This window comes from Heloderma suspectum, chromosome 4 (assembly GCF_057233095.1).
Source record: "Heloderma suspectum isolate Gila_16-S chromosome 4, 16-S_ref, whole genome shotgun sequence".
Classification (NCBI taxonomy): domain Eukaryota; kingdom Metazoa; phylum Chordata; class Lepidosauria; order Squamata; family Helodermatidae; genus Heloderma; species Heloderma suspectum.
Window position 1 is genome coordinate 228,050,448 of NC_139461.1, and position 72,089 is coordinate 228,122,536.

A 72,089-nucleotide genomic window follows, 5' to 3' on the forward strand; every position below is an offset into this window, starting at 1 on the left:
GGGTTTTCATGGATAAATCTTCCCTTTCTCACAAATGCTCTTAATAAGGAGGTTAAACACCAGATCAATCTATTCTTGAAGTGTTCCCCACTTGTGTGGAAATGGTGGTGTACAAAACTGGTGCCTTATATGTCCCTGCTACTACCACTCCTAGACCACCCCTCCCTCTATAGCCAAGATAAAAGGGCCTGTTTCAAACATTGGGAAGCAAAGGGCTTACAGTATATTGCGTAGCCAACATCTATGCAAAGAAGCTGCCACTGACCATAGATCAACTGAAAGATAAGTTCAACAGGAAGTACAACTGATTGGCTACAACTACACCAGGTTGATTACTTCTTCACAAACAAATGCATAAAAGACCTGGAGGCTTGATCCTTTTCAAGATACTAGAGCACAATATAATTCTAAACAATTAGTGCCACCAATTTATAGGATTTCAACCTGCTACACAATAAGCAATCTTGAAGACCTTAAAACAATTTGGGAAGAAATCAGACAGCAAATCTCGGAGAAAAATAAGTGACAGTGCTGAACTGGAAACCATTACAATCAGTCCCTGCACATGTAAGGAAACTGGCGCTTAAATTAATTTGTAGGTGGTATATTACACCACTAAAACTTTCACAAAAAGTGGGCACACACCCACTGGAATGTTGGAGAGGGTGTGGTTGTAAAGGTATTTACTACCACATGTGGTGGCTGCGCCTCTTAGTGGAGTCCGTTTGGGATACCATTACTAAATAAATTTCAGCAATTACTGTAGATGCTACAGATTCTCAGGTGGGGGGAAAGCTGGCAACAGAGGCTTCAGACTGAGAATGGGTGAAGCAGCTAGATCGCTGTGTTTCCTCCCTGGAAGTGCACAACTGGGGTTTTATGACTGGGCAACACAGGCTGTAGACTGTCAATGGGTGAAGTGGTAGATCCCTGCATTTACTCCCTGGAAAAGGAGAAAGTGGGTGGGAGCCCTAATTCCCTGACTGTTGGCTGGAATGGGGCGAAATGGCAAGGGCAGGGTGCTCTCATGAGGAGCCTTCAGATGCTGTCGGGGATAATGTGGCAGCTGGGGGGAGCTTGGACAGGGGCTGGAAACAAGCCTCTCTTGTTGGTTGACTAGCACCTGCTGGGCTGATGACATTCAGTTCTACTCCCCCCACCTGACCCAGAAGTATGATGCTTTCAAGTGCTGCGTGCCCTGTGAAAATCCAGTTTTTAAGGTATGGTTACACTTGGCTTTTCTTGCTCCGTGTGTCCCTGACAGACCACAGCCGATTCCGTGAAAATCCCAATAATGCGCCAACGCACTTCTCATTCTGTTGTCATGAAGATCTCCCCAGGGTCACACGTCCCAAACTCTTTCCCAATAAAGGTCATCCCACAGGGTGACCAATGCAGCTTCTGTCCCCAAGCCAGGCCTGAAGTCTGATTTGAAATGGATCCAGATAATTAGCTTCATCCCAGAGTAAATGGAGTTGGCTAGTCATCCACAAAGTTTCTGGGCCAAATGAGGCATGCTGGAGATTTGAAGATGGTGGTGGCTGCAGGTGCTTCGGCCAGGACTTTTCTCAGGGCTGGGCTGCCTGCCACCATCCAGTCCCATCGTCACCTGCTGATGCCAGTCTCCATCCAGCTCCCCTCAGAACCAGGGTGGTGCTGGGGAAAACCTAGAGTGCACTTTGCCCAGCCCCCCTCAAACCTAGTACCAGCCCTGGTTTGCATTGCAGATGTGCAGCCAGATGCAAATCTGTATTGGCCTTTGCATGTGTGGAAATGTGCTTCCTTGCACTGATCTCCCTTGCTGGATCAGAGCGCACATGCTCCAAGGAACTGATATTCATAGGACTAACTGAGGATAAGTACATTATTCCTTTATGTACATAAGTAGCAATAGATCACATGAAAATTGGCTATTTGTCAGTCCCCCTGCCCCCAATATATGCATGCGATTCTGAACATTTTAAAAATTAAGTTGATACCATAGGCAAGGGCTATGTCTTTAAGAGGAAGTAGGGGTTGTTCAGGATTCTGGTGAGACTTGCATGAGGCAAATGAAACCCAATGTGGCGGCTTTCAAACATCATGCTTTCCCCTGCTTTCTCACTAACTGCCAGGAAATTAAATATCAAATTCAAAAGTAACCGAAGTTGCAACATACATAACTAAAATCTCCCAAAATATGGAACAGTAGCAAAGTCTCAAACCAGCCTTGACTGCAACTTAACTCTCATACTGAACACAATTCTGTTCTGATATTATTGTCTTGTACCGTATGGGTTCAGCACCTAGGATAGCTCCTTTAGCATTCTGACTGGTTCTGACTGAAACCCAGAGTGGATTTACAGCCTGACTGAAATAGGAGCCACCAGCCTCCACTGTGAATAACTTCTGTTACAGCACTTTAAAACATTGATTTGGGATTGGATGTGCGTGTTTTATGAAAATGCAGTCAGGAGGGATGCTGTGAAGTTGATTGAATTAGTGACACTGGGGAAACAGGCAGAGGCCACAGCTCAGTGGCAGAACACATGCTTTGCATGCAGAAGGTCCCGGGTTCAATCTCCAGGGAGGGCTGGGAAAGAACCTGTCTGAAAACTTGGAGAGCTGCTGCCAGTCACCGTAGACCAGGGCTGGGAAGAAAGTAGATCTCCAGATGTTTGGGATTTCACATCCCAGGAGACCTAACCATCAGCCACGCTGGCAGGGGCTTATGGGAGTTGAAGTCCATACTGAGCTGGATGGATAAATCATCTTACTTGCTATAAGGCAGCTTCTTTTGTTGTTCCATTACTTTCCTTTCAGCTTTTTTTTTTCCTATCAAAATTGCTCCCTGTAAGAAGAGCCCCCCATTTTTTGATCACTCCCTTTATTTCCTCCCTTCAGCAATGCTGCTGCAGTCAACTCCCCCCCCCCCAACATGCCAGGAAACTGGATAACTACACTGCACTACAATCTCAGCACCCCCATCCCTGGCCAACAATATGGGAATAAAACATTTGATTACTTTGCCCCCTTGAAATATGAGTATAGTAATAACAATTTCTTGCATTTATGACATTTTTTGCATGAAGTAAGAACTGATTTAGAAAGAGCATGAACTCCTGCCTTTGCTGCTGCCTTTTGTTTCTGGGTGGCCATGCTACTGTAAAATCCTGAATTTCCCCATTGTTTTCTATGCAGAGCTATCATTGCTGTCATAGGAAGACCAAAGTGGAGGGAAACCAACCAAGGATTCCCTTCTCCAGGGCCCTGCTTGATCTGCACCTCCTCAGAAGTAATTTAAAAAAAGAAGTCACTTTTATGAGTTCCCCTATTTGATTACTTGCAACTTCTTCAACAGCCAGTCCCACTGTCTGTTACGTTAGTGGCCACCACCGAAGCCTTATTGGTGGTGGTCCCTAAACTTCAAATCAACTTCCTAACATAAGTGTGATCCATCTAGGAACTTGCCCCCTTTAAAGCAACTGGTTAACGTCTTCTTTTTCAGATGACAGTTAAAAAAAAATATGACTGTAATTTTTTTTATACCATCTGCTGACTTTATCTTGTCCCTTTTCTATTTTTATTGTTGCTTTATTACCTCATTTGTATTGTGAATCTTAATTGTGCCCTGCTTTGGGATATGAATGGAAAATGGTTAAAAATAGTCTTCCTAAACAGATAAAACCGGCAGCATAATAATTAATACAAGTTTGGGAGGAAAATTATGATCACCATATGCATCCAATCTTCAACTGATGGTCTGAACATCCCCCACCCACACTTGCATTTAGTGGGTACAACTAATGCAAAGTCAGCCACTGTTCTGTTAATGACCTTATTTGAATGTGCCTGTGCATAATGAATTGTTTGAGTGTGCTTCCAGACAAGGCTCTTCTTGTGGAATTGCCCTGCCTCATTCACAGAACATTGCAGGGGGTTCAGACATTATCTTCTTCAATTTGTAATCTCCCAGTTTTCTCAATGTTTCTTCTGTCTTTTTTCTTACTAGGAAAAATCCATTAAGGAGCAAAGGGTGCACAATGCCTTTTGATTGGTAGTGCTAGGAGCTGTCCATCTAGAAGCATCTTGAAAGTCTGACCAATGAGAATGTCCCTGCAGAACCTTGAGTACCTAACTTACAGCCAGTGTCCTCAGAAGTCAAGCATTTCAGCAAGTAATAGGGCAGATCTTCTTCAGCAGCTCTCCATCAATATGTGGATGACGTGCAGCTCTACCTCTCGTTTAAATCTTCACCAAGGTTGGCCGTAGAATCCCTGTTCAAATGTCTGGAGATGGTGAATGGCTGAATGGGGAGGAATAAGCTGAAGCTGAACCTTGACAAGACAGAGGTACTTTTGGTGGGAGACAACAGGAGGTTGAAGGATGTTGACCTGGTGTTGAATGGGGTACGGCTACCCTTGAAAGACCACGTCCGCAGCCTGGTGGTGATTTTGGACTCCCAGCTGTCCATGGAGGCTCAGGTGTCAGCTGTGAGCCAGACAGCGTTGTACCAACTCCATCTGATACGGAGGCTGCGCCCCTACCTTCCTGATCATCTGCTCCCATCGGTAGTACATGCCCTTGTCTCCTCTCATCTAGACTACTGTAATGCACTATACGTGGGGTTACTCTTGAAGATGGTTTGGAAGCTGCAGCTGTGCAGAACATGGAGGCTTGCCTGATTAAAGGCAGCTGCCGGCGTGAGCACATCACTCTGGTGCTGAAGGAGTTGCACTGGTTACCAGTTGTTTTCCAAGCCAAATTCATTCAAGGTGTTGGTTTTGACCTTTAAAACCCTATATGGTTCCGGCCCAGCCTATCTCAAGGAGTGCCTCCAGCAACACCAGACAGGCTGCTCAACAAGATCAGCCTTGGTTGGCCTTCTCTCTGTCCTATCAGCCAGGACAGCTAGGCTGGTGAGGACAAGAGAGAGGGCCTTCTCTGTGGTGGCCCCCCACTTTGTGGAACTCCCTCCCTAGGGAACTCCGCCATGCCTCTTCTTTAATGAGCTTCCACCACGCATTGAAAACTTGGTTGTTCAGGCAGGCATTTGGGGTGAGTTAGGTTATTTTTAAACAATGTTTTAATGTGTAATTTTACTGTTTTAAATTGTACTGTTGTACATCGCCCAGAGTGGCCAGGTGACCGGCCAGATGGGTGATTAAGAAATTTAACAAACAAACAAACAAACGAAGGAAGGAAGGAAGGAAGGAAGGAAGAATTGAGAGGCAAAAGGAATATTTCTACATTGCCTCTCAATGATAACATGAGGCACTTTTTGAGCACCATATAAGCCCTTCTATCAGGGAAATTAGATAGATTCCTTAGATATTATTCAAGTGCATGTTTATATTTAAGGTTAGCATAACATGAGGTAATTTTAGAGTTGGAAACTTAGCTTAGGTCACTCTGAATAGCGAGGTCATGTACACTATTAAAGACATACTTTACAACACTTGGATTTATACGAGAAAGGTATTCAACAGAATCCTTCCCCCCCCCCGCCCCCATTACAGATCATATATACAAGTAGGACCTGCAACAAAATGATACAGGGTGGAGTGTTCCTGTCAGAAATGCCTTCTTCCACAATACTCCATTATTTTCCTCTTCCCACCTGGTTTCTGCTTTCCCCCCTCCAACAGTCAGTCCCTTAGGGTTTTTTTTTTTTAACCTCCTAAAGATTTTTTGTACTTTGGCATACTTTGGGGCTCCACTGAGCTGATACCTCCCTATTGCGCATGGTGATGCTGTTTTGACGACATATGGATCAGCACCCACACCTGAACATCAGAAATAGAGGAAAATTTAATTTTTGTGAGCAATCTTTTGAATTATGGAAACTGTCCCTAGACTGTTCAGGAAGACTCCTCCTCCTCTGCAGTCTTGCCTCGCATTTATACAGTTGTGGAAGTTAAGCTAGTATATAGTGTGACAGTTTTGCAATGGAGTCTCCACTTGAAAAGTTTTTGTTGGAGTATAGTGATGCCATGCTCCAAAGGAAGACTCCAATATGAAGTCTGCCATTGTGCATTTGATTAGAAAATTTAATACTGTGGAATTTAGTCTCAACAGATCCTGGGAATTCCTAGCTCACTAAAGAAAGTAATTGTTCCTCTATTGGTATTTGTTTATGTCATAGATGTTGCTATTCCTATTAATTACCATTGACTGCTAGTTGGGAGCGGGGCACACCCCTGCTGATTGCTTCTTATGCATTTGATTGGATTTGGTATTCATTGTCATGCACCATAAATGCTGTTTGAAATTGAGATACTTGTTGTATTGCCACCCTGCCCACAGCAGCCACATGTGCAAGCAGTGCAGATGTGCCCAGAATGTTGTGTGGCAGAGGCAAGTGTGATCTTATAGAACAGATGAGGAATAGGCCAGTCATCTTTAAAAATTGCAGCCCAAAGTAGAATGTCCTTCAGGATATTAGTTCATTATCCTAGAGCAGCTGTGGTTTCAGGCAGCATGCTATCAGACAGGTCCCTATATGTGCCTGGAAAAAAAGGAGGCAGAGGGAGCAAGAATGAGAGAGAGAGAGTGTGCTGGTCAGGTTGCCTTAGAGAGCAATAGGCCAAGAATTGAATGTATGGCCCCATGTTTATTATGGCACATAGGTGAGTGCACTGTCTGATACTATCTTGTGTTTATTTTTTTCAGCACGTAACTCCTGGCCATGTAATTACATCCTCAGCCTGCCCCGAAGTGCACAGATTTGGGGCAGGGAGAGGGATTGAAAAACACTCCCCTAGGAATGAAACTATTGATTTTGTATGGCACCTGTGCTAGGGAGACAGCAGGCCTCGGTGTGTGCATTGCACAGCCTTTCAACAAGTTGTGCCTTGTTCCTGGGCGGCCTGCCCCACTGGAAGAAAATACTTCTGTCAATGCTACCAGTGTGTGTGTGTGGCTGCCCAGCCCCAGCTCTAAAGATAACACACATTTCCAGGGGAAGTGATACAAGCACCCACCCACCCACCCCCGGCTTTGTTGGCGGGAAAACCCGGAGTCTGGTTCCACCCTCCCTTCAGCTCTGGGATCTCAGACTAAACTAACCTGAGGGGTCATTCAAAGTTTACTTTCTCAGAGCTGTAAGCAGGAGCTCCCAAATGCTTAAAGGGTCTTTACATCTTAAACAGCTGTGCCCCAAATAAGGGTGTCTCATCTTCTCAACTTCTGTTTGCATTGGAGGGTGAAGGGTTGTGTGTGTGTGGGGGGGGATGCCTCCAGCTCACCCTCTATGCCTCAGGAATGCACAGGACAGCAGTCCTCTTAGGAGAGCTGATCTAGACAGCCACACACCCAATGTGACCACTCGGAGAGACCTCTCTGAGAGTTTGCAACCTCGAGAGTTTATGGTTACAGATATCCATTTGCTTCAAGGGAGGTCTCTTTTATGAACATAACAGTTCCCTCGAACATGTTGATGCCACTTATTTCAGAAAGAAGTTGTGTTATACAGGCACCACAGCCCCATAGTCATCACGTCTCATTATTTTTGCAATGTTGATCTGATGAGGCAGAAACACTTACTCACTTACTGAACAGGCAGGTGCGGGTTTGTTGGGGAAGAGCGATCTTTACTCAGCTTTACTTGTGGGTGTTTGGGAGAGCCTGTGCAACTAAATTCTTTTAGTGCTTGTATAACATCCCTTGGAAACCAGAACCTTTCTCATTTTAAGACAGCAGGATCTAAATAGACTTTTCAAGCTCTTTCATTCCCTTCCCATCAAGTCTTCATCACAAGTGTGGAGGTTTCCTGCAGGCTCACACATGAGGGAACGTAGCAGCTCATGTCCACAGAGATGAAAGCTATGAGGAACCAGTAAGTGAAAGAGCTAGGGACCCTAGTGCAAGGACTGTTGGACATTCTCTCTCTCTCTCTCACACACACACAGCTCCTATGCACCCTCTCAGAAGTGAAACCACACATCTATGCAACAGTTCTCCTGGCATGTTGGCATAATTGGATGCTAAGCAAAATAGGTTACTAATTCTGAGGTATGCCAAGCCCACAAGAAATTAGTGTCATGGAAAAGATAATGATCAGGGCTGTGTATTCCTGTGAGCTTCCTGTTGCACAGAATCTAGACATTAGTGCAGAACTTGGCACATGCGAACAGTTACAGCAAAGACAGATGGTGTTGTTGCTACATTGGCGTCATATACATGGCAAACGAAGCAAGTCCCTCTGGTCCTCCAGTGGCAACACACACGATCCATATTTCCTCCCCATATCAGATCAAGTTTCTCTTTCAATATTACCTCAGCCACTCCCATCTTTCTCAAGCTATTATAGTTTCTGCCTCCCCTCTTGCAAGCAAAATAAAGAAACTTCTGTTCAGAAATGCTGAGCCTGTCAGGTGAGCAGAGGAAGATATACATGCAAAGTGATGCCTATACATTGGCATGATTTTACACAAGTCACAAAGAACTGAGTTGTCTTAGGGTTTGGAAGAATATGTGTTCATAAATGTTTCCGTCATACCCTTTCCAGTTTCTAGCAAATTTAAGCACATCAGGCTGCGTTTGCCCATAACATTCATAGAGAATGTTTGAAACTACTAGGGGCGTTTACTGTTTGGATAGGTGTGTTGTGTAGAATAGGCACAAGAGGGGCTCTTAAAATCCCAGTGGAATTACCTTAACCCCATTCGTAAGCATTCTTATCTGTCCCTTTTTTCACTGAAAGGCTTCAGAATCACTGAACTGGTCTACCCCAAGCTGTCATTCAGTGTCCAGGCACTGATCAATGTGTTATATGAGCCTACTTTATACTAGGTCAGCCCATTGCCCCATCTTCTGACTGGCAGTACATCTTCAGGGTCTCAGGCAGAGGCTGTTCCCAGCTTTGCTACCTGGGATCTTTTAAACTGGAGGTGCCAGGGATCAAATTGAGACTTTAAGCACACAAAGCATGTGCTCTACTATGGACTCCTGTATAGCAAACATGGGGAACTTGTGGCCCGTTGCTGGACTACAGCTCCCATAATGCCTGGCCATTGGCCACGTTGGCTTGGGTTTCTTGGAGCTGAAGTTCAAAACATCTGGAGGTCTACCTTCTGCCCGCCCCTGTATTAAATAACTGTAACCCAAGTTGCATGTGGAACTGTGGATCCTAGGGTTGCATTCAATATTAGTCCTACTTAGAGTAGACCTATTGAAATGAACAGGACTTCAGCTAGACTACCATTGGATACAACCTCTAACTCTAATTTATCACAACTTCGGTACTCAGCTTCTAGGCCTGTCTACCCAGTTCTCATGTTGACATTAGTTAATTATTGATAAGAAACTGCCCAGCATTCTTTTTGCTGCAAATTAAATTATGGCTGGATCCACACTCTATAACCCAAGAAGGTCTGTGCAGCCAGGATGCCTGACAGCACTTTTGCTCCTTGATACACATTTCAGGATGGAGATACTCCCTGGGCTTTACTCCTTCTGCTTTGAGTAATGAGTCCACTTCTACTGCATTCTCTTGAGGATCACTAAGTGTTTGCATACGTGTGTGCCCAAATGTGTATGTGCTGTCCTCCCTCAACCCACACGGGACCTACTAGACAGTTTCTTTCTAAAGTGAAATGCCAGGGATCAATTTAGCCTGAAAGGTGCACACCAAACCCTAGATGTGTGGGAGCTGCTATTGATTCATTATTGCATAGGGAGATGGACTTTGTACATGCTCAGAGTTATTCTGTTCCTTTCTTCATAGTTTTATACGCTTTAGGAATGGATGGCTCAAATTAAGCCCTTTTAGCCACATTGTTATCTTGGGGACACCCATGAAGAATGTACTTAAAGGTGGTGCATTGGTCCTTTGATCCCCTTCGACTTGGACATTGGATTCCACTCTACCCAGTTCCTACCCACAAAGCTCAATTGCCTGGCATTGAAGAGGAAACTAGTGTATGATTCGGCCCTTTCCTTCTATGCTCCCTCCATTTTGCTATCCCCACCCCATTTTTTTGTAGTGAGAGAGACACACTTGGAATTAGAGTGGTTGTGACATTTAGGTGGCAGGCCATTGTGCGAGACCTTGAAAGTTTAAAAAACAAGTGCCATAGAACTCGGAGGGCTTAAAGCAGCCCTCTTTGTGGAGCAAAGGACGGAGTTTTGATTCGGGACAATGGTGTTTCTCAAATTTCTTCCCAAAACCTGCACCCCATCTGTGATTTGAATGCAATCGCTTTTCTCTCACCCTGCAATTCATTTGGCAAAGACGAAGCAGATGCAAGAGACGGGGGCTGAATTTTAATGATTGGGTTTTACCTGAAACAAAACAAAACAAGCAAAAACAAAACAAAACAAAAAGAGAGAGAGAACCCGGCGGATCCTTTTTAGAAACAAAACAAAACACATGTTTGAAGTTAGAGAGAAGGGTAGGGATAATATAAAATATCATTTAAAAGGGCTCCGATCATTAGTTGCTGAGGAGAGCTCTGCTAATGAGCCTCTCACAAATGAGGGAAGTGCCGCTTTGCCTTGGTTTTCTGCTTGGCTTGCCACAAAATTGCCTACCTGGGGTGGTGTGGGTGGGTGATTGCACAGTTTGTACCCACATGATAAGTTGGGGGTCAGCCCCCATTCTTATTCCCTTGGCATGATCACCAGATGTTTCAGATTTCTGTTGATGTCTTTTATTTGATTTCTAGCAAAGTTAAGGGAGATCAGTCTTTCCTGTGCACACCACTAACACTACACTGCATCCCAGTTTTGAGATTCTTGATGTGGCAACACTATTTGATGCTGTATATAGGCATGTTATAGATTTTATGCCCATATGAGGGACTGGATTCCAGCGTCAAAGCTGAGGCAGATGATTCAAGATGTCCCAGCCTTGAATTATTGTTTTTAAAGGCCCAGCCTATGTGAACTAAAAATAGAAGCACCCCTAAGTATACACAGAGTTCTTTTCTTCCATCACTGTGCATCAACAAGCCCCCATCTGGGATTAGAAGGGATTACAGGTGGTCTTCTCTTCTTATTAATGAATAACTGGATATACTTCTGTAACCTCTTCAACTAGAAACCACTTCCTCTAATGGCTGAGAGGTTGAGGGAGTTGTTAAATTGTTATACTGCAACTCCAATGAGGAAATGCCAAAAAACTTTAACCAGTGAATTCAAAAGAGGATGACACAGTAGACACACTTGGGAGTTATGCAAGGGATAGAAAATGTTGCACTGCCCTTCTATAAATCAGAACATCCACTCATCAAACAGTGTTTATTCTTCTAGTCTCCCCCCACCCCACCCCCACCCACTTTAAACAAAGGTCCGTCTAATCAAAGCTATGGTTTTCCCAGTAGTAATGTATGGCTGTGAGAGCTGGACTATAAGGAAGGCTGAGCGCCGAAGAATTGATGCTTTCAAACTGGGGTGCTGGAGAAGACTCTTACGAGTCCCCTGGACTGCAAGGAGGTCAAATCAATCAATCCTAAAGGAAATCAACCCCGACTGCTCATTGGAAGGACAGATACTGAAGCTGAAGCTCAAATATTTTGGCCACCTAATGCGAAGAGAAAACTCTCTGGAAAAGACCCTGATGCTGGGAAAGACTGAAGGCAAAAGGAGAAGGGGACGGCAGAGGATGAGATGGCTAGTTAGCATCACCGATGCAATGAATATGAACTTGAGCACGCTCCAGGAGAGAGCGCAGGACAGGAAGGCCTGGCGTGCTATGGTCCATGGGGTCACGAAGAGTCGGACACGACTAAACGACTGAACAACAACAACAACAATAGTACAGCCATCTCTAACCTGGTGCCCTCCAGATGTGTCATACTACAGTTTCCATCATCCCCAACTGGCACAAATGTTGGATATGCTAGCTGAGGATCATGGGGTTGTAGTATGACACATCTGGAGAACACCAGGTTGGACAAGGCTGGCATACTGCTAGTGCAAAAGGCAACAACGGGTGTGGAATGGTTTCAGCATGAGGAAAACTGAAAGCTAAAAAAACTTAGAAGTTCTGTTTAGAGACCATATAGATAATATATGCTGTCTGGATATGTAATGTCAAAGATTGATAAAATCACAAATATCATACTCCGAAAAGATGAAATCAAATCTCATTTGGATGCGGAATAAGCAAAAGGCAATCATATTTTTGTTTGGCTCCAGGAATGATTTACTTATTTATTTAATAGATGCAGCTACTGCTGGCCATATTTTAAAAATATATCTAAGATATGTAATGAACCTTTAGAACGCCGAGCCAATGCGCATGGAGACAAGATGGCTGAGCGTGTGTAAGCTGTTCTTTAAACTGTTGCCGTAATTGATGAAGTGATGTTGGAAAATGTGGATTCACCTAAAGGATTTCGAACATAGCCTTGTCAATGTGCATCATTTTTCCAACTAGAGACTATGCCTAGTTACAGGGCAATGTACAAACTCACCTGTTTCTGTGGCCCATTCGTCCACATTTCCTATGAATGTGTATGAGCACCAGAATGTATGCCCATTCCTCCTTTGACTCGAGTCAAAGAAAATTATATATCTCTATAAACAAGGATATAAAGAGTTGCCCTATACTGAATCAGACCTATCTTGACTCTGTATAATTAACTCTTGACTGTAGAGATGTGCTTTCTGAGCCTTGCTGCCTGAACTCTTGTCATCAAAGATACTAAGCACTGAAGACACAGGGCCCTTCTACCATGGCCAGCCCTACCATTAGGCAGAGTGAGACAACTGCCTCAGATGGCAAATGCGGAGTGGCTGGGCAGCTCCCCAGCCATTCCTCCTGAGCTCCCCAGCTGTTTCCCTCTGTTGGACAACAGAGCATTGTGTGCCACATGGCTTTCCCTGCAACTAGCCTGCTGCAGTGGAGAGCGTTGTCCCATCGCCAGTGATGCAGGTCCAGTTCAGTTCTGTGGTGGGAATGGGGCCCAGGGTGGGGGGCTTTATCTTGTCCTTTGCTTTAGGCAGCAGTGTCTTCAGCCAGCACTGCCTTCTACGCGCAGTGCATGCAGGCTGCCCGCTCCCTGCATTCCACATGTTATCTCTTTGCCCGGATCCTAGCTTTGGTCATTCAGATGTGGCCCTCAAGTACAGGACCAGGAGTGTGGGAAGTTCCTACCCCTGTGTTGTCCTGGCTGCTGTTTCAGGCGGCAGACCTGGAAGATGGGCCCTCGCTCTGACCCAGGAAAGCTGTTCTTAATGCCACAGCTCCAGCTGCTTTGGATGCATCTGAGGCCTTAGCGGAGTAAAAAAAAAAAGTGGGGGTGGGGAGCAAAAGCGAGGCCAATGAAGCTCACAGCCAATTCCCAGCCTTTGCTGTAATACTTTGTACCCAAACTGTTGCTTCTGTTCCACCTTCAAGTGTGGATAGCTTTGTAGTTCTCCCAAACACGCACACTCCATTGTGTTCTCGCAGAGCTTTCTCTCCCCTCCCCTCCTCCCCACTCCGCCCTATTCACATTACCTCAAAGTGCATTTAAGCATCAATAAGGTGCGAAGGGAAAATTGTCTGTCACTTTAATCCGGGCCTGAGGGGCTGGGAAATAAAAAAGGGAGAGAAAAGGAACGGTTCTTTAAGAGCCTAAAAATCCATACAATAGCTGTGGGAATGTTGGTCAGGCCCTTTCCTAGCCCTTGCCTCCCCGGTGATCCCTCAATTAGCACCGGGGCCTTATTCTATAGGAGCACTTGTCTTTCGAGGTGAGCCTGCTTGTTTAAGGGGGCTCTTTTCATATTTGCGAAGTTTGCCTCTAGAGAGAACCAAGGCCGGGGCGCCTGGGGAGTGCCAGGCCTGAAGAGGAATTTGGGGGCGCCAAGGGAGAAGGGCCTTCCAAGCCCCAGAGTGTCCTGTGTGGGTTTGTAATGGCGGCGGAGAAAGGCTTGGGGCCTTCAGATTTTTTAATAAAATAAAATAAAACTACATGCAGTCCAGAGCTGTTCAGATCAGGGGGAGTTTTGCCACAGACTTTACTGTTATGTGGATGATCCCCCTAGTATACACCTGTTGCTGTTTTAGTGTTTTAAAGCCTGGTTTTGCATGGTTGGTGATGAACTTGTATTTGAAAGGGAGCAGCAGAGAGGCTGATTTTACAAGGGCTGATTAACTGGTGTAGCTAATCCATGAATTTGGCCACTGTGTATTAATCAGGTTCAAACCAGAGTTGTCCACTGTGAATGGCTGAGCTGAGCATTGATCATATTGCTCGGAGCAATCTGTGTGGATCTCTTGATTCTGGAGGTGCGTATGAAGACGGTTTCCCAAGCAATAAATGGGTTGCTGGTGCTATGTAATAAAAATAAAACACTGGCTTCATTAAAAAGATAACATTTTGCTGGTAGAGAGACTGGATTGTTAATTTATTTATTTATTACATTTCTATACTGCCCAATAGCCGAAACTATTGGGCAGTATAGAACGGATCAAAAAGATGAAAAGGTGAATAAATTAAAAACCATCAACCAGCAACCCGATTTACAAAAAGAAGCAGGAGAGATCCATTGTGTGTGTGTGTTTAAATAGATTAATGATATGTTGCAGAACATGGCTGCTACAGATATACATTTGGGTGCAATGTGCCCATACGGCACACCCTGGTGCTTAAGAGCTAGTCCAGACTGCCTCTAGATTTTCTGCAAGGGGTCTATGGAATGGGCAGTGATTTAAGGGAGGTCTTGCAGGGATAAGTGACCCTGGCCCCATGATGCAGGGAAGAAAGGGAAAAATAGAGGCAGGGGCGTTTAGGAGACGTTTTAGAGAAGAGCCTCATAGGGCGGAGCAGGTGGAAACAATGGTTATTTAATAGGTGGAGAAAAAGGGACACCCCGAAATGGATGGAGGATTCTAGGTTAAGGTGACCGATGGGGCAGGAGTGCAGCAAACGGAGAAAGGGGTCTCGCTTGCTGCCCCCACCCCCGCTTTTTCCCGGGTAGGGAAATGCAAGGGACATAGGAGAGGGCAGGAATCAGATCCCCCCTGAGGCCCCGTCTGCCCGCCCGGGGTCCCCGAGCTCGCGCGTCTTCAGGCGTCTCTCCCCGCGCTCCGCCTTGTCCCCGGCTTCTGCTCTCGCCGTAGCCGACGGAGGACTGCCTCTCGCTCTCGCGCTTTTGGCCCCAAAGGCTTGGGAGGGGCGTGGGGGCAGAGGGAGAGGCGACGCGGCGCAAGGCAGGCCGTGGCGCGGGGGGAGCCCGGGCCGGAGGGGCACTCGCCCGGCCCGCGCCGGCCTTCTCCGCGCCAACTCGCGTTAGAGGCGCGGATCCCCGCCGCTTCCCAGACTCCCCGCGACCGCGGCGAAGGAAGGACGAAGGAAGGCGCGGGGGCCCTGCGGCTGGAAGAGCCGCTTCCTCCCGGCGAGAGCGTCAGCAGACAGGCAGCCGTCGCCGCGGTCCCTCCGGCGGGGGACGAGGGGCGCGCAGGCGGCTTCTTTGCCAAGGACGGGCCGGGCTCAGCTCGGGGGGGGGGGGGGGAGAGAGAGAGAGAGAGAGAGAGAGAGAGAAACGAAGCAGCAAGAAGCAGCCGGGGAATTAAAACTGTTCCTTCGTAACTTTTAATTAGCCCCCTCGATTTAATTAGCAAAGTTGAAACATGCAATTAAAATTAGCCCAGTTTAGCAGGTCTGCAAGGGAGAACGGGGGGGGGGGGAGCGAGGCCAGGCGGGAGGGAGCGCAGCAGGGCGGCCGAGGGAGGGGATCGCGATCGCTCGAGGAGGAGGCGGCGGAAGGCGACGAGGCCCCGCGCCGCACAGCGCAACCCTCGCCGCGGGACTCCCCTCCGCGCGGGGGGCGGCCGCGAGGGAGCGGCGGTGGCGATCCTCCGCTCTCGCGCAACCGCTTTGGCGCGCGAGCGGCGTCTAGTCCGGAGCCGCACCGAAGCGAGGGCCGCCCTTTCCCCGCGTCTGATGGGGGATTCTGGGGAGTGCGCGCGCAGACGCGCGCGCGGAGTTTCTTCCAGCCGCTCAAGTGTCCGGGAGTCCGACTGGCGACTTGCGCCGCCGCGGAGCCGAGCCAGCCTCCGTTCGCCCCCTGGCTCTGGCAGGGCAGACGGCGAGGCTCTCCCGCGTGCGACCGTGGGCGCGCGGCGCCGAGCCCCACGGGGAGCCAGCCGGGCGCCGCGCCCACCCTCTCCGGCGGGGGCAGTGCCGCGGATCCTACCCCAGAGCAGCAGGGCGAGCGGGGAGTCGTGGCAAAGCGGCCCGGACGGGGAGCGGATTGGCTGCAGCTCGCGCTCCGCCGGGTCTGGCCGGAAGCTGGAAGGCCGCAGACCGCAGCAGGAACCCAGCGGTGGCGTGTTTGGGTCCCCGTGGAGGGCTGTCGCAGTCCGGGACATACCCACGCCTCAACCACGGGTGTTTTTTTAGGGGGGGCCGGGGGGGGAGTTTGAAGAACTGTCAAACAGAGGCCCAAAGAGGTGTTCTCAGGGTAATATAGCAGATTCAACATGTGACACATCGCGGCGTCTGGGTGGCACTCGCCCCCAAGCCCCCTTGAACTGTTTTTGTTAACGGAGGAACGTTTCCTATTTGGGTTGCTAAAGTATATGTGTGTACGTGTGCATATGAATGTGAGAGAATATGCGAATTATCGTTAACATCGGACTTCTTGGAGGATTGGAAGGTGGCCAAGGTACCACCAATGCCGGCTAGGGGAATGCTGGAAGTGATAGGACTTTTTCTGTCTAAACATGCACAGGATTGCACCCTTAAAAACAAACAAGGAGGTAGGAAGGGAGAGGCCTGTCAGTCTAATTTTTGTCCTTAGTAAACTGCTAAAGCATTGTTCAAGCTATAGAAGAACAAGCTTTGCTGAGGATGAAACAGCATGGCTTCTGCAACCGGAATTCCTGCATCACCACTGACATTTCAGAATTATTTTCATGTGTCAGCAAACAGAAGAGTGTGATCTGGTAGAAATTATTTACTTAGGTATCCCTAAAAGCGTTCCCCCGCCCCCTCACCAAATGCTACTGGGTAACATTAGCAGTCATGGGATAAGAGATGGGGTCCTCTTATGAATTAGTGCAGTGGAGGGGGCACCTGTGCCCCCCAGATGTTGCTGGCTGAGGCTAATGGAAGTTGGGGTCCAACAACTCTGAAAGACCACAGATTCCCCACTCTTGGATTAGTATGTGCCTGGTTGGAAGCCAAGGACAGGAATTAATGGACAGTTTTTACAAGGAGGGAAGTAAGTCGTAGGATCTCCCAATTATCTATACTGGGACCAGTACTATTGAACCTTTTATAAACTTTTCCAGAGTCAACAGTGACTGGTAAAGTAGGCAAAGTGTTCCTTATCCTAGAAATGCAAGCAGACTGCAAAAGAGATCCAAAAAAGCATATCTGAAAACTGGGTGAATGGACAACAAAATGGTGAAGGATATTGAATGTCCTTCAGTGTAAAGTCATGCAAAAATAATCCCAGGTTCAAATATACACTGATGGGCTCTGAACCAGTTTTTGTGTTCCAGGAAAAAGATCTTGGGGCTGTGGTGCACAGCTGAATGAATGGGGGAAAAGTAATTTCCAGTTCAGATGTTGTTAAGAAATGGATTTAAAATAAAATTACCAGTATCGAAAGCCTTTATATAAATATGTGGCTATTCATTGTACTTTTTGGAATATTGTTGTTGTTGTTGTTCAGTGTCCGACTCTTCGTGACCCCATGGACCATAGCACGCCAGGCCTTCCTGTCCTGCGAGGCTCTCTCCCGGAGTGTGCTCAAGTTCATATTCATTGCATCGGTGATGCTATCTAGCCATCTCATCCTCTGCCGTCCCCTTCTCCTTTTGCCTTCAGTCTTTCCCAGCATCAGGGTCTTTTCCAGAGAGTTTTCTCTTCGCATTAGGTGGCCAAAATATTTCACCTTCAGCTTCAGTATCTGTCCTTCCAATGAGCACTCAGGGTTGATTTCCTTTAGGATGGACTGATTTGACCTCCTTGCAGTCCAGGGGACTCCTAAGAGTCTTCTCCAGCACCACAGTTCGAAAGCGTCAATTCTCCGGCGCTCAGCCTTCCTTATAGTCCAGCTCTCACAGCCATACATTACTACTGGGCAAACCATCACTTTGATTAGACGGACCTTTGTTGGCAAGGTGATGTCTCTGCTTCTTACTATGCTGTCTAGGTTGGCCATAGCTTTCCTCCCAAGGAGCAAGCGTCTTTTAATTTCATGGCTACAGTCACCGTCTGCGGTGATCTTGGAGCCCAAGAAAGTAAAATCTGTCACTGCTTCCATTTCTTCCCCTTCTATATGCCAGGAAGTGATGGGGCCAGATGCCATGATCTTCGTTTTTTTCATGTTGAGTTTCAAACCAGCTTTTGCACTCTCCTCTTTCACCCTCAACAAGAGGCTCTTTAGATCCTCTTCGCTTTCTGCCATTAGGGTGGTATCGTCTGCATATCGGAGGTTGTTGATAATTCTCCCAGCAATCTTAATTCCGACCTCTGATTCATCCAACCCGGCATTTCTCATGATGTACTCTGCATATAAGTTAAATAAGCAGGGTGACAATATGCAGCCTTGTCGTACTCCTTTCCCAATTTTGAACCACTCGGTTGTTCCATGTCTGGTTCTTACTGTTGCTTCTTGACCCTCGTACAGGTTTCTCAGGAGACAGGTAAGGTGGTCTGGTACTCCCATCACTTTAAGAATTTGCCACAGTTTGTTGTGATCCACACAATCAAAGGCTTTAGCGTAGTCAATGAAGCAGAAATAGACGTTTTTCTGGAATTCTCTTGCTTTCTCCATGATGCAGCGAACGTTGGCGATTTGATCTCTAGTTCCTCTGCCTCTTCGAAACTTGTACTTCCGGTAGTTCTCGGTTCGCATACTGCTGAAGCCTAGCTTGTAGGATTTTGAGCATCACCTTGCTGGCATGTGAAATGAGCGCAATGGTGCGGTAGTTTGAACACTCTTTGGCGTTGCCCTTCTTTGGAACTGGAATGTAAACTGACCTTTTCCAGTCTTGCGGCCATTGCTGAGTGTTCCAGATTTGTTGGCATATTGAATGCAGCACTTTAACAGCATCATCTTTTAGGACACCTCCTTGGTGGCTCTGTTTATCAGATAAGATGGTATATCAATGTTAATTACAATACTATACCACTTTTTGGAGGAATTTGGAGTACTTTTATTGTTGGGGGCCGGGGGAAGGCACAGAAAAGAGTAACCAAAATTATCAAGGCATTGGAGTACCTTATCTACAACGAAAGGTTAAATGTTTGCAGGTTCTTTTTTAGTTGGGTTTTTTTTTCCAGAAGAAAGAGGACTGAGGGAACACATGACAGAGGTCTATAAAAACACGAATAGTCTGAAGAAAATGGATAGAGAAAAAGTAAACAGAGAAATCATCCAAAGAAATGGATTGCCAGTAGAGCAGGACAGACAGAAGGAAATACTGCTTCACATGGCCCACAATTAACCTATGGAACTCATGGCCACAGGATGTGGAGATGACCATCTCTGGCTTTAGAAGGAGACTGGGCAAATTCGTGGTGGATAGGTCTATCACGAATGCTATTCAAGGGCAGCATGCCTCAGAGATTATACCAGTGGCGGGTGCGGGGGGAAGGTCTTTGCCATCGTGCTTAACTTGTGGGTTTCTTCGAAACATTGAGCTGGCTCTTGTCGGAAGTAGGGCGTCGAACCTTTGTGTTGGACTACAAGTTCCATCATCCACAGCTGATGGAATGTTGGAATCATGGGGATGTTGGGAGTTGTGGTCCACACACATCTGGGGGACACCAGCTCGGGCAAGGCTGCAGTAAGGCTTCGTCGTTTGTTCTGTTTTGCTGGGTTCCCCTTTAAATGGAAATATACCCTATATTTGACTTGAAGGAGTGTAGATTTGCACCCACCAGGCTGTCTGGAGTCCCATAGACTTTCCACTGATCTACGTACAGCCACTCAGTGGGACACGTTTGGGCAAATATTTCTTTTTTGCAAGTACATACACGCGCTCCTATGGTTCAGGGTAAAAATATGGGGAAGGGTGTGAGCGGAAATCCTTCCAACTTGAAACAATCTTCTGGATCTGATGACACGCTCTCCCGGCCTCCTCGAGTCCTCAAACTGAACCCTGACAAGAATCAGAAAACACACCTTACTCGGGCGGCCCCCGAACTCCAATGATATAGGAAAAAGAGAGCTGGAAGCTTCTCGCTGAAGGGGAAGTTTAGTTCTTTCTATTCCGTGAGGTTTGAGACGTTCTGAAATACAGGAGAGCCTTTTGAAACAGGCAACCTCAGTTACAAACCCTGCTTAATCCAAGTCGAAAGCAACGGGCTATCCCGAGAGAAGCAACATTTGTCTGGAAGACCGTTGATGATTTGAAAGGTTCCCAGCGATCCCTAACCCCCTTAACTTGGAAGCAAATTCTAGTGGAATGCGTTTCTAGTCCTCATTGAGATTGGACTGGATTAGACTGTATCTATAGATTTTTCCAAAACAAAGTCTATCTTTAAGATCCAGTGCCTATTGAAATAACAATAATGATAAATTTAATTCGGTTTAATGGGATTGTGGTTGGAAATTCTTGAAAAGGGGAGGAAGAATATCTGGCAGGAAGGAAGTTGGACAGCAGGAACGCAGTGGGAGCAGAGACTCCGCGATGCTTTCTGATTCTGAAGCCATCCTAGGTTGCAGCCACCTCACGGTTTAGGGTGGAATAGGAGAGCGTTCCCAAACGTGGAAATGGGGTTTTACAAAAACAAAACAACTCCTTAACATTTTTTTAAAAAATGTTTCCAATCTCGTTTGAGTGTCAAATTAACTGAATCTCCAGGTTAGAAGCCCGCGTAGGGAGAGTTTTTTTATTTTTTTGCTTAGAAGGAGAAAGACGCCAGGGAGGGGCTGTGGGTAGGGTAATTTTCATTCTTGTAATATTGGTTTGGGGATAATTACTTTTAATGTCAAAAAGATTTAGTTTAATATCATCTCTATTAGGCTGCTGGGCGGATAATTAAAAGTGAAGCTGATAGCAGGAGGGAAAACAGATGGGATTTGCTTACTTTGATTCAGTAGGTAAATAATGAAAAAGTCAGTGACAAAACCCCCTCGAACAATTGAAACCTTAAAGATCACTAACATTATTGGAACCACTTGGAAAAGTGCCTCCTTCCAGAGGAGCCAGATAAATATATACCAAACGAGAACTATATTTCTCTGGAAAGCTCCCATTTCCGCTCCACACACCCCCACCTCGTAGAAGAGGTGCCCCTTCCCCGCCCTCAATAGGAGACAGTAGAAATAATCTTTTAATTAAGATTTTTTCGTGCAAATAGTAGTTTGATTCCCATGATCAGAAACTCTGGCAAAATTACTAATTGGCACTTTTAAAATCATTTGAATAATAATAAAACATCTCTATATATCGAAGATAGACTTTAAAAGGGGGGATTAAATGTCTGTGTCTCTGTAAGTCATGCCCATATCCAAGTTTTATGGACTTAGAAATGTTTGGATGGTGGCGGCAAGCATCGTAACACTGATCGTGGAATGAAAGTGGCTGAATTCCATTAATGAGGGTTTCAGAGTCTGAGCGCTACTTGGGCGTAAACTCCACTTCAGTGAACAGGGCTTCCGTCGAAGTAATTTTCTTTCCAGCCCAGGCGGTAAGACCCCCGGAATACGAAGCAGATAATGGAAGAACATCACTACGGGAATAGTTAACCAACTTCATTTAAAAAAACAAACAAACTTACAACTCTCTCAAGTGTTTTACAATCGTCATCAATATGTATGCCGGTTCAGGGGCTTGCGGACAATGAGTAGGAAACATAACGTTGATGATAATAATAATAATAATAAAGCTAAGGCCAATAGTGATTGTGCTAATTATTATTACTAATAATACAAATCAACCATATCATAATAAAATAGCACCTTCCATGACTAATCTTCTGCCCTTTCAGACTCAAGACGGGAGTTATCTTTCCCTTTCCCTGGGCTTTCTCCCCACTTTCGTCCTTTCCAATTTGTTCGATCGGATTCCCCCCCCCCCCGCCCAACCCGTGAAACCAGCAGTATTCGCGGGGGCTCCCGCTGATCTGGAGAGAAGCGGAGGTGGTGCCCCCCCTTTTAGGGTTGCAGGGTTTTTTCCCCTGGGGGGGAGGCCCTCCGCCCCCGTGCCGGACTTCCCCCTCCCTCCTTCATCGGATGAGGAAGCAGAGCGCCTGCCTGCTACTTGACCACGAAAGCTTCTGCCGTCGCTTGGCTCAGCCCGGCTGTTGCTTGCCAAGTTCCGTTAACTCCCGATCCTTGCAGCTAAAAGGGCCAGTTGTGTGGCCCTGCAGGGCTCCGAGGCCCGAGCGTCTCCAGGCTGGCTAGGAAGCGAGCGCTGTCCTGACCTGGGCCCGCATAGCTACTGTTACGGGGGGGGGGGGTCATTACAGGCACTGCGAAGAGGACAAGGTGGGGAAGCGGACAAATTCTGGGAGCCCGAGCTAGAAGTTAAATTAAGGCTGGCAGAGCAATTACAGGAAAACCCAGAATCAACTGAATATATGCTCCCGGCGCTTCCCCCCTAAACTACCGATGGAGAACCCCATACGCGTAAGGGCTGGAGGAGGACTGGTTTTCAGCTTAGGAACAACCCTTGATCGATAGTTTCTGCAAATCCTTCCAGTAACTCAGGCCCCATTGCTCTTGTGGGGGCACCCTGATTGCATTCGGGCTCTCTTTAGACACCGATGTTTAAGGCAAACAGTAAAGGCAAAACAACAACAAAACAGTTCTCATAACCATACATATCTTTACTGTGATCCATACGAACCCCCCCTCCCCCATGTTTTTAACACTGGCAAAACCTAACGTTTATGCGCCAACCCCACTCACGCGGCCACCCGGAATTCGAAAGGACCCAGTGCCGAATCGCAGCCTGAATTCGATTCGAGCGGTGAGGCTTTAAGGGTGCGAACAACGCGCAAAATTAAAACCATCTGTGTCTGCGGAAAGGATGAGATATGCAGACTACTTAAACCCGAATTTAAACCTGCTCCCAGAGTTGCAGTGGTTTGCACTGCCTTACAGGGGTAGTGCCTAAAAGGCGGCTCCGTTACTTGGGAGTAGTAAGGTCTGCTGAAATGAGTGATAGTTAACGATTTACTACCAAAATAAACTCTATTTAGGTTCCGGGCATTCAGGCAACAAGCGACAGAAAACTCTCCTGGTAACTGCAACTAAGCGCACGTTTGCCTGGGCCGGAGAGTGTCAAGCATTCGCGGAGTTCCCTTCGTGGAGGCGGGATGGGGAGGCGGGGATGGCTCGTTTGCGTGGAGACCTTGGCAGTAACTCCACGATCCTGCTGCATCGGGAAGAATGAAGGAGGAGCCGGGGGGCGCTTTCCTATCAGAGACTCCACCCAAGCAACAAAGTGGCGGCTTTTGGGTTCCCTTTAAAAACAACAACAACAACAACAACAGCCCAACAAAACAAGAAAGAAAAACACTCAAGTTAGTTATCCCATCAGCAGCAGTTGTACCACAGCTGGAAACAACTCCAGTCTACCCAGAAGGAGAGAAAGGCTACTGGTGGTGTAGAAAACCGACAGGAGGTGCCTTCCTTTATGTTTATTACGCGTGCATCGTTTTCCGGAGATCAGGGCTTCCTCACTTCCCGCAAGGGAAGTAAACACTTCGGTTACTTCACTGGCCCATACAGAGAGAGAGCCCACGCCCATCGTCCGCCGAAAGGGACACGCGTACTGTGGGGGCACAAAGGGAAAGAGAATTGAGGGCATCCCGCAAAGAAGCACAGCCTTTGCGCTATTCTTGGGAATTTCATCCTGACTCTTGACAGCAGAACATCCCCACCCCCGCCCACGCATCCTAAAACGTGTTTACTTGGAAGCAAGTCTGATTTCAAGGAATTGCATTGAAATCCACGGGGCTAAGTATTTTTTAAAAACCACTTCTTCTTCTCAATCCTTAATAGTAAACATTTTAAACATTGAAACTTTATCCAGAGTTTCAGTTGTTCGCACCTTGGGGCAGGGATCTTTCTTGCTTGGGGTTGCATCCAATGGAGTTATATCCAATGTTAGTCTAACTTAAGTCCTATTCATTTCCATGAATTCTACTCTAAGTAGGGCTAACATTGACGACAGCCTTTCTTTCTTTCTTTTCTTTCTTGTAAGACAAATAACAAAGTAAGGCCGTATGAACAGCAGAAAATACCTCTTAGGCGATGTTGCACAGTCTGGAAACAGAAGCTGACAAAATACATAATCTCTCCTAAATTGTAGCCTTCCAGAGAAATTCCCTTCTTTTAACAAAAGGTTTATTGACTGCAAACAAAATGTGTGTAGAAAAGCTAATTAAAATCTTACTGTGATGTGTATCTGAACAGGTAAGTAAGGATTATGGCTAAGTATGATATCGGTGTGCATATATGAAGTAAGAAAACACACACACACACACACATATATATATATCTGATCGGCCAGCCAGTTTAAGTGGTAGTAGTTGGGTTTAAAGAGACCTAAATCCCATCCGTTTGGGTGGTGTGATGGGTGTGTGTGTATCAAATGACAAGAGACCCTTCAGCTTGCTATCAGAAGCACACTTATTTGAAAGAATTTACATTTAAATCGGTGAAACTTTGAGCCAACCAAATGTGTGTAGACCTGGAATGCTATAAAATATTATGGTGATCCAACCCTTCAGCTGTTGTAGATTTAGTGAAGACACACACAATTTTATCCTTTTATATACCTCAGTATATCAGTATAGAATGATATTTCATTATAAGATGTAACGAATAAGTCATACTCTTTTACATTGCTCACGTGAATACTTATTTTTTCAGTATATGACATATTCAACTCTTATATTACATGCACCTTATATGTCCTTGTTGGGACTTGTATGTTTTAGTCTAGGCGTAGTATCCAATTCGAGTCCTACTTTGAGTAGACCAATGGAAATGAATGGGACTTCAGTTAGACCCATTAATTTCAAGGAGTCTACTCAAAGTAGGACTAACATTGGATACTACCCCAGGTAACCTTTTATTATCACAATTCAGATACTTCTGTATAATTTTAAAAAGTGGACTATATAATATGTAGTTGCACATACATAATTGGCTGCACGTACTTAACTATGTTCTCCTTTCTTAAATATCATTCACGTTTAAAAAAAAAAAATCAATTCACACCACCTCTCTTAAACACGGGCTAATAAGAAAATGTCTGAAGTCGCAGAGCGAAGGAACATCTGAAAGCCAGGTACAATTGAACAAAGTACACGTGTATTTCACAGAGATCTTGTTATTTACAATTCTTAAAATAAGAGGTCTGTCCTCGAAAACCATTTCGAGTTTGTTCCAGTCTTTTTGGAGAAGAAAACTAGCGGATACTTTCATGCCCAGGAGCTATTGGGAAACTGGTGACTGGTCATATCAGGCTGCTCCTCTTCTCCCAATAGTCTCCCAGAATTATGTTTCCTCACGGACGACAGCTAACACCCCGACCACCTCACTCAGGCCCTTCAATGGCCAAAGGGGAGGGGGCCTCGGGAATTAAGTGCAGTCCCCCACTTTGGAGGGGCAGCGGGCAGCACGTTCGGGGGCTATAGGGGCAGGTAAATTCCAGCAAATCAGGCGAAAAGCTCATCCCGGGAAAAATGGGAAACCCTTCGTCCTCGTTTCACCAGCTGGAGAGAGAAAACACAATCGAAATACATCCATAAGTTCTCCCCAACCCCTTGAGAGCCTGCGAAGTAAATTCTTGTCCTTACCCAAATGGCAAGAAGCCGCCCTTCTTCCGGCCGAGAAAAGTGGTTTTAACTTCCTGAAGGGACCTGGCGTTAAATCGAGATGTAACGCATCCTCTTTTCCCCGGGAGTGGGGAACCTGCGTTTAAGAAAACGTTTCCCTCCACTCGTATGCTGGTTGGGATATGGTTTAACTAAACTCCCCCCCCCCGGATTTAAGGGGGAGGTTTTGTCCTCATATAAATCGTATTGAACAAACACGGGAGAAAGGCATTATGGTTTCCAAAGGAAATAAAAGCTCCTGCCCTGTTTTGCCAGGATACATCCTCCAGAAAGATGGAAGATGGCCTTAGATATACCATCTACACTACATTTCCCCCTAGCTATGAAGTGGTGGTGGGGACACACTAGAAGCGTTAAAAATATAAATCAATGGCTCTTTCCGTTTTCTCTTGGCAACAAAAACACCCTCTCCAAACTACACTGAATGCGAGTTTCCCATCTGCCCAACTTTACAAACTCCCTGTAAATATTTCAGACACGCACCCACAGAGAGATCTTATTGACTCAAACGCTTTTTGTGGGTGCCATTTATTGGCGAGAATATAAAGTAGCAAAAATATAACGAATCAGTTAAACGAAATATTATTAATAATTCCATCACCCACCCACCCCCAACCAGGATAACGGCAAAAGTTGCCTGACCCAGCGGCCGTAAAGACATTCATTTGGAAGTGAGTAGGAATGCTGTCATGAAACTTACTTCCAAGCAAATGTGTCTTGATCTGTGTTACCTCTTCAAAACAAGGTGGTCCCAAGTAGTGTGACGTCAGCCGGCGTAGGTGAAGTAAAGGACAATCGAAAACAAAACATTTTTTTTTAAAGCGAATAAATCCAGTGATAGCAACCTTAATTGTTCACGGATCGATTCCCTGTTTTAATTGTCCCCATGGAAAGTCAGAAATATTCTTGATTGATTTTTAGTTAAACAAACAACTAGTAATTGAATCTGAGGAAGGAAAAGAGACCTACAGAAATATAAAGTAATTAAATTAGCGTCGCCGATTAATCTCGCAGTTTTGTTTTCGAAGTATAAAATATAAAATCATACCTCTCATATGCCAGCCTTTCATAGCAGCCACTGGGATGGGGAAATACACCTGCAGATGTAGAAGGCGTAAGAGAAAACAAAAGTTAGTTTGTGTTCTAAAATAAAATCACCAGGAAGACCATTAATTTAATTGTCACCTTTCCATAAGAGGTTTCCTCCCGCCTCTCTCCTCCCCACCTTTGAAAAGTGACACCCCTAGAAAATGCCAAATGCAAAGCGCACAATTGGCAACGCAACTACTGTTTTCAGTGGATTTAACAAACTATCAGACAACGAGGTATCCGAGAAATTTTACACACAGAGAAAGCGAGCGAGCGAGAGAGAAATGGAAACTATTTGTCGGGTTTTTTTTTTTCCAATGCAACTCCCCCTCCCCCCCTTTGGACCCTTCTAGCCCCCCCCCCTTTCTTAAAACAGTTTATTTGAAAGGAGATTCGGGTGGACACTGTAGACATCCGAGCGGCCAATCAGAGAGGCTCTTTCCTCCCCTGGCCAATAGCAGGCGCCACATTGTTGTCAAATGTTGTCTAAGGGAAACGTAAGGAGCAACAATAGAGCAAGCGCTCGCGGGCGGTTCGGCGAAGATTTCTATCTCTTGGCAACTCTCGCCCTCCTTAGTGTCACACATGCAAAGTTGGGGCTGAGGGAAGCGGGGGAGCGGACTGGGTTCCGCCGCCCGAAGAGGGGGACTGTGGTTGTCTGGCTGGCGGGGTTTTCGTCTGGAGGAAGGGACAGGCAGAGATGATCGCGGGAGGCTGAGAGGCGCTGTAGGTGCGTGTCAGGAAGTTGGAAGCTGTTGTACTCTGGGAGTACCAGGCGGGGATCCCCGGGCTGCTCCGTCTTCCCGACGCTGCTGGGTTGGGCCGTGGTGCTTGCTGGAGCGAGGGAAGAGCCGAGCCCTCCTTGGACAGGGCGCTGCTCCAGGAGGTTGGGCGCGCTTCAGTCGGGACAGTGTTTTGTAACATTGGCAAGCGATCGGGCGCACCTGGCTCCTTCGCACCGAGTCGCCACCGGTTGTTGGAGGGGGCGGTTGCCGCTGCTATTGTTATCGTCGAGCTGTGTGTTGGTAACTTCTCGAGAGATAAGAAATCAACAAAAGAGAACCAGGGAACAGGGTCTAGCTGTGCTTTGCGGAGCAGCCGGGAAGAGATGGGATGGGTCGGGTGTCATTTCGATGGCTCGGGGACTTTAGGGCTTTGACTGATCCTTAGCCGCGAGGAGGCCCCTGCTCCCCCCCCCCCCCCAGCCAGGGGCTGACACTGATTCTGTGGGACTACGTCAGAGAAGCAGAAAGGGTCGGGGACACTGCTTTGCCTTGGTCTTAAGACTACGTAAAACAGATAGTGTCCTAGGGAAGGGCGGAGACTGCAGCGGCAAGGGAGGACGCAAAAGTTTCAGGGTTGTTTCGGGTGAAGAAAACTTCCTAGACCTGCGCAAGTTGCCCAGTTTAGAGCTGCTGTCGGAGTTTGGAGGACTGATGTTAGGGGGTTTGAGGAAGCTGTTAAAGATCTCTGGAGGTTTATGAAATAGGCGGGCGATTCTTAGGGGCCCCGGGTGTTTACATAGCACCTATCCTGGGGGGCGTTAACAGAGAGCGGCCAGCTTTTAGGGGAGCTCGGCGCCTGAGTAATCGGAGTGCGGGCGGGGGGGGGGGCGGATAAGGCCCGGCGCGTCTTTGACTCCCTGCTCGAGAGCCGCGGCTCCCCTTCCCTGTCAGGATGGAGCTGCGATCTGAGATGCCCAGCGTGGCCGCGGCACCCCCTTCGGTGCCCCCCAGTTCGGTGGCGGCGGCGGCGGCGGCCGCTGCGGCCAGTCTGCCGGTGAGCGTGGCCGGGAGCCTCCTGCGAGCGCCGCCGCTGCTCCTGCGAGCCGCCGAGAAGTACCCGCGCACGCCCAAGTGCGCCCGCTGCCGCAACCACGGCGTGGTGTCGGCGCTCAAGGGCCACAAGCGCTACTGCCGCTGGAAGGACTGCCTGTGCGCCAAGTGCACGCTGATCGCCGAGCGCCAGCGCGTCATGGCCGCCCAGGTGGCGCTGCGCCGGCAGCAGGCGCAGGAGGAGAACGAGGCCCGCGAGCTGCAGCTGCTCTATGGCACCGCCGAGGGGCTGGCCCTGGCCGCGGCCAACGGCATCATCCCGCCGCGGCCCGCCTACGAAGTCTTCGGCTCGGTGTGCAGCGCGGACGGAGGCTCGGGGGGTTCAGGTGAGGCAGCGAGCGCACCCCGATCCTAAGAGCTGGGCTGCGAGCCACACATCCACACACGCCCCGTCCCCCGCACACCAGTGGGATGATGTAGGTGGCCGCCCTAAACAAGCTTACAAAGGAGTAAGTCTCGTTGAGGTCGATGGAACTTACTTCCGAGTAAACACGCGTAGGTTCCTGTGCTTAAAACCTGATTGGCTCCAACGGGACTTAAAGGCGTTTAACTTTCTGGGAAGTGTGTATCCCATCTTCAGGAGAGTTTACAGAATGGAACTCACTTCCAGCTGAGCGCATAGAAAAAAGTCCAGGGCTTAATATAACCCACTTGAATCTGTCCACCTAGCTTCTCAGCCAATCCGTATATTCTTCGTCGCGTGTTCACTTTTTCTACCACTGTCTACACCTCCCCTATCCGCCCCTGCACGCACACACGAAACAGCCTCTTCCCAGTCTATTTTTCTGTCCATCTCCACCACGTACCACCTCTTGCGTTCATTGTCTCCATTCATTCTCACGCCATCTGGGTCTCTCTCTATCTCCACATCTACCAACAGCTCATCCCTACTTGTTGGAATTAAGCCCCAGTTATGTCAGTGGGTCATGATTTCACCTGATATGTTTATGATAAGGTGTTACCGGGTTGCTTACAGCCTTAAATAAGCTCCGTTGGAATCAACGGGTCTCCAAGCCTAGGTGTTTAACATTGAGGCACCAGCCAGCCATATATCTTGTATATCTTTTATATACTCTTTCTGTAAACTCGGAAAGGGTTCACCCCTTTTAAACTATCCTCCATACTTATTCCCTATCTGTCTATCCAGCTGTACATCCACAATTCCTTCCTTTCAGACCCATCTATGACCAGGGCTTACTACCTCTATGATGCATCCATTTTATTGCTTGAAGCCTCTGTTTACGCAGAAGTAAACAGGCGTCAATTGGATTTTCTTCCAGGTAAGTACGTTTAGGATTGCCACATTGTCAGTGACCGCTCTGAAACAGGGAGCCCGGCGGCAACTTGCGTCAGCTTCGCGTTAGAGTTCTTTCCTGGACTTCTTGGCGAGCGCCCTCCGCCGCCGCCTCGGCCTCGCTCGAAGAGGCGAGAGAGAATGGCGCCCTCTGCCGACCCCAGCGATCTGGCCCTGTCTAGAGGTGCTGGGTGGAGTGGCGAGCGGTGGCCTCGTTTGCTAGACTGGCTCCCTAAAAGGGTCACCAAGGTGGCATCCGCCAGGAGGAGGCCTCTGGGATGGGGAAATGAGGTGGGTGCACATTGGTAGGAAGCCAGAACAGGCAGGGCGGATGACGGACCGAGTGGATGAAGGCAGGCTGCTGGGCACACCGCACCTAGTCTGGAGATGTGCGGGTTGAAGGCAGGGCGTGGGCGTCTTGTGGTGTGTATGGGTGTTTAACTGCAGTGAGCCCATTTTGGCCGGCTGGGTGTTGGGCTGAACTGAGCTCCCTGTCTGCTGCGAAGTCCACACCCCGTTATGTTGAGGTTGAGAGCCGTTCTGTCTTTTCTCTGCCAGAGGTCAAGCTGCAGAAATTCGAGCTGTTCCCCAAGACGCTTCTGACCAACCGGGCCGTGACCCCTCAGCAGGCCAAGCCCCTATCGCCGGATGGAGCGGACGGCGCGCCAGGCACCTCATCCCCGGAGCCCTCCCGCCACGGCTGCGGCTCGGGCTCGGAGAACGGCGACGGCGAGTCCTCCGTCAGTTCGCCCGTCTCCAAGGGCCCCAAGGACGGCAGCGGCGGCGGCGGGGCCGAGGAGGAGAGCCCCGGCTCTATCAGCCCGCTGGGCTCCGACTCCGGCTGTTCCGAGGTGGAGCGGGAAGAAGCGGGGGCCCCTTCGCCGGGCCTGGCCGCGGCGGCGGCGGCGGCGGCGGCGGCAGGGGGGAGCCGGCAGCAGCGGACCCCGTTGGACATCCTGACGCGCGTGTTCCCCGCGCACAAGCGCAGCGTTCTGGAGCTGGTCCTCGCCGGCTGCGGCGGGGACGTGGTGCAGGCCATCGAGCAGATCCTCAACAACCACCACCACCACCCCCGAGGAGGAGGCAGCCCGGGCCAGGGACTCGCCGCCTCCGGGCTGAGCTCGGCCGGGCCGGACAAGGCGAGCGACGAGAGCTGGGCGCGGGCTGCAGGAGACGCGCCGGGAACGCTGGGCGGCCTGCAGCCTTCGCCCGCCGGCGCCGCCGCGCACCACCGCCCCCTGCTGGCCGGCGCCATGACTCCCGCCATTGGCGCGCTGGGCAGCCGCTCGGCCTTCTCGCCTCTGCAGCCCAACGCCACTCACTTCGGCGCGGCGGCGGCGGCCGAGGCCAGCGCGTACCCCCTGGGCACGCACCTGGGCTTGAGCCCGCTGCGGCTGGCCTACTCGGCGGCGGCGGCGCACAGCCGGGGCCTGGCCTTCATGACGCCCTACTCCACGGCCGGCCTCATGCCCACGCTGGGCTTCCGGCCGCCGATGGAGTATGCCTTCAGCGACCTCATGCGGGACAGATCCGCCGCCGCCGCCGCTGCCGCCGCCGCCGCCGCCAGCGCGCACAAGGAGCAGACCTACCCGAACGGGCTCTACGGGCCCCTGGTCAACAGCGCCCAAGAAAAGCAGTAGGGCCGCGCGGAGCCAAGGACAGCGAGCCCAGACCTCACGCGGACTGCAGATGTGTCAGTATGTAAATATATGCATAGAAAGATATATGTGTGCGCGTGTGCGTGTGGAGAGACAGAGACTGAAAGGTGTTGGCACGAGCGGACCAGAGGAAGAAGGGTGGAGAGATCCTGATCTTCAGGCTGCTATGGAGTAACATGATCTAATAACCAAGAGTTTTGTCTCCCGCAGTGACCGCAGCAATTATTAAAGATAATTTCACTCAGATGCGAAACACGTCACTTGGAAATAAGTTCCCTTGGAAGTGCATCAGTGGAGCTCCTTCCACGCTGAAGCCTTGGGAGACTCAGCGCGAGAGGGTTTTTTCACAGCTACGATTTCAAGTAGCAACCAATAAAAAGAACGCAGTCTCCCTGCTTTATGGTGCATTCCCATGCGCGTCTACTTGTAAGTAAGCCCCATTGAGTTCAGTGGGACTTACTTTCTCAGGTAAGTGTACATAGGATTTCAGCCTCAATGAATGGGATGTTTAGCGCAAGCTGGCATTTTTCAAAATGTAAGAGCACAAAAGTTATAAAATATATATACAGACACCAATTATGCAGAATTCTGTTGTTTTCTGTGACTAACAATGGAAGTTAACCTTGCCCCAGCCCCCAGCCCACCTCAATTGCCCCCAACTGATGTAGGTTGTCAGGATTTCATTTCACTCTGTTTGTTGCAATGAAAAGTGATCAAATGTATGGGACTTGACAAACTTCTAGATGTATTGAATTTTTTAAAAGGTAAACACATTTTTATTGTTAAAATTGTCAATCATTTTTATCTTTTGCTTATGCCCATAAGCATGGATATTCCTCTTGGTGCGTTGTGAGATATATATATATATATATATATATCCCCCATACATATATATGTATCCAGCAAGTGTATAGTATAATGTTATAAAATGAAAATCTAAGTTATTAATGTAATTTGTAGGTGAATTTAGTATTAACGGTAAACTAAAAGATTAGTCAGTTTTCAGTTTTAATCATATGACGTATAGAGATTAAATATATTGTAAAGAATTTTAATGCTTCTTTTTATTCACCCACTGGGGGGAAAATACAATTTGTAAATAAGGTTGAAAAGTAGATATATTTGTAATTGTTCTTTGGACTTGATCCAAATCCTGTGACTGACATCATTTTAATGAGTGATCCGCAAGAAAAAAAAGCTCTCTGGTTCCAGTGTAGCAAACGTCTTGCTGTTTCAAACAGTTTTTGTCTTTTCTCTATGTTTTCATTTCATAGAAATCCTAGAAATAAATGTTATTTTGTATTAAAACCCATGTTATCCATAACTCCTGCTGTTTTTATTTGGCAGTGTTTTGATATACCCTCTTAATGACAAGTCACTGCGAAGTTGTAACAAATTCCAATCTATAACTGACTGGTTTAAGGCAATTTGTCTGAATTCTCATAATTCTACTAATCAAATTGTGGATCAGGCTGCTCGACATGCTTCTTAAAATGTTAATTAGTATACCATATTTGAAATACACAATTACAGGAAAATCTGTAAACAATACAACAGAGTATACAAATCGGCAGTTAAAAAACATACCATGAAGAGAAATAATGTTTTATCTGGGTTCTTTTTTTATAGTGGTTTTGGAAAGACATTACAGGTAGTATTTTGAAAAATGTATTTTATATTTTATTGATCTATTCTGCAAAGGATTGTTTATTTAAAATTTGTTTCCAGTGTTGAATTTGGAATACGATCCTAAATGCACATCTTGGAACGGAGTACGATTCAGACAACAAAACTCTAAGGGTGCGATCCTATACACAGCTACTTGGGAATAAGCCCCATGGCTAAGAATACGTGTATAGGATTACGCTGTCAATGTGTTTTGGATTGAGTGCAAGGCTGTGTTGCAGTCATACACTCTTATACCCTCCTGGGCTGCAATCCTTGTATATAGTAGGAAGTGATACCCGTGGAGCCCAGTGGCAGTTCCTCCCGAGTATACATATTTAAGATTGCAATGTTAATGTCAATGGGATTTGTGCCCATAATTCCACTGGATTATAGCCATTGTGTGTAATATACTTAAATTGAATTTTTGTATTGCTGATTTCTTTAGCAGTTTTGTGATCAACATGAGCAACTTCCGTCAATTCAAAAGCAGAATGCTAATTCAATTGAATTTAGCAAGAGAACGTAGATATTATTTTTCTTTTAGAAATCCCCTCCCCTCATTTATTGCAAATAGGGAAAGGCAGTATATCTTGAATTTCGGGAGGAGAGGCTTTCCTGTTTTTAGTCCACAGATTGTCTAGTTATTCTTCCAGTGAAACTGACCAACATTCTATATACAACGCCCGCTCACTTGGAAGTTTATTCAAGTCAACCGTCAGTGTGTTGACTTGAAACTAAATTTAGTGTAAACCAATGAGACATACTTAGTTTTGAGTAATTTGTTTAGGATTGGGAGTTCCTGGAAATATATACAAATCAGCCCTAATTGCACTTCCTGGGAAGTACATTCAATAGCTAAAAAAATACGTTTAGGAAAGGCAAGCTAGAAACAGGATTCTCTTTCTTTCTGTAACTGGTAAATGGATGACAGGCAACAAAGCTCGTAGGAATTTCATACTGTACCTCCAAAATGGCAGTGCTTATATAGGAGGGATTTTCTTCTCTATCCTGGGGAGTGTTTGGCCCAGGAAAACTATTACTCACAAAGAACAAGTTCAGTGCATGGTTGAATTAAGACTGTAAAAGCTCCTAAAATTGGTTGGTATGGAAACCTAATCCCACCCAACTGTTCTGTAGCGCAGCTGGACTGTTTACTTTCTCACTTCAAATATAACTGTGTAAACATTGGCTTGAAACTGACAGCTCTGCTCCTATAACCAGTTAATATATTGGGGTGGATGGGTGGAAATGTGGATTCCTTCGTGGATATTGGAAGAAGATGGGAGGGGATAATAATAATAATAATAATAATAATAATAATAATAATAATAATAGAAAACCCTCGTAACAAGTAAATTGCCATTTTATATCCTCTTTTGGAAATGTCTTAAACACTATTGAAAGGCTTTGGGTGTGTTATGTCAGTGCAATCCTGTGGATGTCTACTCAGAAGTAAGCCCCCTTGAATTCAATGGGGCTTACCCCCAGTTAAGTGTAGGATTGCAGCCTGTATGTGTTAAATATTGTAGATTACACTTTAAGTTAATTCTTTGACCCCAACCCCTAAAGCGGCCAAATCAGTATCACAAGGGAAAGGGTTTTTTTGGTTTTTTTTTTTTAAGAGTCTCAGGTTCCGAAAGTGGTTGAAATGTAATATTACTACAATAAAATGGTTTAATAATGAAGGGCTTTAATAGTGAGCTAATTTGATTGAGTTTCCTAATTCCACTTTAATTGGAAAAAAAAAACCTGGAGTTGCCTGCTCGGTTATAATGTGAGAGGGTTATGTTAGACGGAGGGCGAGTGGGCGGGAAGGGAGCCACAGGGAGAATCATATGTACTTGAAGTGTTAGAGTCAATCTCTCTCTCTGTGTCTCTCCCTGTCTCTCTCTGTCTCTCTCTCTCTGTGTGTGTGGTGTCTATTGGGGCATCTGATTACTTGCAAGCTGTATCCCAGATCTGGGATTACGAGGAATGGGGCTACAGAGGACATTTTTTTCTTTTTACTTAAGGCAATAAGGTGGACACAGTTGTCACTTTCCAGCTGTGGAGAGGCTAATGATTTAGGAACCCCCCTGCGCTGCCCCCACTCCTTGGAAACAGGAGCAGAATGAGCTGAATACATTGTTTCAGTCTCCCCAAGTCGCTTTTAGACCAGCTTTTAATGAGACTTCTCCACAGACTCATGGGTTTTGAGGTATCTCAGAGGTTATCTAGTCTAACCTTTAAGTCTTTGGGATTTTCTGGACTTAAACTGTCTAGACATTGATAAAGTCAGAATTGGAAGGGACCAACCCTGCCCACCACGCCCTAAGCAGATACAACAGTCCACTAACTTTCCAGCCAGCTTGCATAATCCACACCATGGTATGCCATACGCAGAGAGGGGGAACACTTACTGCAGAAAGGTACCTGCAGAGCAGTAGCTCTAAGGGCACAATCCTATGCATGTTTAGACAGACAAAAGTCCTACAACTCCCAGCATTCCTCAGCCAGCATGGGAAATGCTAGGAGTTGTAGGACTTTTGTCTGTCTAAATATGCATAGGGTTGCATCCTAAATGACTTAAGAAAGTGAGCAGAGCCAGACACTGCAAGGGAAGGATACTCTATCCAATTTGACAGGGGTGGAGGGTGGGTGACCCGGAGAAAATCCCTTCTAGACCACAAATATGGCAATCAATCAGAACTTGAGCATAACTGACCCCCCAACACTGCCGCCATGAAGTTACAGCTTAAAAACCACCCAGTAAAGCAGACTTTATTGGCAAACTGGTTGGCCAGTTTGCTAACCAGTTTGGAGGTATTTTTCTACTATCTAAGCTAAAAGGAAAATTACTTCTTGTTCTTCCTCCTGAGGTCTTGCCGAGGAGTTGTCCTCTCTGTGGGTTAAATCAGGGGTGAGGAACCTGTTGCTGGATTACAACTCCCATCAGCTCCAGCCAGCATGGCCAGTGGTTAGGGATGTTGGGCAGTTGTTCAACCACATTTGGAGGGACACAGGTTCCCCAACTCAGGTTTAAGTTTTCCATGACCAACAAGATATAATGATCAACTTTCCTACAGTACCTCTGGATTGAAGAGCTGCTGGATTGCTGGCCTCCACCCCGGTATTCCAGGAGCATCCTAAACTGCTGGTATGAGGCAGGTATGGTCATCATGATGGGGCAACAGTACTGAGGTGGGGAACACAATGTGTTGAGAATCAAGATATGAGCTTCTTAGCAAGTCACAAGAGGAAGATCAGCCATGTTATAGTTCTTCCAAGCCACAGATCAACATCTTTGCTTATCTTCCAAGTTTCACTGTTGAGTTCAGTCTTCCCCAACCAGGTGTGCTCCAGATGTGTTAGACTACAACGATTCCCCAGCCAGTGGGGTCATGGTGGGAGTTGTAGCCCAACATATCTGGAGGGCACCTGGTTGGGGAATGTTGGTTAGGAGGTTATATACTTCTTCCTGGTCTCCCACCTGGGAGGAATCAGTTAAGGTCTCTCTGGTGGGCAGGGTAGCTTTTTCTCCCAAGGGATGGAGTCTAAAAGGCATTAAACTTCCTGTCTGCTTCTCCCACCCCAGCATAAAATTAGAAAAAAATAAGTTGGCAGTTGAATCAAATTCAACAAAGCAAGTATAAATAATTTGTAAACGGGAGAGGCAGTGTGCCAGCATTTGCAAACTTTCCTGTTAATTAAATCCTAATCCATTCAGTTGCATTTTCACAGTTTGGCTGTGTATTGAGAGTGGGGCATGTCCAGGAGGTTTATTATTAGCCGTAGTGTTTAACAGAAATCAACTATAATCCACAACATAATAAAGATAAAATTATACTAACAGTTTAGTAGCCAAATGACACTTCTCATCCGAAATTAACTTCTTCCCTCCTCACAACCAGGTTGTTCAAAAGAGGAAAGGGTGCTAGGTAACCATGGAAGAGACTCCTTAAAAAGTTAGGTTGTGAAATGACAGGTTTGCATACATACTGGCCTTCATGCTGTTCGGCCCTGATCTAAACCCCTGCTTTCAAATCATTATAGGCTAACTGTTATTACTCAGAAATGATGGGACACAACACTGCATATAGTCAGAGGCACGCTTCATTTTTGCTTCACAGATCGAGCTGCCCAGTGCCCAGCATAGAAGGGCTTCCTCATTACATTAAATGGAGGGAGAAAAACCACACGTGCATTTCTTTGCACTGTCCATTCAACTAACCATTGCAGTATCAGTATTATCCACTGAAATGAACACGGATCCCCATGAATCTGGAATATCTGGATTTGGGCACACTTATTTATTAATGCAGATCAAACTGTATAAATGGTGTGAGGAGAAGAATTCAGAATAACAGATGTATGCAGTTTTTTGATCTGTAGGCAAATACACTTACTGACCTTCAAAGCTTGCTCGCTCTTTCTTTCTTTCATTCATTCCATTTCTATACCACCCAATAGCCAAAGCTCTCTGGGTGCTTTACAAAGATTAAAAAGATTTTTGTTAAAGATTTAAGATCTTTTAACAAAAGAAACACAAACAAACACAAAAGCCCACTTTTGACTCACTTTAATTTTTTTGCTCAATTCATCATTTTCATGTCATAGTTTACTGAATATGTTGTAATTCTTTAAGTTTGTAATTTTATAACTTTATATTGAATCTGACTGCTTTATATTAGAAGATGCTTGGGAAGTCTTGAAAGGTTAAAATATATATATATATATATATATATATATATATATATATATATATAGAAATTGGTAGAAAATCAGCAGTGTATAATATATGAAGTAGTTATCCAAACTTTGAAGAGCTGAAAACCGGCTTATGTGAATCTAGCATCCCTTTCTCCCATGCCCCACAAACCTATGCAAATAACTATTAATTTCAATCTAAGCCTCTCTGGGTGTTTTGGAAGGTCTCCTGTCCTTTCAGATAAATGGGTGATGCTGCAGATAAAGATGATAATTTATAAGCTGTTTTAACTGGCACACTTCCACCTGCACCAACCTTGCATAAGTGCGAATGATCCCTCAGTCCAAAACATGTTCCTAGGTAGGATATAATTGTGGAACAGGCAGCAAGAAAGAGCAAGCCACAGGTATTGGATCGAACCAGGGCCACATTTTATTAAACAACAAATTCTGTGAGGGTGTGTGTCAGTGTGGGAACTAATTACTTCTTCAGGCAACTAGCCTGATGGATTTTGGTTGAGCCCACCCTGGCTTCAAGGAGGGTGAATGCATGGGCATCTGCAGAAATCTTTTCGGGGGGGGGGGAACTGCAGTTTACAGAAGATAGTGGTTGTAATTTGTGCATGCAGTGCATGCTGCTCAACACACCTGTGCACTTCTGTGTGCATTTTGTTGTTAAGTGTCACATTCCATGACATTTAGAAACCTACACAGAGTAATAAAAGATCATGGGAAGTGAACAGCACTAATGCAAAAACATGCATGCCTAGGAACAAGAGGAATGCCCCCACCCCATGCACAAAACACAATACAGCTGTCTTAAAAATATCATATTGGATGTTTTATGGCATCACTCCCCTTAGCATTGACAACTTCACATGACTTGCTTTCAAATATTTCCTTCAGCCTGCATACATTGGCGAACACTGTAGAGCAGCCTTCTCCTTCTCCAACCTGGTGCCCTACAGATGTTTTGGACTACAACTCCCACACACCTGACCACTGGCCATGCTGGCTGGGGCTGATGGGAGGTGAAGCCCAAAGCATCTGGAGGATACTAGGTTGGGGAAGTCAGCTCTAGAGAGTAGCAGTTGAGTCTGTGGGGAGAGTCCTTAGTAGTGGGAGGAGAAGTGGGTCTGCTTGATCAGGGTTTAGGGTTCTAGAGGAGCCTGGACTACTCACTTTTCACATTGTTATAAGCCACTTTTTACACAAGCTAACCATACAACTTTTGCATGGCTTGGATTTTGAACTGCAGCAGTGTTATATGGAATTGTACATGTTTCCTGGAGCTGTGCAATTTGTATGTGATTGCACATTTTTTTTAAAAAAGCCCTGATAGTATCAGAGAACAGGTCCGCCATTTCTAGTAGATCTGGTGACTGAGCAGTGACAAGGCCTGGTCACCATGTCTATTAAGATAGGTAGACCTGGCCTCTGAGAAATGTTATACCAGGTCTACCCCTCTGTTGCTTCTCAATGGGTAGACATGGGGTCTGAACAATGTCTTCCCTTGACTCCTTTCACCCCTGTAATGGCCCTTGGGCCAACAGCCATTACAGTGGTGAAGGGCATGGATAATATGGTGTGCGTCTCAGCTTGCGGTCCACTTCTATGCTCTGCTGTGTAGGCAATGCACAGTAGAGTCAGAATCACAGAATAACCTTCGTAACAGTGTCATTTATGACTATAAGAAATGGGGAAACACTAACCTCTGAGGAGCTGTGTGCACACTGTCCCATCTCCAAGGCTTGCACTAAGAGAGAGAGGAGAGGAGGCTCCACTTGGACTTCCTGCAAGAGCTAAAAATGGCAGGTTCTCTTCAGACTATATATACACAAACAACCCTCTGTAGCCCTTAACACATTGCACTGCTGCTACAATCAACTTCACAGCCCCATCTGCATTTACGTAGAAAAGCCAATGCACCAGGAGACTGGATAACAACACTGGACTAAACGGCAGAGTTGTCTTCCATTAGTCTAACAGTGCCTCCTCCCCAGCAAAATAGGAATAACAACAATTCTGGGCTACTTTGCAGACTAGTATAACACACTTTCTCAGCCACAGCCCTGCCTCCAGCAGTATGGATATAATAACGATAAATTTTATGTGCACACATTGTCAGAGAATTTTAAAAATGTTTATAAACTCAGAAAAAAAATATTAACAAGACCTGAGTTAGAAAGATCATGAACTCCTGTCTTTGCTGCTATCTTCTGCTTTTCGGTAGATACACTCCTGCCCAAACTCAGCTACAATCAACTCCTGGATTTCTTTCTTCTTTTTTTTAAAATGAGGCTGCAATTACTTCCTGACACGGAAGACCTCAAAAAGGCTTCACACATCCAAAAGGGTTAACACACCTAGATAGCGGGTGTATTAACAATTGCTATGACTTCATTAATTGGCTAAAAACACTGAAAGGCGGGAGCAGGCTAGTTTCTCACAAAATGAATGGGCAGACTAGTGGCTGCACGTTTTGCCTCATATCTTGGGTTATATAAGGGTAGAGGCTTGCTTAGTTTTTTTAGAATGAAAGCTTGGAATCTGGGGATTAGGGCTTATCTGTGGGGGCAACTGCACTCCCTTGCCCCTTCCTGTGGATGTCCATGGGTGGATGGGATATCCCCCTTTCCCAGTGCCACACCTTCTAGGCCTTCCTGTGTCACCCCCCTCCCTGCCCAGTTACACAACTCTAAGGGAGTGAATCGAGTCAAGTCTCTAAAGGTGAACCATATCTTGCCCACAAGTCTCAGAGCCCTGAGCCGCAAGACTCAGGAAGCACCAACTACTGTAAAGCTGCCTCAGGATGCTCATCTACCCTCTCCCTTACCTGGCTTTCCCACATTTCCCTGCCAAGGGAAATGTGACCAAATAACCTAACAGAAACATACAATCCTATTCTCACTTCAGTGCAGAGTAGGCAAAAGAAACCTAGTCACCCCAGCTAATCTGGTGGCTAGCAAAAGATTCCTACTGAGTCCCAAAAGGCAACCAGTGAACCAGGGATGGGGGGAGGGAGGGTGTGGGCTGCAAAAAGGTGGAGGGGGCTGTGGCTGAGGGTGGGTAGCTTATAAACACCAGCTTGGCCCCACCCCTTACACAGCATGTGCTGCTGCAGTGTCTCCTCTCTTCCACCGCCACACCCTCAAAAATGCCCCCAAGCCAGGTGTACTAGGAAAACAAACAAGCAAACTGTGACCAGTGGATGATTCTCCAGGATGAAATTATTTCTGTGCACCCTGACAGAATTTCTTCAGGGAGATGAACCTCTTGCTCTGGGGATCCTCTGGAGTCCAGGAGTGCATCAACTGTAGCCTTACAGGTGCTGTCCTTCACAAGAGATTGCAGAGTTGTTGCTTTTGAAGTTTTTTTTCCCCCCTTCTTGGAGGTGGGCATGATACTTTCTGTCTCAAAAAGATAGGTCACTCAAGGAGGAGGTGGTGGTGGAAATAAGCAGTTGCAGCTAGGGATGGCGGAGAATTCCGCCACGGATTTCAGTGAGGCTGAATGCACTGGCATTCGGCCCCCCGAAATCCATGGCGGAACGGCCTGCCCCCCGCCCCCCGTGGATTCCCCCCGGGACGAGACTTACCTGGGGCAGATGTTCCGGACAGCAGTGGCTCCAGCGGCAGCTTCGGCAGCTGGTCTTTCGACCAGCTGCCGCAGCCGCCATTTGCATTCTGGTCTTTGCCGTGATAGGCTACGTAAGTCTTTACGTAGCCTATCATGGCAAGCCAATAAAAAAAACACGCAAAAAACCAGCGTACGCAAATGGCGGCGGCTATGGCGGCCGCCATTTGCGTTCCCTATTTTTCGCTGTTCTAGCCTACGTAAATATTTACGTAGGCAATTATGGCAAAAAAAAAAGGGAACCGCAAATAGCGTAGTGGGCGCTATTTGCGTTCTTTCCCCCCCCCTCCGTTTTATCCTATGTAAATCTTTATGTAGGCTTTTACGGCGAAAAAAAAAGAAACGCAAATAGTGCCCACTACGCTATTTGCAGTTCCCTTTTTTTTCGCCGTAATTGCCTACGTAAATATTTACGTAGGCTAGAACGGCGAAAAATAGGGAACGCAAATGGTGGCTGCCGTAGCCGCCGCCATTTGTGTATGCCAGGGTTTGGGGGGGGCATGCTGTGATAGGCTACATAAAGACTTACGAAGCCTATCACGGCAGCCTGAAAGGACGCAAATGGCAGCCGCTACGGCGGCCGCCATTTGCGTCTGCAGCAGCCCGTCCGCAGCCGGAAGTCCGGATTGTCCACGAAGCAGAGCCGGCCGGGCAGGATTCCGGGGGGGAGGACTGGATCACCTCCCCCCCATCAAGGATTCCGGGGGGAGGGACAGAGCGCCCCCCCCACCGTGAACAGAACCGTGAACAGGTAAGTGACTTTCGTACATCCCTAGTTGCAGCAATTCTCTTCCAGGTTCTACATCAGGGGTGTGGCCCCCTGGCCCACGGGTGAGATATGACCTGCAGGAGGTCCTCATCCAGCCCCTGCCCATATCTCCATCCAGCCCCTACATGAATGGGTAAAAGGCCCTTGCACAGAGAAGCGGGGTAAAATAGCTCTTCAGCATGTTCAGCTCTAGTCTATGAATCACAGACTGGATCACCTGTGAAGCTGCCTGGCATGGAGTCAGAACACTAGTCAGTCTAGTTCAGCACTGCCTGCTCTGACTGGGCTTCAAGTGGAGCATCCTTTGACTGGAGATGCCAGTGACTGATTCTGGACATGCTGCGTACAAAGCACATGCTCTCCCACTGAGCTGTGGTCCTTCCCCCTAGAGGAGGAGTAGGGCATCTGAACCCCTCCAGATGGCATTGGACTCCAACTCCCATCATCCCCAGCCCACATGACCAATGGTCATGGATGATGGGAACTATACCCCCAACAATGTCTGCAGGGCCACAGTGTCCCTGCCCTAAGGGGTTGTCCTCTAGGAAAGCCTGACGAATCACTCCTGCCAACACAATGTTCTTGTGTATATTGTCTGTTCGTGTTTTTTTTTTTTTTATGGAATTGGCTTTAAAATTTGTATATTGTATTTTTAAATGTTTTTAATCTTTGCAGCCACCCAGAGAGCTTTGGCTATTGGGCAGTATAGAAATGTAATAATAAATGAAATAAATAAACACCCCTTTGCCTACCTTAGCTGCTGCATCATAGGTCTCATAATGGTGTGGAGGTCCAAACACCATAGCAGCCTGCTATGGATGCTAGGGGTGTGGAATCTTTTCCCAGTTCAGAGTTCTTGCTGGAGGCCACCAAAGATATTCTAAGGGCCCAGCAGCTTCTGGACATCATACTCTTTCTCCTGGTAAGAGGCTGTCTCCTTACATTAACAAATAAGTATGCATAGTTGCAGTGGTGTGACACGTATAGCTACTGCGTTATCACTTTTTTCTTTTTTCTCTCCCACACCCAGTACTTTTTATATATACACATAGGTTTGTATATATCCATAGCAATGAATACATATGAAATTCATATGTGTGAAAATACAACTTTCTAGCAATTATACATATGCTTCAACAAAAGCAGACCAGATATCCAAATACATATCCATTCAAAGGTAGTGTCTATATGCCACCTGTTCAAATATTGAAAGCATTATAAGGTCCTTAATCCATTGCATTATAGGAGGTGAGTGTTTATCCTTCCACTGTTGTAATATCAGTCTTTTGGCTGTCAAAAGGGCATGGAGAATCCATTACACTGACCATTCGTTAATTTCCATGAAGCAGGAAAGTAATTTAAAAGAGCAGGTACATCAGCAAAGATTAAAGAATGTTCCCGTACAAAATGTATCCATATAATAATCTTCCAAAAAGAAGCAACTACTGGACATTTCCAAAACATATGTTTAAAAAGAAGCATTAGCTGCATTGCACCACCAGCAATTAGCCAAACTAGACAAACACTTATTAAAGAGACGTGGGGCATCTAGTAGACCCAAAACAAAAGTTTTTGCTGAATCAAATGCATCCACAAACATGGCAGGTATAGACGCTAAAGCAGAGATCCATTGATTAGGCAAAATGTGACAATCCAGTTCCCTATTCCATTCCTGCTTAACACTACTGTGTTATGATCTACAAGTCTGACAGGGCAATTTCAGGAAAGAAAGGGCATTGATTTGTGTGCTGAGTGCAGGTATAACAGTTTATTTCAAAATATCTGGTAGCTTTATGTAGGTAGCTTTATGCCTGCTGTGGCTAAATGCATAGAAGTGCACCAAAAATCACATTCGTGTGTGTGCGTGTGTGCGCGCGCGCGCATGTGTATATGTGTATGTGCATATCCATGTAGGATGGATGGATGCCAATTCTGCTGAGCTGGAGTCTGGACTTTTGCCCTGATGGCACCACCAGCTGGGATTCCAGCTGCTTGTGGCCTGTGGCTTCCCTACCTGATTTGTGTGTTCAGGTGAAGTGCGAAAGAGGCGACACACATACAAATTGTATGTGCAGGTGGGAGGTAAGTCATGATTTTAGTGTAGATTCTAGGGATCAATTCAGCATGAGTGTACGATAGTCCTACTGATTTCTTGGTCAGGTTGTAATGGCATCATTACAGTTAATTGTGATGTGATCTACAACAGCAGAAAGTTGAAGGTTTAGCAATCGTATACCCTTGGTATAAATTCAGTGTGGCAAGTTAATTGTGGCTAACAATATGATTTTGAGTGTGATTCTTTCTACTGAACAAGTTGCTTACTCCTGACCACATGAGATAAGGATATATTCTTTTTGTAATAATAAAGAAAATAGCTCAGTCTAATTAACACTTTGAAGTGTTAATTGTGAGTCCATCTTCTGTGGTTTTCAGGGACATTTATTTTCCAAATGCTGTTGATGAAATGCCAGACAGAGGTTATAAGGTTTGCGACTCCTGCTATTATAACATTGTGCTTAGTTGTAGCTATTATAAAAAGATAGATGGCAATCAAACAAGGATTAAGAAGGATTGTATACTGTACTGTACCATTTTTTAAAAATAAACTTGCGCAGGTAGTGATCTGAGCATCATAATTACACAGAAGACTACAGTAAAAGCCATTAGAGCCAGTGGTGTATTGTTTTTGAAAACAGATAGCAGTCCAGTCTTAAAATTTGGTGCATTAGCATACGCATGCCTAGAGTACATTAAGATACTCAGAATTATTCCAAGAAAATCTGCAAATTAGAATATTATACAAGGATTGCAGACATACCATGTAAGTGTCAAAGATAGATACTTTGGCGTAAATGTTTACGAGTGAGCTCGCCAAAAAGATCTGTTAGTCTATATATCCTTCACTCCTCCCACAACTTAAATTGGTTATACTTATATACTTATACTGGTTATATTGGTTATAACCAATATTTACATCATGGAACAAGAGATGGCCCAAGAGTAGCAGGACAGGGGAGACAAAAGGAACCCATTTGTTTGATCAGAATTTCCTTAGAAAGAGGCTGCGTAAGTTGTCCAATGTATGCAAAGCAGAGGGTAGGATTGGCATATCTGTAACAGAGGGAATTTGACTTGAATGTTCCATTAGAACTGAGCTGGGCTAGATCTATACTAGTGCTTTTATTGGTACTGAAGTACAATGATAACTGCTGGGGCACATTCCATATACCACTATTCTAGCATTATATCCTGCTTTTTATTCTGTATTATGCAAAAAACAGAACAGTTGTCATTGTGTATGCTACGAGATATAAACGTGCAAGAGCAATATAGTGTCACCCTGATGGGATCATATTGATATGACACAAAGTATAGATCTGGTCCAGTTGCCTGTGTTCTGAAGCACAGTTGGAAGGCATCATGGAAGGCTCCATGGTGTTTTTCCAATTTATTGATTTATTTAAAATATTTGTAAACTGCCCTTCATCCAAATGAATTCCAGGTATACAAAGGCATGGATAAAATTAATCACATCAGTGTAAATATACAATACAATAACACATCAATAACAATTCAAACAAAAAAGAGGCAAACTAAATTGGCAAAAACACAAAGCACATGGCGGCAACATTACTGTTCAAAATGCTTCAGCAAATAAAGAAGTCTTAATCTGGCATAGAAAATATTGCAATGTTGATACCAAACATACTTCTTTGGGGAGTTTGGTCCAAAGTTGTAGTGCCATTACAGAAAAGACCCTTTCCTTTCTAGATACATAATGAACCTCCACTAAGGAAGGCACTTATAGTAGAAGATCTTAAGACACGCAGGCTGATACAGAAATATGGGAAGAGGCACTCCTTCAGATACTTGGATCTGAGGCCATTTAGGGCTCTATAAATAAGTACCAGAACCTTGAATTGGCCTGGAAGCAAGTAGGCAACCAGTGCAGTTCTTTTAAGATTGGAATGATGTGAACCAACCTGGCTGTATCAGTTACAATCCTGGCAGCCAAATACTGCACTAATTGAAACTTCTAAGTCATCTTCATTGAAAGTCCCATGTATAAAACATTATGGTAATCCAACTGGGAGGTTACCAGAGCATGGATCACCATGGCCCGAGTATCCTTGTCTAAGAATGGTGAATAGACCAAGCCAGATACTTTGCACCACTGAGGTCACCTGGGCCTCCAGTAACAAACTTGGATCATGGACCACCCCCAAGCTATGAATCTCCTCCATATGTGGGAGTGCAACCCCATCCAGAACAGATTGAACACCCACTCCCTAGGCACATCGACGATTTACTCACAGTACTTCTACCTTGTCAGGATTCAGTTTTTGTTGGCGCTCATTCAGTCCATTGCCAATCCAAGCACTGGTTCAGCCCTTGGACAGCCTCACCTGACTCAGATGATAAAGAGAAGCAGAGCTCCATATCCCTGGATGATCTCACTCAGTGGGTTCATATACATATTTAAAAGCATGGGGGATAAGATAGAGCTTGCAGGACCCCATAATATGTGTCATGGGGTCAAACAGAATCTGCCAAAGCCACCTTCTGGAAATGGCCCTTCAGGTAAGAGTGGAACCACCATATTACTGTGCCTTCCCACCCAACCCACCGAGTGGTTCTAGCAAGATACCATGGATGATGGTGTCAAACATAGCTGAGAACTCAAGGCAAACCAACAGGATAACACTCGGTCCTGACATAGGCCATTCATTAGGTTGACTAAGGTTGTGTCAGTGCTAAACCAGGCTGGAACTCCGATTGAGTTGGGTAGAGTTAATCTGTTTCATCCAAGAGTGCCTGGAGTTTAGCCACCACCAGTATCTTGACCAGCTCTCAAAAAGAGGGGATATTTACGACCAGGTAATAGTTACTACAATCTTTTGGTCCCAGAGAGGGTTTCATTTGGAGTGGTTGCATAATTGCTTCTTTCAAGGGGGTTGGGATCACTCCATCTATCAAAGAAGCACTAATAATCTCCCAGAACTACCCAGGCAATCCCCTCCTGCTAGATGCAATTAGCCAAGATGGGCAAGGATCAGGAATACAGGTAGCTAGTTAAACCCCTACAAGCACCGTGTCTACATTCTCATCATGACCCTTTTCTCTTCTGATTCTGGGTTGCTGCAGAACCTAAGATTTAGTTACAGTTTTTCAGGTTCTCTACTGCAGCTTATACTAGACAGTTTGTATTGCAGCTTCCTCATTGTACTAGACAGTGTTTCAGCTCCATGTTCGGCGAGTTTTATAGCTACTTTTTGCTCTAATGGTTAAATAGTAGTAGCCAACAACTCCTCAGCAAGGTTACCTAAGTTGCCTTAACTGAAATGCTACCTTGGCCATAGGGCTCATTCCACCTGCATCTTTCACCATTTTGGGGTGCTTGGGCATCATGTTGGAGCCTTTGTCCTCATTCATGTGCTCAGTCATGGTCAAAATGTCATACACACCAAAATATTTTAATATTTTATTTTATTTTATTTATTTTATTATTTAATTTATTAATCGCCCATCTGGCTGGCTACCCAGTCACTCTGGGCGATGTACAACATACAATAAAACAATAAAATTCTACAATAAAAACATTTTCTAAAATACCCTAACCCACCCCAAATGCCTGCCTGAACAGCCATGTTTTTAATGCACGACGGAAGCTCATTAAAGAGGGGGCATGACGGAGTTCCCTAGGGAGGGAGTTCCACAGAGTGGGGGCCACTACAGAAAAGGCCCTCTCCCTCATCCCCACCAGTCTAGCTGTCCTGGCTGATGGGACAGAGAGAAGGCCATCCGAGGCTGATCTTGTTAAGCAGCCTGTCTGGTGTTGCTGGAGGCGCTCCTTAAGATAGGCTGGGCCGGAACCATATAGGTTTTAAAAGGTCAAAACCAACACCTTGAATTTGGCCCGGAAAACAACTGGTAACCAGTGCAACTCCTTCAGCACTGGAGTGATGTGATCTCGCCGGTGGCTGCCTTTAATCAGGCGAGCCGCCGCATTCTGTACCAGCTGCAGCTTCCGAACCGTCTTCAAGGGTAACCCCACGTAGAGCGCATTACAGTAGTCTAAACGAGAGGAGACCAGGGCATGTACTACTGATGGGAGCAGATGGTCGGGAAGGAAGGGGCGCAGCCGCTGTATCAGATGGAGTTGATACAGCACTGTCCGGCTCACAGCTGACACCTGAGCCTCCATGGACATCTGGGAGTCCAAAATGACCCCCAGGCTGCGGACCTGGTCTTTCAAGGGTAGCCGTACCCCATTCAACACCAGGTCAACATCCCATAGCCTCCTCTTGTCTCCCACCAAAAGTACCTCGGTCTTGTCAGGGTTCAGCTTCAGCCTATTCCTCCCCATCCAGCCACTCACCGTCTCCAGACATTTGGACAGGGATTCTATGGCCAACCTTGGTGAAGATTTGAACGAGAGGTAGAGCTGCGTGTCATCCGCATATTGATGACACTGCACCCCAAACCTCCTGATGATATCCCCCAGCGGCTTCACATAGATGTTAAATAGCATCGGGGAGAGGATGGAACCCTGTGGCACCCCACAAGTGAGTGGCCACGGGTCCGAAACCTCCTCTCCCAGTGCTACCCTCTGGTACCTGCCGGAGAGGAAGGACCGGAACCACCGCAATACGGTGTCTCCAATGCGCAACCCCTCCAGGCGGTCCAGGAGGATACCGTGGTCAACGGTATCAAAAGCTGCTGAGAGGTGGAGGAGAACAAGGAAGGAGCATTCACCCCTATCCAGAGCCCTCCTCATATCATCTACCAAGGCGACCAAGGCCGTTTCTGTCCCATGCCCAGGCCTGAAGCCCGACTGAAATGGGTCTAGATAATCAGTTTCTTCCAAGTGTGCCTTCAACTGCACCACCACCACCCGCTCAATCACCTTGCCCCAAAATGGCAGATTTGAGACTGGGTGAAAGTTGTTCAGAACATGAGGATCCAAGGAGGGCTTCTTTAAGAGCGGTCTTATCACTGCCTCCTTGAGGGCTGATGGCATCACTCCCTCCTCAAGGGAGGCGTTCACCACCGCCCTGATCCCCTCACCCAGTCTCTCTCTGCAGCCCATAATGAGCCACGATGGGCAAGGATCAAGTAAGCAGGTGGTCGGCCTTACAGGTGAAAGCACCTTGTCCACTTCATCAGGAGGAAGAAGCTGGAACCGATCCCACAAAACCGGTTTGCCACAGGCCGCCTCTTGCTCACTAACTGTATCCACAGCGTACAGAGTAACACACCTAATCTGATCAATTTTATCTGCAAAGTGCCTTGCCAAGGCCTCACAGGAGGCCTTAGAATGCTCCATTGGTTCCGGAGCCACGGGACCGACCAGGCTCCGGACCACTTGGTCCTCCTGGGACAGCACTCTGCAGACGCGATGGAGGCAGCATAATATTCCTTTTTTGCTGCCTTCACCGCCATGTGATAGGCTGAAGATACAGCTCTTATCACTTGTAGTGTAGTAAATCTTTTTGTAACATACCTTTAAAGGTAGAAATGCAGAAATTATTGTGTTTGCTGTGGTTGAATCTGCTTTTTAAAGACACTTTTAGTACAGTGGAGCGAGACATTCTCAAGTGATGCCACCATCTTGTGCCAAGAGCATGACCACACTGCTTGCAAACAATTTCTTCACCGCCATACAACTTGAAAACTTCTTCTTTTTAGAAGTTCAGGCTGTATTAAGAATGCCAGAATCCACTACTACATATAAGACAAAATACAAATAACTGGGCCTGTGCACATAAATGCACTGGACATCAATCTTCAATAGATTGGTGAAGCCATTAAACTGAACAAGGAATCATCTCATGCGTACCTACTCTAATCATTATTATTAAATGTATTATGCATTAAGCACATTAATTATTAAAAATCATTTTAAAATTACAGCCTGTGTAAGAGAGTGAAAGATATCTATGATGATCTTGGGCCTCTTGTTAATGGGGCAAGATGGTGGATTTTAACATATAGTCATAGGCCAGGTGAGGGAGGGAGAGATGGGTGCTTCTGCACCAAGGGCTTAATAATAGGGTAACCAAATATAAAGGAAAGCAGTTACTCTGTACCTTTAATAAGTAGTGTAGAAGGGGGAATTTTGGAAGCTTCAGCATATTATGCTGAGGTGATGAAATCTGAATTTATTTCAATGGGTCTACTCAAAGTATGTCTAAGACTTGATCCAACCAATTGTCAATTAAAACAATATACAATCCATAAAACAATACAGATGAAGCAAGCTAAAAACTAGACAAAATCACAGAAGGAAAAACAAAAACAAAACTAAACCAAAGCCAACCTAAATCACAGCAGAACAAAAAGCACTTTGCAGCCCACAGAAACACCAATAAAGAGGGAGCCAACTGGGCCTCTGAGGGTAAGATGTTCCATGACTTGCGCCCTGCACTTGAAAAGCCTGTATTCTGCATCATAGATATCAGGATTTCTGATGGAAATAGGGCATAAAGCAGAGCCTTCCCCAACCCGGCACCTTCCAGATGTGTTGGACTATAACTCCCATCATTCCCAGCCAGCATGACGAAGGGCACTACAAGACATCTGGAGGACACCAGATTATGGAAAGTTGGCATAGTCAATACTATTGAAAGCTGCTGAGAGGTCCAGCAAAACTAACTGGGATACTGTGAAAGGTACTGGAATGCAGTGATGGTCTCCTTTGATAAGGCTCTTCTTGATATTTGATGAAGAACCAATATAGTGGTCATGCTGAAGAACAATCATTATGTTGCCTAAGAGGAAGAGATGAAGGCAGGTCATTCAGTCTTATTCTTTGATGCCTTCCAGGTGGTGAAACAAAATGTCATATTTATAAGCATTTACTGATATTAGCCTTGATCCACTGGCACCAATAGAGTACTACTACCTACTTATGGGAGGAGCAGTTTTGCTGGGAAGTGGGGGATGGAGATAGAATTGCTCAAGGAGATAGCTTGTGAATGGCTAAGAAAGAGGCGTTCATATGTGTGTACTCCAGTGCTGGGGAGGAGGTATGTTGTTGTTGTTGTTCAGTCGTGTCCGACTCTTCGTGACCCCATGGACCATAGCACGCCAGGCCTTCCTGTCCTGCGCTCTCTCCCGGAGCATGCTCAAGTTCATATTCATTGCATCCGTGATACTATCTAGCCATTTCATCCTCTGCCGTCCCCTTCTCCTTTTGTCTTCAATCTTTCCCAGCATCAGGGTCTTTTCCAGAGAGTTTTCTCTTCACATTAGGTGGCCAAAATATTTGAGCTTCAGCTTCAGTATCTGTCCTTCCAATAAGCACTCAGGGTTGATTTCCTTTAGGATGGACTGATTTGACCTTCTTGCAGTCCAGGGGACTCGTAAGAGTCTTCTCCAGCACCACAGTTCGAAAGCATCAATTCTTCGGCGCTCAGCCTTCCTTATAGTCCAGCTCTCACAGCCATACGTTACTACTGGGAAAACCATAGCTTTGATTAGACGGACCTTTGTTGGCAAGGTGATGTCTCTGCTTCTTACTATGCTGTTTAGGTTTGCCATAGCTTTCCTCCCAAGGAGCAAGCGTCTTTTAATTTCATGGCTACAGTCACCATCTGCGGTGATCTTGGAGCCCAAGTAAGTAAAATCTGTCACTGCTTCCATTTCTTCTCCTTCCATATGCCAGGAAGTGATGGGGCCAGATGCCATGATCTTCATTTTTTTAATGTTGAGTTTCAAACCAGCTTTTGCACTCTCCTCTTTCACCCTCAACAAGAGGCTCTTTAGATCCTCTTTGCTTTCTGCCATTAGGGTGGTATCGTCTGCATATCGGAGGTTGTTGATAATTCTCCCAGCAGTCTTAATTCCGACCTGTGATTCATCCAACCTGGCGTTTCTCATGATGTATTCTGGATAACATTGTCATTTTAAACTGGGGAGGAGGTATACTTAGTTTAAAATGACAATGTTATCCACAAATGTTTGGATCCTAAGATAAGTTAATTCAGGGCACAATCCTATGCATGTTTAGACAGACAAAAGTCCTCCACCTCCCAGCCTGTTGGGGAATGCTGGGAGTTGTAGGGCTTTTGTCTGTCTAAACACACATAGGACTGAGCCCTTAAGAAAGTTCATGGAAGGAAAGTTTCCTATCCTGTCCTCCTCCCAGCAGCCCCCTATGCCCATTCCACTTTGTTCAGAAAAGCCCTTGGCACTCTCAAGGCTTTTTGGGAGTCACAGGTGGTGCTCCTGTAGGGCATAGGGAGAGATGGGAAATCCATGGACTCCATTAAGTTAATGTCTCACAGTCCTAAAAGGTTCATGCAGTCATGAGGCATTGCTGCAGTGGAACAGGAATGATATTTTGGATGTTAACCCCACTTTTGTTTTAAAGCAAGGGTAAGCAACACATGACCCATGGGCCACATGCACCCCACGCCACCCCTAGTGTGGGGTCCCTGCTTCCCCCCACATTCAGTGGTGGTTGTAGTAGGGGGAAAATAGCTGATTTTAGCACTACAGAGGGCTAAAAGAGTCAAATGTAGCTTGTTCCTGTAGCATTTTGTAGGGGGTTCCCACCAAATTTTGGTGGCAAACCACCAATTTTTTTGTATGGGAGTGCAACCCATGGGGCATGGGTCCAGGTGGGCAGAAATGGTCCATGGACCTCCCAGTGTTGCCCACCCATTTTAAAGGGATGGAGAACTTCCTCTAGTTGTGCAGCACCGCCTTTTCTGAAAAGGGAACAAAGTTTGATTTATGTTGATAAAAAGATGTGGGCCAAGGGAGGCAGGAAGAAAATTATAATGTAATACCAGAGATGCCACAAGCAGCAGTGCCTGGGAGTGCTGGAATGATATCACATTCCAGCATTAGTCTAATTCACTCAGTACTTGAGTGGCTGGCTTGGTCCCACTGCTATATTTTGTGCAAGGGAAAATGTAGGCTTCCCCCAGATAGTGCATTCAGAGACACTTTGTTTGCGTGGAATGTAGTCCTGTGAGTACTGCAGGCACTTATTGGATATTCTCTGTCACATGTAACGACAGCCCAGAGTACAGGTTGAGTACGGGTTGTTGTTGAATCATGGGTTGTCGTTGAATAGTGGGTTGCCATTATGTGCAAACCCTGCACTATGGTTTAACTATGGATTGTTAACCATGAACAACCCAGGAAGAGAACTTACAGTTTGTTGTAGGGTTGTTTGTAGTTAACAACCAATAATTAAACCATAGCATAGGATTTGCACATAATGACAGCCCACAATTCAATGACAACCCATACTCAACCCATACTCTGGATCGTTGTTATGTGCAAACCAGGTCATTATTAATGATGGGGAGCACAAAACCTTCCACATCCACATCATTTTGTGAAATGTCTCTTTTTTTTGATGTTTTAAAAAATAAGAACACATTGATGACTACAATGTTCCTTGGTATGCATCCAGGGCACACTTCCCCAGCAATATTTAAAAATATCAAATTGGGGTTCCCTTCCCCAATATTGCTGTGCCATTTTTTTAAAATCAGCGTTTGTCTAGTGTTCTCTAAATTCTTTGGAGGCTGTGTTAACTGCCCCCCCCCCCGCCAATCCAGCCAAGGCTGGAAAAGGGACTAACAATAGCAAAGCTTTCCACTACACAGCAAGGCTATCTACTCCCTGTCTGCTGCTGTTGCTGGATTAGGGCTTTCAGGAGCATCAGAGAAAGGCTAAACTGTAGCTGGGGCAATTCAATAGGCATCCAGTTGGAAGGTGGCAAGGAAACAACCTCCCATATGCCACAGCTTGGGGGATTTAGGCATGAAGAAGATTATAGTCAGAGAGCTACTGGAACTGCATTCGTGGGTGTGCTCAAATAAAGAGAGATTGTACAGCAGGGTTTGGGTTTTGCTGCCACTGTGTGGCTGAAATCTGCCAATTCGGCCAGGCTGGTCACAGAGAATAAAAATGTCATGTGCACTGAGAATCTTACATTCTTTCATTAGCATAATTGGACCAAAAATGTATCTTGCCATCCATTTTGTATCTCTCAGTCTTTCAGAAAATCCAATTGTAGTTACATGTTATGCTTTTTAAGGGGAAAAGCAGCAGTGGGAAATTTTCAGTAGCAGAAAGGAAATGAATGGGGAAAGAAAGATCTTTCTTGCTCATTGAAGAATTAAGGTGCTTACTACCAAATAAACCACAGAGACATATTAAGGGCTGTTCCTGTGGCCATGCAGTACGGGTGTCCTATGGTTGTGTGCTATTTGCCTCCTTCTACTGTTCTCTGCCATCAGCCTTTGGAATCTGTCTTTCCCATAGACTGTGGCAACACATATGTATCTTGAATGTCAATACAGAATTTTGGAATTGTATTGAATGAAAACTGCAAATGGGATATGGCTCTTTGTTTTCTGTGCTCTCCCTTCCCTTGATTCCCTCTTTTTGTTGTCTGTAGTTTATAGATTCAGAAGTTCATCATTTCTATGTAAAGGCAGTCCTTGATCTTATCCTTCCTTAGACTTTGGTTGTGTTTGAGGTATGCTTTTAATATTTTTGAATGTGTTTTGTGTAGGAAATGTGTGTGTGTGTTTTAATACCATTGGGGTACAAAGAGCCAATAGGAAAGTTTTCTAGAGGTGCAAGCAGCTGATGAGGGTTTGCAGATCTGGGCAGGACTGTCTTCACAGTTCTGCCTATAAACTTGCCTGGGCCTTAAGACTGGCTTCAGAGGACCACCTGTTGACCCAAAGGGTCACTTAGATTGATGGGAACTTGAGAAGGGCATTTTCAGTGGTGACCTCTAGTTTATGGAAATCCCTCCGATGTGATGTGCAATTGGTTCTGTTAGAGTCAGCCTTCAAAAAGACTTCAGAGACCCATCTGTTTTAATCTGCTTTTAATTAAGTGGGTTCTATTATGGTTGCTGCCAGTTTTCAAAGAATCTTGTATGGATTACTAGCAACTGGATCTTGGTTATTTTTTATTCTTGACCAAATAATATTTAAAGGGTTGGTTAACTGCAATAACTGCTGGCTTCTTGACATGCTGTTTGTAAGTTATGTATTTATATTATGTTATTGGAATGGTGATGTTTTTTGTTATAGGTTTGTAAGCTACCTACTGTCCTGTTTCAATGCTGGCAAGGGCCTTGGGCAAGGCACAGATAGACCCAGGACTAGCAATGAGAGAGCAACCAGTTCAGTCCAGGGTCATGCACAGGAATTCTAAGGAGGCTTTGCAGGTAGAGGTGAGGTCAAAGCAGTCCAAATGTCAGTTCACAAGTGTCAGTGTTATCAAGCCTCAAGGCTAGTCAGGGGGTGTCCGAAAACATCATGCAGGTGGGTAGCCAAGGTTCTAGGAGCCTATCAGGTCTGATGTCTTGAAATGCAATGCCGAGGTTAAGGCGCTGTTGCTCGCAGCTGAGTGCTGATGTTGGCTGGCCGGGCTGATTTATAGCTGGTCGTTAATCAGCACAGCTAGCTAATGAGGTCAGTGTGTTGCTTTTAAGGGGGGCCCCACAGTGTGACTTTCTTTTGTTCTTTTGCTGCTTGCAGCTGATTCTACACTTTTCAGAGGGATAGATTATCTCAGGCTCTGCTTACAGCATTTGAGGGAATTCAGGAACTGTTTCAGAGGAGCCAGGTTGCTCCTGTAATGTTTCCAGGGGAGGACTGTCAGCCAAGGCCTCCTGTTCCTTGCTTAGCTCTGGCTGGGGCCCATTGTGCTGGATCTCTCCCTCCTCTTTTTCCTCAGATTAATCCTCCTCCAGGTAGGGCATGACACCACTCCCCTCCCCACAATCACCCCTCTGGGGGTGTAAGGGTCTGGACTTCCCTGGGAACCCTTGATGGAAGTGGCAAACTAGCTTGGGGGCATGAACATTGGAGGCATCCTCCCAGGATCAGTCATCTTGACCATATCCCTCCCAGTGTAGGAGGTACTGCAGGCGGCCTCAGAGTCGGTGGAAGTCCAGCACCTCACTGACTTCGTACCCCTCTTTCCCACTGACCAGCTCTGGGAGAGGCGGAACAGCATGGACACAGTCTGGGTTGGTGGGTTCTGCAGGGACCAGAAGTAAGCGGTGGAACACAGGATGTACTCTGAGGTATGTGGGCAGTTGCAAGCAGAAGGCTACTGGATTGATCTGTGCCATGATGGGATAGTGTCCAATAAATTGGGCATCCAGCTTCTGGCTGGGTCAATGGGTGGGTAGGTGGTGCGTGGAAAGCCAGACCTGGTTGCCCACCTTAAGTGTGGGGCCTGGTTGTCTTTTGACATCTGCAAAATGTTTGTAAGTCTGCTTTATGAGGTCTAGCTACTCTTGCAGAAGGGACTGAGCAGCCCGAAGCTCTTGTAGCATTTGGTTGGCTGCTGGGATGAAGGACTGTTGGGCTATGGCAGGGAAGAGGCAAGGGTGGTAGCCGTAGTTGGTGAAGAAAGGGGTCTGCTGTGTGGAGGCATGGAGGGAATTGTTATACACAAACTCAGCAAGCGGTAGCAGTTCCATCCAGTTGTCCTGCTGGAATTTAGTGTAGTACCAGAGGTACTGCTCTAGAATGGCGTTGGTGCATTCGGTCTGGCCGTCGGACTGGGGGTGGTATGCCGAGGACAAGTGAGGTTTCACCTCCAGCTGTTGCAGGAGGCTCTGCCAGAACTGGGCAGTGAACTGAGGGCCCTGAACTGACACCATCCCCTCTAGGAGCCTTTGGAGATTGAAGGCGTGCTTGACAAACAGCTGGGCAGTGTCTTTTGCAGTGGGAATCCCTGGACAGGGAATAAAGTGTGCCATCTTCATGAAGAGATCTATGATGGCCAGGATGGCAGTCTGCCCCACCAACAGAGGTAGCTCAGTGATAAAGTCCAGAGCGACCATTTTCCATGGCCCAGAGGGGGTGGGTAAGGGCTGGAATAAGCCCACTGGATTGCCAGGCTGGACCTTGGCATGGCAGCATGTGGGACAGGTTTTTACATAGCGCTCCACCTCCACATGGCCACCAAAATTCCCGGGTGAGTAGATGGAGCATCTTGTATAGGCCAAAGTGTGACATTGGTCAGCTGTTGTGGCACAGCCGGAGTACCTCCAGTTGGCTGGGCTTTGGGGGAACATAGATATGGTCCTGGTGATGCAGGAGCTCATCCCATAGCATATAGGGGGAGTGTCCATTTCCCCCCTGTGCACTGAGCTCCTGGCAGTGGGCTTGAGCAAAGGCATCTTGGCCTTGGTGCTCTTGAATTTGGTTATAGAGAGTCTGGGGGGCTTGGGTAACAACAAAAAGTTCAGGGCAGAGAATGGTAGCACAAAGCTCTTCATCTATGGATGCAACATACTTGGGTTTTCTGGATAAGGCATCGGCCTGCCGATTCCGGGAGTGTGGAATGTACATCACCTTGAAATTGAATCGGGCAAAGAACAGGGACCACTGCATCTGTCTCTGGTTTAACTTCCAGGATGTCTGAAGATATTCCAGGTTGCGGTGATCTGTACAGACCTCAAAAGGGTGTGAGGTGCCTTCCAAGAGGTGCTGCCTGGTCTCAAAAGCAACCTTAATTGCCAGGAGTGCCTTAACCCAAATTGTATAGTTCTGTTCAGCCTGTGTCAGTTTCCAGGAGAGGTAGACAAATGGCAGAAGATGGCCATTGGTCTGGGAAGGCTGGAGTAACACTACCCCAGTCACCACATTGGAGGTGTCTGTTTCCACCATGAATGGAGTATAGGGATCAGGGTGCTGCAAGATGAGTTCAGACACAAAGAGGTTCTTCAGCCACTGGAAGGCCAGTTGGGCATTTGGTCCCCAATGGAATGGGGTCCTGCCCTGGAACAGGTCAGTAACTGGGGCAGTGATCATGGCAAAGTCTGGAATGAACTGGCGGTAGTAGTTTGCAAACCCTATAAATTATTGGACATCCTTCACATTTTTAGCAGATGCCAGCAAAGCATGGTCTCCACTTTGGAACTGTCTATCTGCTCCCCAGCAGAAGGGATGTGGTGGCCTAGATAGTCTACTGCCAAGAGGTCAAAATCACACTTTTCCAGTTTAACATAGAGCTGGTGCTCCCGCAACTGCTGTAGCACAGCTCGTACATGGGCATTGTGTGCTGTCTGATTGGGCGAGTAGATCAGAAAATTGTCTAGGTAAATAATGATGAAATGGTCCAGATACTCCTGGAAGACATCATTCATGAAATGCTGGAAGACACTAGAGGCATTGCAGAGCCTAAAAGGCATGGTGGTGTATTCATAGTGCCCATAACGGGTCTGGAATGCTGTCTTCCAGTCATCCCTGGCACAGATCCAGACCAAATTGTAAACCCCCCCTTAGGTCCAATTTGGTTAAAACCTTGGCTGTCCAGAGCTGTTCCAGAAATTCTGGTATGAGTGGCAGAGGGTACCGGTTGTGACAGGTGATCCAGTTCAGGGCCCGGACGTCATTACAGAGACAGATTTCACCACATTTCTTTTAAACAAACAGGATGGGAGCCCCTGCTGGGGAGGTTGAATGAGTGTATGAAACCCCAACAGAGATTGTTTTCCAGGAAGTCCCGTAAGGCAGCAAGTTCTGGCTCCAAGAGTGAGTAGATCTGGCTGGTGGGGATGGGGGCTCTGGGGACTAACTTGATAGCGCAGTCATAGGGCCAATGTGGAGGCAGGCAATCTGCTTCTTTTTTAATCAAATACATCCTGGAAATCCTGGTACTTAGCCAGGAGGGAGCATGAGGGTGCTGGGAGTTCTGGGTCTGCTGCTGCTGATGTCCACTCAGGCTAGCAATGCTCCTGGCTGTAGTCCTAAGTGAAGAGTAGTTCCCTCCAGGACCAGGAGATCCAAGGATCATAGAGAGTGAGCCAGGGCATGCCAAGGACTAATGGAAAGTTGGGTACAGTGGCCAAGTAGAACTGGAGTTGCTCTGTGTGACCCTGAATTTCCGGGTCAAAGGCACTCTCTCATGCGTGACAGGGCCTGACTGGAGCAATCGTCCATTGATGGTTTCCAGCTGGCAAGTGGGGATGTAATGGGAAGCTTCTTTAATGAGCTTCTGCCATGCATTAAAAACGTGGTTGTTCAGGCAGGCAATTGGGGTGGGTTAGGGTATTTGTAGAAATCTGATGTTTTTAATGTAGAATTTTATTGTTTTAAACTGTTTTTATTGTTGTACATTGCCCAGAGTGGCTGGGTGACCAGCCAGACGGGCGAATAAATAAATAAATAAATAAATAAATAAATAAATAAATGGCAACGGGAGAATTCAGCATCCATAAAGTTACTGGAGGCCCAGGCATCTGCCATGGCCCATACCTGCCAGGTCTCACTGTTATTGCCCCATAAGGAGGTTGCCATGAGCAGAGGCTGCCTGGAGGTCCCATGAGGCTCTCATGCTCATCCAGCCCCAGATCAAGGAGCCCTTCTAAGCCTGGGGTCGGTCATTTTCCTATTGAGGACATAATGCTATAACAACAGCCAAAAAGTCCTTGAAAGAAAGAAAGAAAGAAAGAAAGAGAAAGAAAGAAAGATTTGAATTACAGATAGTTAGACCTTTGAAAATGGAAGCTATCATCATCATCATTTTTAAACTGCCTTTCAGGATAACTTATCCTCCCAAGTAGACTTACAGTAGTCAGTAAAATAATATAATAAAAAGGTAAAGGTGTCCCCAGCCAGTGGTGTCCGACTCTAGGGTGCGGTGCTCATCCCCGTTTCTAAGCCGAAGAGCCAGCGCTGTCCGAAGACGCTTCCGTGGTCATGTGGCCAGCATGACTGAACACCGAGGTGCATGGAATGCTGTTACCTTTCCCGCCGAAGCGGTACCTATTTATCTACTTGCAATTTCTTGCTTTCGAACTGCTAGGTTGGCAGGAGCTGGGACTGAAGACGGGAGCTCACTCCGTCACGCAGCACTCGGGTCTCGAATTGCTGTCCTGCCGACCTTCCGGTCTGCAGTTCAGCGTCTTAACCACTAAGCCAAACAACATTAAAATAATTAAAATTACAGAAGCACATAAATAAATCAGATAAACAATGACATAAAAATATCAGCAGCCTATCCCAGTCTCTTATCCCAGTCACTGCACCTTAGGTATATTCCTAAGCCTGGTATTCACTTTGTGGAAACATTCCTTCAACTGTTTTCTATGGCATATTGGGCAAAATGTATTTGCTGGCTACATGGAGCATTTAAACATAGGAATGAACTGTAATGAGAACCCAGACTGTAGTTCAATAGTCTTGATTCTGAGCCTTGTATTTCAGAGGCTGTTTACATGTTATATAATCACAGGATCTCCATTTCTCTGTTGTTTTTAAATATGTAATGAGATATACTACAAAATAACTTGCAAAAAATTCCATTAACTGATAAATAATTTGATCTTCCTTCTGAACCCTTCCAGCTGACAGGCTGGAAAAACCTGTTGCAGCAGTGTCCCCAGTACTTCTTCACTTTGTCCCACCTGCATGCTGACATATGTAATACTTGCTCTTCTGAACCAAGCAGATGTATCACACAACAAGACCAGGAGGCTGGGTACTTCTTTCTTTGGCCTTTATTCTTTGGCCATATCATGACAAAGAAGTCAATTCTTGGGGAGTATGAATGTTCCCATTCTTCTCTCTGCTCATGCTGTATAGTTTATCTACTTGGAATCCCTCATGGCTGTTCCAATTCCTTGGAAGACAGAAACAAAATTCAAAGTGATCTTGATAGACTGGAGTGCTGGGCAGAAAACAACAGAATGACATTTAATAGGGATAAAAGCCAAGTTCTGCACCTAGGAAAAAGAAACCAAATGCACAGTTACAAGATGGGGGATACATGGCTCAACAACACTACAAGCAAGAAGGATCTTGGAATTGTTGTAGATCACAAGCTGAACATGAGCCAACAATGTGATGTGGCTGCAAAAAAGGCAAATGCCTTTTTGGGCTGCAATAATAGAAGCATAGCTTCCAAATCCCAGGAAGTACTAGTCCCCCTCTACTGAGCACTGGTTAGGCCTCATCTGGAGTACTGTGTCCAGTTCTGGGCACCGCACTTTAAGAAGCATGCAGACAAGCTGGATAGGGTTCAGAGGAGGGCAACAAAGATGATCAGGGGACTGGAAACAAAGCCCTATGAGGAGAGACTGAAAGAACTGGGCATGTTTAGCCTGGAGAAGAGAAGACTGAGGGGAGATATGATAGCACTCTTCAAGTACTTGAAAGGTTGTCACAGAGAGGAAGGCCAGGATCTCTTCTCAATCATCCCAGAGTGCAGGACACGGAATCATGGGCTCAAGATACAGGAAGCCAGATTCCGGCTGAACATCAGGAGAAACCTCCTGACTGTTAGAGCAATACAATAATGGAACCAATTACCTAGGGAAGTGGTGGGCTCTCCCACACTGGAGGCGTTCAAGATGAGGCTGGACAGCCATCTGTCAGGGATGCTCTGACTTGGATTCCTGCATTGAGCAGGGGGTTGGGCTCGATGGCCTTGTAGGCCCCTTCCAACCCTACTATTCCATGATTCTATGATTCCTTTGAAAGCCAGTGTGGTATAGTTGTCGGAGTGTCAGATGAGAGAGGCAGTTTCAAATCCCAATACAGCCATGAAACATAATGGGCGACTTTGGCCCACTGATATCTCTTAGCCTAATGTATCTCTCAGGTGCTTTAATGCAAGCATATGGGGTCCCAAACCTGATCAGGACCACCACACATGAGTTGAGAAGGTGTCAAACGATCTTAACCAGTTGCTTTCCTCACGTAATACTTCACCCCCATGTGGGGGCTAAAGAAAGAAAGAAAACCTCCATTAGCTCTTTCCTCCTCTATCCCCCACATGGGGGGAGCATATTTAGGGGAAAAATGGCTAGGTGAGTAGGTTTAACTCTCTCTACCCATGTGTGGTAGTCCTAATCTGGATTGAGGCCACGTGCTCCTGCACTATAGTAAAAAAAAGTTAGGATCAGCTACATGCTACTCTCTTAACATATAGCAGGTAGTTTAGCCCTCAGGCAGCTGATTTTGGGTGTCATGAAAGGGCAGCAAATTTAATTTATCATTATTGTAGTTTTACTGTTAGGGAGGGGGATATGTGTTTCTGGGATTTTCTGCCTCAGTCAGCAAAATGTTTCAGGTCAGCCCTGCCCACAGGGTTGTTGTGGGGATAAAATCCAGGGTGGGGAGGATGTTGACCATATATAGCACCCTGAGCTCCATGGAGGAAGGGTGAAATAAGGTTGTAATGCATTAAGATTTTGATACTTCTTATTCTGGAATGTCTTTTACCTGTCACAGTAGATACCACCATTTACAATGGCCTTAAACTTGATCATAAAAATAATAAACTTCCCACAACATATGATTTAAAAAGATAACTGGTCTATAAAAACAAGCTTTCCTGCTTTTGAAATGATGCTAAACTCTATTAGTAGTAACAGATCATGGCATAAAATCTTGTTTGTCAGGAATTTGGAAGTTTAGGGCATGATCCTTCCCTATGCAAAATGCAGTACTTGCACACAGTAAGAGTGTGCTAGAATTTGTGTGGGGGGGGTTGCATTTATTTTTGTACCTAAAAGTCTTGTTTGTCTTCAATGTTTCCTCCATTGAAGTTGCATTTATTTCACATTTCCTTCAGTGGCCAACCTTTCATTTCAGTACTTGCATTTGTCTTTGGGGTGTTCCCCTGCCCCCCTTTCATTTTTTAAACATTTTTGTTGCTACCCGGTGGCAGGGGAGGAGACATCACTAGCCACTCCTAGAGGCTCCCCCCTCCCCAAATGCCTCATGGCTACTCTTGGGAAATTGACTTCTTTGTGATGATATGGCCAAAGAAAAATGACCAGGGCATGCTGTGTGCGTGTGCGAGAGAGAGAGAGAGAGAGAGAGAGAGAAATGATGTCTTGTACAAAAAACGGTGACCCTCCATCACTGACAGCCACTGTTGTTTTTGTGGCAACTTCCACTCTCATTGCTTCTAGGGTGGCAACTTATGAATCACCCAAAGAGAGGAAACTATCACAAAGAAGAGAACCAAGGGAGATGGCTATTTGCATACAATTTGCATATGCTATTTTATATGTATAGATGCACATTTAGCAATTATTATAATTTATATAGAAATATTGTACCTCTCACCATAGTGTGGAAGACTGTGACCAGGTGATGGTTTGCTCAGTCTGCTCTCCAGTTGCTGTTGATGGGCAGCTTCAGGCCCCAGCTCTTCCTCCTGATGGTTCCTTATCTGATGTAGACTTGACAGTCCTTCAAATAGAGGACACCTTCAAACTGGAGGACAGTCCTCTGTAAAACACATGGCTACCTAGTTGCCCCCCACCCATTCCTGATACCTATTTTGCAACCACCAGAGATCATAAGCACTCCCAACCATAAATGGATATGGCGAAGAGCAACACATGGGGCTCCCATTTGTTTCTTTCATAGCATCATAGGGCTGGACGGGGCCAACAAGACCATCAAGTCCAACCCTGCTCAGTGCAGGAAGCCCGATTCCCAGGCGGTCTCCCATCCAAGCACTAACCAGGGCTGACCCTGCTTAGCTTCCGAGATTCTATAGCAATTCTTTGTGCATTAGTCTTGTGACAAATGCAAATTTAACCAAATGGACCTCACTCAGCTCAATTTTCCATTTGTCCCAAAAGGAATGCACATCCCTCAAACAGAGGCATCCCCACCTGTTACTTCCCTTTCCTCTTCTTGGGGTGGGTGTATGCGAGGACATCCCTGGGTATGAGAAGGTTATGTGCAGCTCCCATAGATATTTTTATCCAGCTCTAGTAATGAACAGTATAATCAAAGCTATGTTTTTCCCGGTAGTAATGTATGGCTGTGAGAGCCGGACTATATGGAAGGCTGAGCACTGAAGAATCGATGCTTTCAAACTGTGGTGATGGAGAAGACTCTTACGAGCCCCCTGGACTGCAAGGAGGTCACATCAGTCCATCCTAAAGGATATCAACTCTGACTGCTCAGTGGAAGGACAGATACTGAAGCTGAAGCTCAAATATTTTGGTCACCTAATGTGAAGAGAAAACTCTCTGGAAAAGACCCTGATGCTGGGAAAGACTGAAGGTAAAAGGAGAAGGGGACGGCAGAGGATGAGATGGCTAGATAGCATCACCGATGCAATGAATATGGACTTGAGCACACTCCAGGAGAGAGCGGAGGACAGGAGGCCCTGGCGTGCTATGGTCCATGGGGTCACAAAGAGTCGGACATGACTTAATGACTGAACGACAACTAAGTAATGAACAAAGAAGAGAAAAAGGGCTGGATAGGTATGTGATAAGTGCATATGGACCCCTTGTGATGAACATGGTTTATGTTCGCCTGATTTCTATGGTTCAGCCAGCAGGTCCTACCATTTTAAGGGCTAGCCAAAGCTGGCTAAATAGCTAGTTTTTACTATCATTATTTATAAAAGCAGACAGGACGCACACAAAAATTCACAACAAGGGTAAAACAAGCTACAAAAGAGAAATGAACCCCAGTATGTACAGGGACTACATTCAAGGGGGAAAACATCATAACATTTCTAAACAGCATTGTAAACAAATAGATGGCATTTGCTTTTCAGAAGGTGATGAATGGTGACCACTGAATAATTATTCAGTTGTTCTCTTTCTTCCCCTCATACTCTTATATAGTTAAAACAGCTCAGCCAGTACAACATCATCCCCATAATTTTGTAATCCATTCTTTAGTATTAGGCATATTTGCTGTCTTTCAATATTTTGCATAAAGAACTCTAGCAGCTATAGTCATATAAATAGCTTGTTCATAATGCTGCCTAAGAAAGAAAGAAACAAAACCAAACCAAGCTAGTTTCAATCACTTTGTGGACATGTTGCATTTCTTTTCTGTGCTCCTTATTGCCACAAACAGGAAATGGCTTGTCATATTTTGCCTGGATCAGGTCTTGTTAGGAAATGATTTGTGGATTCTGGCTGTATCCTTCCCAGACTCCCCTTCTCCATCACCCTCATTTGAAATGTTAATCCCGTTGCTGAGCAGAAGTTCCCCTGCTGTACACATGACACTGTTTCATGTCTTTCCTGGATTAGATGTTCACAAGCCTTGTCATGTAAATTAACAAAGGCTTCTCATTCCAAAGGGCTCTGGCTACCTTTTCTCCCTGTGAGGGAGCTTCCCATATAAAAGGGCAGAATCTGGATTTCTGGGAAATTCAGATTTCCAGTTGGATGGGAATTTCATGCCCCGAGAGGGGAAAAAACCAGGCCCTTTTCATCTTGCTTCTTTGTTCTAAACAACATGTGCCTTGGAGCTATGGCAGAGAGCCATGTGCCTTTGGGGTTTGGAACTTGTTGACAATGGACTTTGATTCCTAGAATTTTCTAACTATGCAAACATGTATACACCTTGCCTTTGTCTATCGTAGGCAAAGAAGGCCCACTTTTCAGTGAGATTTTGAAATGCTTTTTTTCCTTTATGCTTTGAAATACCATGTAATATCAATCTCCTTTAAAATAGATTTGTTTTCTTTTTCACTCCTGTGCCTTGATTTAGCCGTAATGTACACCACTCTAAAGGTGCTACATGCTATCAGTCAGATATTTATTTATTTGCTTGTTTGTTGAAATACTTATATACAGCTTTTCCAAAAGGCCCAAAGCAATTTACACCATAACAAAAATACAGCATAACCCCCCCTCAACAATACAATATAAATATTGACCATGGCATAAAACTGACCACAGCAAGCGATATTGTCAGCCAAAGTCTTGATGGAAGAGATGTGCCTTAAACCACTTCTGAAAAACCACCAAAGAGGTCATTTCCCTCATCTCTTCACAAAGGAGGTTCCACACATGTGGGACAATGACCCTAAAATCCCAATTCCTGGCCATCACTGTCAAGACTTTCTGCAAAGATGTCATGGACAGTATGGCAGGCAGGTGGGCCAATATGGGAAAAGACAGCCTTCAAGATCTGATCGTCCGAGGCTGTGCAAGGCTTGAAAGGTTAAAAACGGCACCTTCAACTAGACTCATAAGCAAGCTGACAACCAGTGCAGAAATTACAAAACAGGACACACAAGTGCCCATCTCCCAATACATACTAGGATGTTATTTGGGCTTTTTATAAGAAAGAGTTGCCCCCAGCTAATTTTGTCAATTCACTCAATTACTTGACTGACCCCCCCCCCCCCATATAAACTGCTTGTATATGTATTGAAATCGCAAGTACTTTTATTAGTTTGGCCTGAAGAAAGGCTCTGAGGTTCAAAAGGCTTCAATACACTCACTGACCTATCCAATAGCACTGGCTTTATCTAGGGTTGGTATTTTATTTTTTTGTGGGATTACAGTTGTGAACCTGCAAAAAACAGCTTGAGGATAAACTGTTACCTTTTACTGGAGAATTTGTAAGAGCACTAGAGGGCAGCAGAGACTGTGCTAAAAGATGTCAGCTTCAGCAGCAGCTGCAGTCAGTGCAGTCAGTGTGTGTAAACCATTGCTAGAAAAGATAAGCCTTACTGGCACCCACTCTGTGGCCCGTTTTTTCACCACACTGTTTTGTTTGGGGTGCAGCATCCATTGTGCTAGCATAACGTCATGGCCAGTTGTGCTACATTGGCATCAAACACCAATCAAGAATAAAGCTGGTCTAGTAGGGTGAGTTATGCACCAGTGTTTCTGGGAAACACTAGATGCATCATTGTGCTTTGATGCTAACCTGCTATGCTCTGAGCAGAGATGATGTATAGTAACAGTGGAATGAGGACTGACTCATCTACACATCATCCAAAAAGCATTTCAACCACCCCACAGCCATATATGGCACAAACCTACACATGGTGTTATGCGCCAGTGAGACCTTACAATTACATTAAATGAACCTGCTGCTCCATTTGCTTCCATGGGATTTCGTTCTCCTGAGAATGATGCAAGCTATGAGTCCTGGTAAGGCTGGGTCAAAACTGGGTGGGGCAAATGCACACAACCATGTCAGGAGCAGGCGGTGGTTAGAAAGACAGTGTGACCATTCAGAAACATGGGTAGTGCAAAAGGCAACGTCTTCTAGCATAAGAACCAGGAAGCTGAAAGGCCTGTGCTGTTTCAGCAGCTACCAGACCTTAACTGAGGGCTTATGTAGTCTTGTCTCCTGGGCCCCACTGTTACTGAACACCCTCTCTGGATACGTGTGCATGTATGTACATGTTCCATGATACCCTCATTAAGGGACCATTTAACTTTGGCAGTAGCATGTCTTGACAGAGGTGATGATACACACATAAACAGGTCTCTTTGAAAATAGGGGGACTTTGATTAAGCATACAAGAATAAGAAATTATACACAATGATTACTTTGGGGAATTAGCTTGGGAGCAAAAGGCACCTTTCACGAATTCTAAAATGGATTCAGTTAGTTCACAGGTGACAAATACACCTAAGCAGATTACCAAACGTAACAAAAGGCAAAATGTGGGATGGAAATATCCATGCACCAGGTTCAGATGGTGGGGAAATTAGTTTAAGTGTCCACTGAGCAGCTAAATTGAGGTCTGTGGTGCAAGGACGACTAGGCCATGGGCATGTGTGGATTGTTTGGGATGAACTGGGTTGGACTTTGGCTCTGAGAGAGAGCTGCAGAGGTTGGGGCTAAGCAAACTGGGCCTCTGGAAAGGAGAGAGAAAAAGAGAAACATTCAGGGGGTGAGCTTGCAAGAGCAGGGAGGAGACAATAATTCATGGAGGCTTGCCTTGGGCAGTGGCTGTGTGTCAAGGTTAGTATTTGTGCACAGTCACTGTGATGAAAGGGGAGAGCAGGACTGGGGTTACCTATACCAAAGTTGCCTATACCCAGTGAAGCTCTGGGTTTCAGTCAGAACTAGGTAGAATTCTAAAGGAGCTGTCCAAGGTGCTCTGTAGAGTTCTGACTGATTCTAATTGAAACCTGGAGCGGATTCAACACCCCACTGACATCAGAGCCACCAGACCCCAGTGCCTATACCTAAGGGGTCCAATTTACAGCGCCTTGTGTACAATCAACTTGCTTCCTTTTCAAGATATGTATTCTTCACACCTGGAAACTTTTGAGACTCCAGTTTACATATGTGTTAAGCCAGCTTCTTTGAAGAAACTAGCTTGATCACAAAGGGAAGAAAGTCTGATAAGGAAGCCTGGTTGTGATTCTTCCCACTAGTTGACCAGGGGAAGGCTGCACAACCTGGTTCAAATACTGACCAAACTGTAACACACTCATACACACACATGATAGATAAGACAGCACAGAATAGGAGGTTACAGTCTGTAGTTGGAAGACCTCCAGAGGATAGTAGAAGGCTTCCCGGATACTTTTCCTGGGATCTTATTACATCCATTCTGTCGAACGTGGGGTGCACTGAAATGCCTGAGGTTTCCACAACAAAGGGGGTCCTTAAAAGGGCTTGCGGTAGGGACCTAGGTAGCCAGACTTGGGTGCTTTGGAATAAGTGGGTCGCAAGGGTAAGTAGCAGAACTCTGGTGTTCTGTGGCTTAAGGGAAGACACAACAGATGCAACCAAGATTAACTGGGCTTATCATGCAACAGCAAGTGGGTGTCGTTGGAAAGCCACAGAACTATGGAGCAGGCCATGCACCAGGAGTGAGTATAGTACCCTGGCTATGTGTGGAAGGCCAGGAAACCAAGTGGAACTGGTGTGGGTTAGTGGGGCCAAGCTAGTTATGCAGCCAAGTGGGACTAGACAGAGACAACAGAACACTGCAGGCTTGAAGCCCAGGTTTCTTATAGGTACAAACAAAGATGACAAAGGGACAAAAGAATCTGGGTCCAAAAATAGTCATCAAACAAAAGTGAAGGGATGACTCTCAGGCAGAGTCAATAGTGGCTTTTGGCCATCAATCAAAAGATTGAGATGGCTTGTCACTAGAGCCATCAAGGGTCCTGAAAGGGCTGGCTCAGAATGGGCCCAATCTAATCAAGATACTTGTTGTTCAGTCATTCAGTCATGTCCGACTCTTCATGACCCCATGGACCATAGCATGCCAGGCCATCCTGTCCTGCACTCTCTCCTGGAGTGTGCTCAAGTCCATATTCATTGCATCGGTGATGCTATCTAGCCATCTCATCCTCTGCCGTCCCCTTCTCCTTTTGCCTTCAATCTTTCCCAGAATCAGGGTCTTTTCCAGAGAGTTTTCTCTTCGCATTAGGTGGCCAAAATATTGGAGCTTCAGCTTCAGTATCTGTCCTTCCAATGAGCACTCAGGGTTGATTTCCTTTAGGATGGACTGATGTGACCTCCTTGCAGTCCAGGGGACTCGTAAGAGTCTTCTCCAGCACCACAGTTCGAAAGCATCGATTCTTCGGCGCTCAGCCTTCCTTATAGTCCAGCTCTCACAGCCATACATTACTACTGGGAAAAACATAGCTTTGATTAGATGGACCTTTGTCGGCAAGGTGATGTCTCTGCTTCTTACTATGCTGTCTAGGTGTGCCATAGTTTTCCTCCCAAGGAGCAAGTGTCTTTTAATTTCATGGCTACAGTCAGTGTCTCCAGTGATCTTGGAGCCCAAGAAAGTAAAATCTGTCACTGCTTCCATTTCTTCCCCTTCCATATGCCAGGAAGTGATGGGGCCAGATGCCATTATCTTGTTTTTTTTTAATGTTGAGTTTCAAACCAGCTTTTGCACTCTCCTCTTTCACCCTCAACAAGAGGCTCTTTAGATCCTCTTCGCTTTCTGCCATTAGGGTGGTATCATCTGCGTATCTGAGGTTGCTGATAATTCTCCCGTCAATCTTAATTCCGACCTGTGATTCATCCAACCCGGCGTTTCTCATGATGTACTCTGCATATAAGTTAAATAAGCAGGGTGACAATATGCAGCCTTGTCGTACTCCTTTCCCAATTTTGAACCACTCGGTTGTTCCATGTCTGGTTCTTACTGTTGCTTCTTGACCCTCGTACAGGTTTCTCAGGAGACAGGTAAGGTGGTCTGGCACCCCCATCTTTTTCAGAATTCACCAGAATTTGTTGTGATCCACACAATCAAAGGCTTTAGCATAGTCAATGAAGCAGAAATAGACGTTTTTCTGGAATTCTCTTGCTTTCTCCATGATCCAGTGAAAGTTGGCGATTCGATCTCTAGTTCCTCTGCCTCTTCGAAACCCAACTTGTACTTCTGGTAGTTCTCGGTTCGCAAATCAAGATAGTACAGAGATTCAAACTTTTGATGCTAAAAAATTGGGAAATTTCCAATTAATGAATGAGTCACCCTTGGAAGAATATCATTCAGTGCCTGAAATTTGCCTAGATGTATATGTATATGTATATACACGTATACATACACATACATACAATCTAATTTATGTTTCTGGGTCAAAGTAATCAATCATGGATCACTTAATCCAGTGCTGGTTTGACAGAGCACATTACTTAATTTAGATCTAAGTACATGACTTAGGGCACGATCCTATTGTATCTGCTTTGGGTACTTGTAAGACTCTGAACTTGGAGAATTGCGAGTATCCAATGCAGAGCGGGAGGTGCAATGCTGCTCTGCATTTGAGCTAGACTGGTGATTTTACCCGTCTAGTGGAGACTTCGGGAGCAGGAGGGAAGGAGGCTGGGGATGGCTGGGGATATCTTGCATCTCCATATCCCCAGTCTCCTCCACTTCCTGCCCCTGGGAATGCCCCCTTTCAGCCCCTATACCAGGAAAGAAGGTGAGCTCTGAGCTCTGAGTCAGGAAACAAATATCCTGTGTCTCCCAGATGCTTTCTAGAAGGCATAGGATTGCTCTCTTAATATTGTTTCCCTTCTGGCAAGATTGTTTGGCTAATCATCTAGTCATGACTCCAAGCCTCTGTCTTGCTCCATTCTAGACTGAGTCTCTTAAAATGAATGCACCAAAGGTTGCCAAATGTTGCAGGGCCTGGCTGTGCCTGGTCTGTGCCAAGCAGCTTGCCAACACCACCCAGGTCCAGCTGCAGGCACTTACTTCTTCTCTCAAAGGGTTCTTTACTACCAAGGAGCTCCATATTAATGAGTAGGTCTGTTACTTTGGCCTTTCAGATGAACATGTCTTTGTCAGGTGACCGCCTAAGCCTACACTTTCTGGGATATATGCTCTCTGGGACTGGAAGGCAGTTCAGCTTCCCCCTCTTACTTGGAAAGGAGTTTTTCTGGCATAGGTGAGCTGGAGCCTTACCCCAAGGGTCATTTCCAGGGCATCCTCTAGAGACAGATCTGGTGAGGTCTTTCTCTGGATATTGGAGTTCTCCATGCATCCACTGAAGTGGGCTAAAGTCCATGAAAGCTTACACCAGAATAAATGGGTTATTTATTAGATATGTGAATGATCAAATACACTGTCAGAGATCAACTGTCAAAGATCAACTGTCAAATATTGAATTCACAGGTTATTGAATACAAATATCAAATCTTTGGTGAATATTTGGATAATATTCAAAACTTCAAATAAATTCTGGAGAATATTCAGAATCAAAATGCTCAGAGGAAAATTTTGAACAGGATTTTAGGTTTAGCTAAGATACTTTCAAGAGCTTTGCTTCTATTTTATCTCCAAACCACATAAACAGTAGTAGTATCTCAGGATAATTACTCTGGAAATACTTGCCTTTTACAGCCATGGTTTTAGGCACCAGTGAAACATTTTCAACAGTGCTTAAAACAAAACAGTGTTTATCGGTATGGACTGTTTACAGAATTGTTAAAAACAAACCTGTATTTGAAGAAAATGAGAAAGCAGCAAGAGAAGAAAACGATATGCTTTTTC

General features: G+C 45.9%; 1 protein-coding gene across 2 annotated transcripts; it reads left to right on the forward strand.

Moving 5' to 3' along the window:
• Positions 1 to 28,496: 28,496 nt before the first annotated feature.
• DMRTA2 (DMRT like family A2) lies at positions 28,497 to 31,588 on the forward strand. Of its 2 annotated transcripts, none has more exons than XM_084848265.1 (2): positions 28,497 to 28,994; positions 30,482 to 31,588. In XM_084848265.1, exons 1-2 carry the CDS (start codon positions 28,497 to 28,499, stop codon positions 31,586 to 31,588), a joined length of 1,605 nt encoding a protein of 534 aa, XP_084704391.1. The 2 variants fall into 2 exon arrangements, with proteins under 2 accessions (XP_084704391.1, XP_084704392.1); XM_084848266.1 differs by having other exon boundaries at positions 28,497 to 28,980; positions 30,507 to 31,588.
• Positions 31,589 to 72,089: the final 40,501 nt, after the last annotated feature.

What these genes read in the sequence shown, in the direction of transcription:
- DMRTA2 (XM_084848265.1), top strand. Translation starts at nt 28,497, where the DNA reads ATGGAGCTGCGATCTGAGATGCCCAGCGTGGCCGCGGCACCCCCTTCG. An exon ending in GTTCAGGTGAGGCAGCGAGC is followed by an intron (nt 28,995 to 30,481) that starts GCACCCCGATCC and finishes GTTGAGGTTGAG; the next exon opens with AGCCGTTCTGTCTTTTCTCT.